The sequence below is a fragment of the Anser anser genome (genome assembly GCF_964211835.1).
Source record: "Anser anser genome assembly, chromosome: 4".
Lineage (NCBI taxonomy): Eukaryota > Metazoa > Chordata > Aves > Anseriformes > Anatidae > Anser > Anser anser.
In genome coordinates, this window is record NC_139724.1 from 69976931 (window position 1) to 70048404 (window position 71474).

The window sequence follows — 71474 nt, forward strand, 5'->3', positions numbered from 1 at the left end:
CTCCACAAACAGCCAGATGGGTACCTAGTCCTCACTACCTGCCCTATTCTGCTGTGTTAAGGTACAGATTTAGTGGGTTATTAGGTCTCTCAGAACTCACAGAAGTGGGCCTCAAAGCTCCTGACTGGATCAGTTTTTAACGGATAAAATCCCAGATATCGAGGAGAGTGCTGACTGTCTGGGACAACTGCTTTGACTTTGCCATCCATTCCTGCTGCCTCCCATCCTGCGCTGAACGTAGGTTTTTGAAACAGTTGTGTTTTTCAAATTGTGGAAAAGCAGAAGTATTTCTAGTGTTTGCTATTAGTTTCCCAACAAGGTCCACTGGACAAGGCGTCAGTTTTACACCACTTGTGCTGACCTATGTGTTGCTGTAAATTCATAGCAGTACAGTTTTTCCAAGCTACCCTGCAGCACGCCTGAATCTAAAGAGCCATTATAAGGAAGCAAGGCCAGTCCTGACCACAGATTTCCTCCCAAACAAATACAGGTGAAAATGTTCTGTATTTGATGACTGCCAGGAGTTCCTTTTGGGTGGCACAATAATTTCACACCAGTGAACCCTTATTATAATAAATGACGACATTTTCAGGTTGTTTTGGTTTGGCGTGAAGGGGACTATAAAGCAAGGATAGGCTGGAGCGGGAGCAATCATAAGAGCCCTTTTCAACCCTTAAAACTCTCAGTTTGACCTCCAGAATGATTCCTTTTTCTCACAGCCTATGAAATTGTACTGGAAGGGCAACAAACAGAGCTTCTGTTTGAAATACAGAACCCTACAGAAGCAGTGATCAAGGAGTGCGAGAAACATCACAGAAACGATGGGGAGAGGGGAATAGCTGGCTCGGCATAGCTTCGGTGGGTGGAAATTTCCCTAACTGATTCTCTGAACACGGCAAGAACCCTATTGGAATTGCTTTATACCTTTGGCTTCAGTCACAGTTTTGTCTTTGGTGGCCTAAATCTTCCCTGAAATCATCTGCAAATCTTTTTGTTTGCTGGGGAAGGAGCACTATTTGAAAACACTTTAATGTCTGTGAGAAATGTAACAGCAGAGCTATTTGCTGGCATTTTCATGGCCGTGGCATGACCAATACATATCTGCCCAGGCCTTGAATCTTTTTATGTCTACATACCACTGTGGAACAGTGGCACTCTGATCTTGAATGTGTTTACATGTGGGAAAAAAAGCATATTGACATATTTTTTGAAAACTGAGAGTAGATTAAAAAGGTGGATCTGCTAGAGCATCCAGGACATCATTTACTCTTGGTAATGATTAAGAAAAACTCCTTAAAAGTAAACTCATTTCATATTTGGGAGTCCACAGAGCCAGATCTTTTTTAATCTGACTTGAAAATAAGGCCAAGGAATGGGATGAAGGTTGAATTATGCCTTCCCAATATATTTCCTCAGTGGCCTAAAATGTCTCTCCTGACTTCCCTGTTAACAACCAGACTAGGTAAAGCCCTGAATAACCCAGTCTTCTCCTCATTGCTGACCCCACTTTGAGCAGGAGGTTGGATGAGAGACCTCCTGAGGCCTCATCCAACTTAAACCTTCTGTGATCCTCTGTCGTTCTTCAGCTGAACAGCGGCAGTCATCTGGCTGCAAGACAAAACAGAGATCCCCTTCAGATATTCTGCTGTACCTCATTAAAGTAGACAGAGCTGCACCAGAAGAAGCCCCAGAAATGTTTGGGGATTTCATTCCTCCTTCCCACCTGTGTTGGCTGGTTCGGTGCCAGCATTTACTATATTTCCTGGCTCATGGGCTCACTTTGGGTTGGCAAACTTCCTTCTGGTATTAGCAGGTTGTCAGAAACATTCAAGGAGTGGAAAGGAATCACTTCTCATTTCTACCATTCTGCAATGGTTTTAGTAGGTAGAGTGTGTCTGGGGGTAAAAATAAGTTTCGATTATATGCTATCTTTGCTTTCCTGGGAATCTTCCACAGCCTGATCGGCTCTTTTCTACTGAAAACAGCAACCTACAATCAGCTTGTTCTCTTTGGACATCTCTGAAGTGCACTTCTACCACCCATTTTTGTAAGGCCTTCTCATGTTATCGAGTGTGTATTTATTATCCTCTGCAAAGCCAGGCAATTTGTTATCCTCTCTGCTCTCTCAGTTGTACAGACTTGGGTTTTGAATTCTGGAGCTTCACCTTCCAGCTGAGCTTTCCAGATATTTGGTGTGTTTTTCCATGTCACCCTCTCCTTTCAGTACTAATTACATGGCTAATATTTAGATTCTTTCTTACCTTTTCTTTCTACACTGATTGTTTAATCCATTGCTTACCCTTCCTCTGCACTTCACAGGTACTGTTATTATCAGTAGTAAAACTCTATTAACTTCCCAAAAGATTTTTTAAAAGTTGCATGGTGTTCTTCCTCTAACCCTCATGCCCTCAGCTTGCCAACTTCATCCATTTGGCATAGCATTTATGCATTTATGAGGTGATTTTCTGACTAACCAGGTTTTTACTGAAGTTGTTCATTTCATGACCAATTTTTCCATGGCATCAAAAATTGACTGAGGAAATTCTCTTTCTTTTTCCTTTTTTTCTTTTTTTTTCTTTTTTTGGCAGATTCATCTGCTATGCACACTGAATTTCTCACTTTCTAGTTATTCAAAAGCATCGTGCATCAGGTTACAATCCTATTTTCCTATTTTTATATTAAACTGAGAGCTGTACTTAAATGTTTCTGAGAACCAGCCTCCATCCTCCCCACAAGCGGCTCCCACCTCTTACATTGCATTTCTGCTCTGAATTACTGTAAGTCTGAGAGGAATTAAGGATCTCCCTGGATTACCTTGGCCTCCTTGCACTGATCCATTCACCCAGCCGAGTCAAGAAATTAGTTCATTGCTGCTTTATCCTAAATGTCTTGCTCGTATCTTGTTAGGTGACGAACACAAGCCTCTTCAAGGCTTCTGCCAGAAGTTTTTCCCCTTCTTTTCTTAACTCTCAGCTGTGCCCTAAAGCCAGCTCAAATTCACGAGTGGTTCCAAACTGCGTATGAAGGACATCTATAAGAAATTTATTTCTTTACACTGAATAAATTCACAGTGGTTTGAAAGCTAGGCCACCCTACTTGCCTGCCAGCAATCCCCATCTTTGTTTATCTTCCCGTCCATTCACTTGAACCGTGATGTTAAATTAAATAAGCTTCCCAGGGAGTTTTTCCTTTAAATATAATGAGCTTTTGTAACACTCGAGCTGGGAGAAGTCAACAGCTTCCCTTGGGGCCTCTGTGGGTCACAGATGAGGTTAAAAAATTGTTGTAAATGCGGTGCTTTAGTCAGATTCTCTGGCTGAGTTGTGCTGCTTCTGGTATTATGGTTTGTGATACATGGGGTTTTTCTTATGGAGCTGATTTTTTTTTCACTTCTTTCACTCATTCTCATATGTGATCTAAACCTTAACCTCTCCCTGGCTTTCTTCACATCCCTTAACACCTCCTGTTCCATCGTAATCAGGTTGGTAGTCACTCTGTAATTCACCTTACCCTCTGGTCTTGGCCACTTATTGTTCCCAGACATACTTATAGTTGTACAACAAAACAAACATTTCATGTTAATTCATCTCTCTCTCTCTCTCTTTTTTTTTTTTTTTTCCCTATGAAGCGTCTGGATCTTGTTTATATTATTTTTATAGAATTTAAGTAATATTTTAATTCATTCTAGCCAACAGGTTTATTATTCAAGAGGATCTTAAAATAATAGCATAAAATTAATAAAATGAAGCAATTCAGTGAGGATGAGTGCAAAACTTCACACGTAAGCAAAAACAAGTCAGCTACCAAATGCACACAACATTTTCCCGGAAATGTAGGGAGTAGAATAGCTTGGTAGGTATCAACTTCAGGAAGAGACTTGGGGATTTTTTGGTGTTTGCGTAGTGAACAAGAATGGTATAATCAATGCCTCCATTCTATTCAGCCCCAACCAGGGGTCAGTTGAGTGCTGTGCACAATTTTCAGACTACTTCTCAGAAAAAAAATGTGGAGCAAAAGGAATCCATAGGAGAGCAATAAGAATGATCAGAGGTGTAGACAACCTCACCTGCGAGGAAAGACTGAAAGAATTGAAGTTGTTTAACCTTGAGAAGGCTGAGGAGAGATCTGAAAGCAGTCATCCAGTGTGCAATGGGCTGGCATGAGGAAGATGGTAATGAACTGTTCTATAGGTCCCCTGGAAATAAAATGAGTCAGGAGCCTAAGTTTCAGCAAGGTATAATAGGGAAGCAAGCCTTTCTAATGAATGCTAATGACAATTAAGCCTTTGAGTGGACTTGAATAGAGCTTGTGGAATCTTTATTGCTGCACATTTCTAGAACAGGATAGACAAGTATCTGTCAGAAAACACTTGTGTTTAGTTGATCCTGCTTCAGGACAGGGAAAATGAATGAGTAGCCCATCGGGATCCTTTCCAGCTCTAGTTCTGGCTGAGGGCAAGGTCTGGAGAACGGTGTGCCTATCATCGTAAAAAGTGCCACTGGGTCTTCAGTGACACCATCAACTCAGACCATCGGTTTATATCTCTGTTACAGCGTGATGGTGCTGCCAATGCAACGTGTCTTACTAGTTCTGGACAGGCTCTGTGCTAACAAGAAATAAATAAAGCTCCCTGCCACACCTTCCTTTGAAGTTGGCTCTGACTGGAGTTGGGGTTTGGAGCAGACGACCCTCAGAGTCCTTACCGACCTGAACTATCCTGTGGGTCTAAATAACCACCAGGAGCAGACCTGAAGCACCTTGTGTTCCCACCGAGTTTAACTTTAAAGGATCTTGTTCTTTTGATCAAACAAAAAATAGGCCCCTACCTGCCATCATTGTTCATTGCCAGTTCCTTATAAATAGCCTTCATCTCTACCTGATATGCTTCGTACACGATGGTGTTCAGTTGGCCAGAGTTTTGATACAGCCCCTTTTACACGTAACATCAGGACCTATACGATCGTTCAAACCCAGCAATGTACAAATTAGGGTCTTTTCCCTAGAAACAAGTTACAAGGTCAGTAAGTCATGAAGACTTAAAAACACTGCTCCCAGGTTCATTTGTAGGCAGCTTCTTAAGACTGGACAGGGAGTAAGGTTTGTCATCAGACTTCCATTAGAAATTGTTGTGTTTCTTTCAATTTTGGGCAGCACCTAAAATTTCTTAAGATATTATTTTCATGTATCTTCATATGCATAAGGTGCAAAATCAGAGTTTTCTAGATTTTTTTTTCTTGCTTCAATTTTGAAAAAAAAATGCCCCCCCCCCCCAAAAAAAAAAAAATAAAAGGCTTGAAGGATTATAGTACTCAGTACTATACGTGGTATATAACTGGTATATAACTGTCTGGTAGAACTCACAGCATCACTGTGAGACATCTGTGTGTTGATTTTTTCTCCTTTCACCCAGAAACAATAAATGTTTCCCATCTGAAAGCTCTATTCAATAGCAGAACTATTGCTGTCTCTTTATTTGGGAGTAGGGAAATAGTAAAGCCACACACCCATGACTTACCCAAAGGTGAGCACCAGGACAGATCCTCTGAAAGCCAGCAACGCCTGGCTGGCAGAATCTGAAACGTATTAATTTCTGCTACCTCTGCGTGCAATGCTGTGCTTCATTCCCTTCTAGCTGGCCACAAACTGTATTTGTGTAGCCCCCCCCAGCACAAACCCCGCTCTCCATTTCCTGCTCATGGCCTCGGTGTGCACGTCCTTGCCACACAGGGAGCTGTTCCAGTTTGTAAATGACCTATTGAGCTGGGCAATTTATCTTTGCTTATCTAGAAGTCCAGCTTGGGTCAAATGAACTCCTGACCCCTCTTTTCATCAGCTGTTAATATCAGGATTACTCAGCATTACTCAGCCTGGCAGGAGCAGCCGGAGCTGGCAGACTGTTGGTGTCACGGAGCGTTTTTCGGATCAAATATACACTTAGCACGCCATAAAACGCTGAAGAGCTAGCCTGTGTTTGGCAGCCCTCTGAATACCTAAGTAGCCTGTGGAAAAACAAAAACAAAACAAAACAAAACAAAACAAAAAAAACCACCAAAATAATAATAAAATTAAAAATCTATGGACAGGAAATTGTGCCTCTGGGATTTAAGTGCATTCTTCTGGGACTCGCCGCCTGGTATTTAATATTCATGGATATTCCTTCTAGCACGGAGGAGGCAGTTCCTTCCTTCAAAAGGCAGCTAGAGCAATGGATGCTGCTGCTGCTCCTGTCCTTTTATCTGCAAAGTGTAGGAAACCTTTCTCCCTGAAAGGCTTTCAACATCCATCATCCACAGGAATGCACGAACCAGCAGATTACAGGATGTTCTGCCGAGGAGCTCTCTGTGCTCCCTCTTGGGGTTGGCCACCGCGTATGAACTAATCAATATTTGCTCTGCCAGAGACTGAGCTCAGAAGAAAAGAAAAGAGCACGGCTGTCTGGCCTCCAAGTTACCGTACCCTGTAGAAGGCTTTGGTTCCGAGCATCAGTCCAGGGAATGCTTCACTCTTTTAAATGTCATTGTATGCAAATCAGAACAAAGCAAAATTAACTCGCAGCTGTGTAATTGCCATAGGTACAACCCAGTGAAATAGATATATTCTGCCCGTGAGCTGCAAGGCCTTTCCCTTTCAGCATCACTCCTGCATCACCCATCCTCCCTCTCCTTCTTCTTCGTGCTCCCCACTGATGCAGAGACAGGTGTGCCCCACTCCCCCTCTATCGCCTTCTGACTCAAGAGTGAGCATTTCTGCTATTTCAGCGTGATCTCTGTGCCTTAAAACTAATTTCTAGTTTTCTTATATTTCAGTCCTTTCAATAGATTATTTTTGCAGTAGGTGTTATTCACTCCCCCCTCCACCTCCTGCTCCTTTTCTCATTGATACTTCAGTACCTAGCAGCTGCCAATGACAGTTTTGGGTTTCTTAGCCTCAGGACATTCTTTTCCCAGTGACAGCGAAGTCTTTTTATACAAAATGTTCTTTTCCAAATCTGCCAGCTTTAAGTATTGTCCTGGTTGTGACGCAGCTAAACACATTAGTAATAGTGGGGAAATTGTGGAATCCAAATCCTCTCACTGCCTACATAAACCCCACGTTGTAGACCAAGTGTTTGATCTCCACATGTTCCCTTTCCCAGCCTTGAAGAAATGGGGAAGCAAACCATCATGTCGCCTGCCTCATAAATCTATGGCATTAAAAGTCAGTTTTTAAAACCCTTCTTGACATGCAATTGAAAAAATGGAGGTTCCCTTCCCCAAAGACTCATGATATGGGAGAGTCCAGCAGGAAAAAGAGAGGTTAAGGGAAGCTGGCATGGAAGAGACTGCACTCGGAAAGCATGAGGATGCTACAAAGAAGCCTGGGTGTTTCTGCTTCCTGTAATTAATCAGATTACAGTAAGGGTTTGAACCCTTTGGAGCTGAGAATTTTGAACTCTGACATCAGTGCAAATGATGCTTGAGGGCAATCCAAAGCCCTCAAGCATCCTTTATGCTACAAAAACCTGCCTGGCATCCTCAGGAGGTGTAGGGAACCACACTGCAACAGGGGGTTGCTTCCAGCAGCCCTTCCAGAGCGTGCCTCGGAGCGCAGCATGATTTCGTGCCTGAGGTTTGAAATTTCACCTGAGCCACCAGGTCGGTGTACCTGTCCTCTTCCAGACGCCTTACTGCCTCAGGGCTGAGGCATTTCTCCTCGCTCTGTTCCTTGGGATAGCTCTTGACTTTTGCTTACAGAGAACCGAGTTTTGGGGTCAGCTCCTTGTCCAGGCAGTCCTCTCACTCCATCAGCGTGGCACAGGGTGGTGAAAGGGCAGCCTCTGGCAGGGACAGCAGTCACGGGCACGCACAGGAGGCAATTACCAAGGCAGGCTGTGTCAGGTAGGTTTTGTAGGAAATGGGCTTACCTTTCTTGCTTTCCTTAGACAGAGATGCACCCGCGCTGCAAGTGACATCTGGCAGCCCACCCCAAAGGACTCCAGTGTTAGGCCCAGCAGATCTTTCATCTCCTTGTTTTTAAACAAATGTGAGGGCTGGAAATCAAAATAACCCACTGGAAGCATTAGGCTTGTCATAGTTGGGATAGTTTGTGGGTAGAAGTAACAAATAGGCTTTATTAGCCCGAGCAGGATTGACAAAATAGATGGCATTTACAAGTTAAATATCTAACCCTGGTAGTGTTCCCAGAAATAATAATTGAGTAGGAAATAAATGCCTTTCCTTAATTAAAACATTTTACTAGGAAAATAACACTGTGATAGGTATCTTACTTCAAAGAACTTCATGTCCCAGTAAACTTAGCAAGGAGTTGCTACACCGAATTTCAGCGAGTGCTCCCATGCTCGTAACACGAGTTCCTTCGTGGCCGGGATTTGGGAGCTCAGGGGCTCGGATGCAGCAGAGTGGCCTGAAATGGTCTTCTCTAGCTTCTCTAGAGTGTAAATCTACAGCCTTTATTAAACTCATAGCTATATTTGGATATTTTATTCTTTGTTAGCATGTTCAGAGCATGGTGAATCCACAGCTCTTACATATCTGACACAGCTTTTTGTCGGCCCGAGCTCCCGTGCTGGTCTCCCTTAAGACTTCTTTACATATGCAAAAAATGCTGAAAAATCTGTGCGGAAGCGCTGGTGACAAATCCTTTGACACTGTGACATGATGAAGGAACAAACCATCTCAGTGAATAATTTTGCAGTTTATTAGCATATGGAAGTGTTTGGATTAATTTTGCTTAAATGAACGACAAAGGAGCTGTTTTATCACCTACCCTGGTCATTTCACTACTATTTGTTCAATTGAAATCTATCTTTATTTTTAATTATGCATGGACGGGGCCCATTCCTAAGACCAGAAGTGCCATGACACTGATAATTAATTAAAAGGCTGCTGTGGAATCAGTAGGTAATCGTGTGACTGAGTTGAGCATCTCAGACATGTCCAGACTCTAGGAAGACAAACAATCCCTTTGCAGGAAAGGATATTTAATTTTTAGGCTACAGAGCTCACAAGTACTCGAGCTATCTGTGTGACTTCTTCAGATTTGCTATGCAAACACAATGTATAATAAACCTAAATGACTCAGCCTGAGAGTAAGGGAGAAGACAACGATATTGCTTTGCCTCTCCAGCTTATTAGCTCCCCAAAGCTGTGCACGCAGCCTGGTTCAAGTTGCCTAACCATAGGTGTCTCGAATGATAGTAGGTCCTTACATTTAGCTAACACAATCACGTATTTATAGAGATCTCACTTATCAAAAATAAGTGTTGTTATTGGAATGACAGTGAAAAACCAGCAGCCCTCTTCACTGAACGCAGTATTTCTGCAAGTCACAGTGAGGGCATCTTGCCAGGATGCCCAAAATCTCGAATCCTCCTTCTGAACACTGCACAGCCCTGACGCATGAACTGGAATTGCGGTCGTCTTCCCCGTGGCCAGACTGAAGGGGTCCGCATGTGGTAATCATAGGGGCGATGTGACATTTAGGAGACTAACATTGCAATGATAGGAAGCTCAGAGTTAGCGTCAGTGAGAACCCCCTCAGCCTTCTGAAAAGGTAATAGCATATCAAAGACATTTTTCACTGCAGTTTAATGTGTCCAAGGGCCAGCCATACAAGTTTTTGCTGACTGGGAGCCAAAGTAGAATGATGGATACTGGAAAGTTTTCAAACTGTTTCAAACATTTTTAGAAACCAGTTTTCAGTGTGATTTCTTTCCTTCCTTCCTTCCTTCCTTCCTTCCTTCCTTCCTTCCTTCCTTCCTTCCTTCCTTCCTTCCTTCCTTCCTTCCTTCCTTCCTTCCTTCCTTCCTCCCTCCCTCCCTCCCTCCCTCCCTCCCTCCCTCCCTCCCTTCCTCTTTGTTATTTAAATGTAAATATCTTTATTAGTTGTTAGATGCCACACATGCCAAGTCTAACAATCATGAGAAGCCTGTTTTAGGCCTCATTCTTGCATTAGAGAATATTTTGAACAGGAAAGCTAATCTTTACAATATCTGTGAAGCAGAATCAAATAAAAATGTAATGCTTTATTCTTTTCTGTTGTTAACCTCAAAGCTGTTTCAGGTGATGTTTTGCTGAACATACTGCACTAAAATGAAAGGAAGAACTGCGTAGCTACCCTGCATTTGTGTCTATGTGTATTCCTGATGGGATTTACCTACGTGCAATCAGTGTGAGCCGGAGAAGGCTTGCCTTAGGGCGTCCACAGTGGCAGACATAAGCCTGCTCCCTCAGTATATGCCATTCTTGCAGCTTTAAGAGGCTTGGCACAAGGTCTCCCGCTTTGCATGCCTCTCACCCACCTTCTGAGCAGGAGCAAAAATTTATCCATTATCTGTGCAGGTGTTTCACATAGCGTGAGGTCATTTTTCAGTGCAGGAGGCTTTCCTCAGACCAAAACAGTCTAAACAGGATTGACTACCCTCTTGGATAGAGGCTCATCTATGGCTGTAAAAAAGAGAGAAGAAAATCCACATCTGAGAGCGAGTGCATCCAATCCTAAGTTCGTTTTCAGATGATCCTCTTGGATCTGAAGGGTTGACCTTGCCCCTGATCTGGGATGCAGCAGCTCTGAGACCTCCCAGCCTTCAACAGCAGGCGGAGGGGCTCATCACTGATGGGACACCACAACAGACGGTTCTCCACCTTACCTGCTAGACAAAGGACAGGAAAAAGCATTTGTAACCATTTGCTCGTCTTCTCCCCAAACACTCTTTGGTGCCGATGACGATAACAGCCTTCCTCGTGATCCATTTGGTGGTGAAGCCTGGTTCGCTACTGAACCTTCTCCCGCTTCCCCTTGACGCTCTGCCAAAATGTCTACTTGGCGCACAATTAGATATTTTTGTAGTCCTCTGCCTCCTTGCTTTTTCTTCTGTTCATTAAAAAAGTGCCTCAAGAAGACAGGGCCTGTAAGACTAGGCATTTACTTTTTTCTCTTCTTTGCTTTTTGCTTCTTCTTTACCATTCCACAAAGAAGCAAGCACAAAAGAACAAAAGATTTATCTTGGAAGCCCTATTATTCATACAGAGGATCCTCTCCTGTGTCTGAGAAACAAGCTCTCTTCAGCTTAGAAAGTCATAGGAGCGTCTAAAACCATGAGATGTAAACTGAAGTAGTCCCTAAAGAATCTAATTTGAAAGAATGATCTTATTTTTTATGGCTATTATTCAGGGTTGCTGCAAGGCAAAATTTGAGTGATAACAAATAAAGAGGAGTCAAAGATAATTCAGTTTGCTGTAACCTTCCTTTCTTCTGTCCCTCCTACCTCTCTGTTGAGAAACCCAAATAAACAAGCTCTTTATTCTTCTTTTCCTGCTCTATCAGTTCTCTCTTGTTTAGGAAAAAAAAAATCTAGCAGAGTTATTAGATTGTAATATAAATATCATTGGTGATCAATTGATTTTCACACTTCTGTGTAGCAGCTGAAGCCATGGTGCAAGTAACCAAAGCAGGAGTGGGACCAGATTGTAAACCAAACGAGATTTTGCAAGTAATTTGTCTTTGCCCCAGCACCAAAACTTTGATTCTTTAACACCCATTTCAGATTATTTCCAGGAGAATTCTTCACTATTAAAGCTTTAAGTTTTGGTGGCTGAATGCAATCAGTTGCATTTAAAGCCCTGGTGACTATTGGCAGATAAAGCAGGCACTTTTTGTCCTGCAGCTTCCCCGAGTTCTCAGGTGCAATTAAGCTTTTCTAGCTAGACATCACGGTAGGATCTCACCTCGGGTGTTTATAGCGTAGACATCTACCACTGAGCTGGTCTAGACTCACTCTGCACTAGTAATTAGCGGAGAGAAATGAGCACTTCTAGAGCGTGATTCATCTGACGCTGCCTGGGACCTGCACATGAGGAGAAGTTAAATCTCCCGTTCCTCTTCTGTTATAACTGACCTGAGGTGTTGAGTTTGCTTTATTGAAGCTGAAAATGCAGTCAAACACAGGGAAAAAAAGGTATCTAAAATAAATTGACTAATTTCTTCATAACTGACAGGTTTTAGAGGAAGTTGTGTTACCATACCAGACCATAAACATGAAACCTTTGAGCTCCATCTTCCTCCCATACCACTAGTTGTCATCCAACATTTTATTGCTGCTAAGTGACAGAGTTGATGTCGCTATGGGTTTTATCTCTTAGGCAAGATCGACCTGGAAATCTTTGGTGGCAAGGACTGCCAGGGTCTGAATGTATCCTGGCAATAATACGTATGTGCAATGCCAAGCTGTGGGCTGCGAGGACTTCAGGGAGCCGGGCAAACATCCTGCGGTGGTGATGAGGAATCCATTTCAACAGGAAGCTTTCTCCGAGGTCTTTGCTTCCCAGAGGAGCATGACCGTACCTTGAGATGATGGGAAAGGAAGCCTCTCCTGGCTATCGGGGGAGGTCCCAGTTGACTGGCGGCTAGCCAATGTGACGCCATCTATAAGAAGGGCCGCAGGGCAGACCCGGGGAACTATAGGCCTGTCAGTTTGACCTCAGTGCCAGGAAAGCTCATGGAGCAGATTATCTTGAGGGTCATCACGCGGCACTTGCAGGGCAAGCAGGCGATCAGGCCCAGTCAGCGTGGGTTTATGAAAGGCAGGTCCTGCTTGACGAACCTGATCTCCTTCTATGACCAAGTGACGCGCTTGGTGGATGAGGGAAAGGCTGTGGATGTGGTTTACCTTGACTTCAGTAAGGCTTTTGACACAGTTCCCCACAACATTCTCCTCAAGAAACTGGCTGCTCGTGGCTTGGCCTGGCGTACGCTTCGCTGGGTTAGAAACTGGCTGGATGGCCGGGCTCAGAGAGTTGTGGTGAATGGAGTCAAATCTGGTTGGAGGCCGGTCACTAGTGGAGTCCCCCAGGGCTCGGTACTGGGGCCGGTCCTCTTTAATATCTTTATCGATGATCTGGATGAGGGCGTCCAGTGCACCCTCAGTAAGTTTGCAGATGACACCAAGCTAAGTGCGTGTGTCGATCTGCTCGAGGGCAGGAAGGCTCTGCAGGAGGATCTGGATAGGCTGGAGCGATGGGCTGGGGTCAACTGCATGAAGTTCAACAAGGCCAAGTGCCGGGTCCTGCACCTGGGCTGCAACAACCCCAAGCAGAGCTACAGGCTGGGAGATGAGTGGCTGGAAAGCTGCCTGGCCGAGAAGGACCTGGGAGTATTGGTGGATAGTCGGCTGAATATGAGCCAGCAGTGTGCTCAGGTGGCCAAGAAGGCCAACGGCATCCTGGCCTGTATAAGAAGCAGTGTGGCCAGCAGGTCGAGGGAAGTGATTGTGCCCCTGTACTCGGCTCTGGTGAGGCCGCACCTCGAGTACTGTGTTCAGTTTTGGGCCCCTCGCTACAGGAAGGACATGGACGTGCTCGAGCGAGTCCAGAGAAGGGCGACCAAGCTTGTGAGGGGTCTGGAGAACAAGTCTTACGAGGAGCGGCTGAGGGAGCTGGGCTTGTTCAGCCTGGAGAAGAGGAGGCTCAGGGGCGACCTCATCGCTCTCTACAGTTACCTTAAAGGAGGCTGTAGAGAGGTGGGGGTTGGTCTGTTCTCCCACGTGCCTGGTGACAGGACGAGGGGGAATGGGCTAAAGTTGTGCCAGGGGAGGTTTAGGTTGGATGTTAGGAAGAACTTCTTTACCGAAAGGGTTATTAAGCATTGGAATGGGCTGCCCAGGGAGGTGGTTGAGTCACCATCCCTGGAGGTCTTTAAAAGACGTTTAGATGTAGAGCTTAGGGATATGGTTTAGTGGAGGACTTAGTGTTAGGTCGGAGGTTGGACTCGATGATCTTGAGGTCTCTTCCAACCTAGAAATCTGTGATACTGTGATACTGTGAAAAAAGAAGCTGCTTTGCTTTGTTTTTTGGCCACTTGTATTGCAAATAGCTGCAATACAGAAAAAATAAAATAAAATAAAATATAAAATAAAATATAAAATAAAATAAAATAAAATAAAATAAAATATAAAATAAAATAAAATAAAATAAAATAAAATAAAATAAAATAAAATAAAATAAAATAAAATAAAATAAAATAAAATAAAATAAAATAAAATAAAATAAAATAAAGCTTTGGGAAGGGACCCATCCACTGCCATGGGACAGCACTAGTTTTCCTGTAGACCCATGGTCCTACCTACCCAGCTCCAGCCTCAGCCTCCCTCCTTTGTCCTGGGAGAGCACCAAACCACTGAGAGGAGGCCATGGGTAAGGTGTAGGGAACAGCTTGGGCTGAAATTATTTTGTTGGTTTGCTTTGGCATTTCAGGAGGTGCATACAGCTGGTTGGTGCACTGGTGAGCCTGCAGCAGGGGAAGGGATTGTGAGATCCCATCGCTTCTCAGAGCACAAGGCACACACCTGGGAATGCAGGACTTGGGGGCGAGGTCCTTGTCCTAGGGGACTTAAATCCTTATGTAAAACACACCAACGTGAAGGGGGATGCACAGGTGTATGGAAGAGAAGTGGAATGCGTGGCTCGGGGAATCTCCACCGATGTGCCTCCACCACTAAAAACATCCTCACTGATAATGCTCAATTATATAACATGTATAACCCAAGGACATACATGACACACGCAGAAGTAGTCCTGTTTGTCAGTGAAAACAGGAACAAGTGGTATTTGCCCATGCTTCGGACTCGGAGTCAGTAACTTGACAGCAATACAGTTTAGGAAAAAACTGACATAAGTTTTAGATTTTATTCATTCGTACATTATTTACAGCAGTTGCTTTCATATTACAATTCTCTTTCATCTTTTCAGTTTTCACTTATAAAAAATTAACCAAATAAACCGTATATAACCAAATTTATCACAGCAGGTCTGGTTAATTTTCACAGTTACAGCGGCCATCAGGAACAGAACGTGAGTACCTCCGCCTCGCTCGCCCCGGCGCCTCGCTCCACACCACCCACGGACACGCGGACGCACGGACACGTGAACACACGGACACACCGCTCTCGTGGGGGAGCTGGGAGCAGGGGATGAAGGCTGCACCTCCAGCCCCTACGGTTCCCATGGGTGCCAATTGCCATCTCCTTCCCTCGGAAACGCGCGCTCCTTTCTTCTATTTTCCGCCCCGGTGCGGGAGCAGCCCTGGGTTATTCTCGCCCTCTTCTGCGTGACCGTGACCGTTTTCTCTCCCACCCGTGGACAGGCTCCCACCACAAAGCCCATTTCCAATAACTCACCCTTGAAACCCCCGTGACAAGCAGCCTCCCCCAGCCAAGCCCCCTGGGGAAACCCCCCTCTCCCCAGCTTCGCTCCCCTGCTTTGCAGTAGTAATTATTGCTGTTTTAATATAGGTTCGTATTTCTAGGAGGACTCGCGGCCGCTTCCCGTTACAAAGTACAGTGCACACTGTGCTGAACACGGATGACACGAGACTGATTTCACTTTGGGCTGGCACAACGCAGAGGAGGTGCAGGGCCGAGGCTGGCCAGGGCAATCCCGGATCCGGCGCGGGCGCGGGCTCAGCCCGGCACCCACGCACCAACGAGCCACCGCCGTGGACGCGAGCAGTTCTGGTAAGCAATTTAGCCCCAGGTTTGTTTCAACTGACATTGGACAATTTTTCCAAATGCATACCACACATCTGCTTAACACTATCAAAAAAAAAAAATTATTATTTTTACCTTTACTGCATTTGTCTTGAGAAGACTTTTGCTTTAATAAAATAACACAAGCACACAAACTGCTTAAAGCTAACAGCCCAGCACAATCATAAGTACAACTCACAAAGCGATGGATGCTTTGTTAAACCTAATTATATAGATTTTTATATTTATATAAAAAAGCAAATATACATATTACAAGTCAAAAGACTAAGCTTTGGAGGAAAAGAAATTGAAAACGATGTTAGCCATATGCTCACTATGCTTACATAGCAGTAGCCGCTTCTGCATTGAAACGTGTTACTCATAAATGAATTTACAGTTGCATTAGGTATTTGCTACGCTCTTGGTCTCACTAAGCCCATCTTCCACTACCTAGATGTTAAAGCTTGCCCTCTCCCGCAGCTGACCGTCGTGTGACACAAAGCCAGCACCGAGCAGCAATGCTCAACAGCGACCGCCCTCCAACCGCTGCCTGAGAGCTCGCTGTCTCACCCAGACTGTGTTTTAACTAAACTCGCTGTTATTTGAACGATTCTCTAGCTCCTTCTGTTTCCAATGAAAGGTGCCCACAAGGAGAGTCCAGGCAGCAGTTCTTCAGTGGGAGATAAAAAAATAATCTCTGTGCATAGTCTCCATTACTGAGGGATGCAAGAGCGCACAGGTCTTCTGCTCAGAATTTCGTGTGGATATATTTTGAGGGAGTTTTAAAAAAAAAAAAAAAAGAAAAAGAAAGTGATCCTTTTGCATGTTAAAGCTTATTTACTAGCTTGCATCCATTCATTTTCTGTATGCGGTACAGTATATTCCATCGCAAGACTCCAGTTAGCTTGGAATTAAAATGCCTTTATTAAGCTTTAAATAGAGTGCATACCAACAGCATTATACCAGTGCTAATGAAACGCAGGCTCCCAGCAAATTTAAAATTAGATTGTTAATTCAGAGGTAACTGGAGCTGGGTCCTGCCCTCGTATGTTTGGCAGCTCTGGGATCCCTGCGCTCGCTTCTCTATCCCTTTGCACCTTAGCCAGGAAATCTGGCAAATGAAAAGGCAGCGGCCACGCAGGGTGGATGGAAAGTGCTCAGCAGTGCTCGTGGCTGGGTTTTTCCAAAACCCCGGTGTCCTTGGGCAATCTACCCTCAGGATACTCACCGGCTTTCTTGGGGCTGCCCTACTGGTTGTGGGGTGAGCCCTGCAAGCCCCCTGGCCATCCAAGCAGGGCAGAGCTGGAGCACACCTGCCTTTTCCAAGCACCTTGCAGGTGCTGCCTGCTTCGCTTGAGGGAGAACACAGCGTGAATTTATGACAAACATCGTCTCAGGGGTTTTGAGTGAGGTTAGAAAGCGCTTTCCTTGTGGCTTCGACTGCTCAGCCCCACGGGCCTGGCTATGTTCAGGGGCCGAGCTTCCCACAGAGCTCATCAAACACGACATCTGCTTAGGATGCCGGCGTGCTCGGGATGTGCAGGACAGCCCCACTCACCTCCGAAGGAGCTCAGCGCCTGGGGCGGCACCAAGGCTGCGGACCTGAGCCACGTCGATGCAAAGTTTCCCCTTATCTTTTAAGAAAGGGGCTTCAGCATCGTCAAGGCGCTCCCCTGGGTGAGCTGTGGCTCTGGCCCAGTGCCACCGAGCAGAGGCTGCTCGGGCAGAGCCGGCTGTGTGGGGATTAGCAGGACGGCCGCGATGCCAAGGAGACAGCTGGCGGTGGAACCATGCAGCACGCGATGTGAGGGCAGCAGGCTGCAGCAGCCCAGGGGCACAGCAAGGTGAAAGCAGGCGTTTGGCACAGCGGGGGGACGTTCCTGCACACCTCCGGCACCTCCACCTGAGCCTGAGGCCGTCCCAGTGCCCATCACGTTCACCGCGTGAGGCCAAACCCAACCCAGGTTTATGAGGGATGCGCTCCTCTTCCCCTCGCTATGCTTGGAAAGGAACCACCAAAATTTGTTAGGAGCAGCCCCTCTCATCCGCTGATGTCAGTTACTGCTGGAATTAGACGACAGCTGGCCATGGGGTCTCCAGGAGGCTCAGGCAGTAGGTCCAGGTCTTCCCAGGAGCACTTTGTGCTGCTTGGCACCACCCAGCTGCTGCACTGGGACGGGAACAGTCAGGAGGTGACGCTCACGCCAGGAGCAAGGTGGTGCCAGGGGGCTGCAAAGCCGGTGCTTGGGGCAGAGAGCGGGGTCTGACTTCGCCATGCAGCGCCGGTGGAATCGGTGCACCCTGTAAGGGACGTAGGGTACAGACGGATCCACCAAAGCCAATTCAGCATCGGAACATCACATTATGAGGTGCATCGTGGTCTGCTGGCCAGATCCTGGCATGGCCGGAGCTATGCCCAAGAGCAGGAATCGCTGGTTCCACGTTCAGGAAACGAAGCGGCAGCGTTACGTGATGCCTTTACGCACAGCCTTGTCTCCTCCCGCTGACGGCAGCTCTGGGCACTCTGGACATCCTGCAACCCATCCCTCTGCTGCCACCCGGGGATACCACGCAGGCATCGGGGGGCTTCCCAGTAAAAACCAGCCCAGCCAGGGCAGGATCAGCAGCTTCTCAGGACGAGCCTTCTCCGTCTTCTTTGGAAAGCACAGATGCGGCAGCCAGCCCTCCTCTCTGGACACCGGGTGTGCAGGACGGAGCTGGGAGCAACGGGATGGATTTCTTCCAGAAAGACACAGGTCACAGAGCCGCGCAAGTGAGCATTACAGGAAGAAATCTGCTCAGCAGCAGGTGGCCGAGTGGCGAGGACTCGCTTCAGCGCATCCCTGGGACCTAGCGTATGGGTGGGGGAATGCAACCGGCCACCTTTTTGGCAGCGCCTCTTCTCTCCTGGGCATCGCAAGCAGGTCCTGCAACCACCAGCTACAGTTCACACCTTTAGAAAGAAATCCCAGTAACCTGATGGTACTTCTGTGTCTGTGGGATCTGGTGGGATTTATTCCAGGTTTGGCTTTTCGGACAGGATATAGAGGTTTCATTACAAAGGCACAGGTATCAAATAAAACCAGCGTCATTCTTTTAATTAAATACCCCAATAAAAAATTAACGCTCAATTTAGGCTTTATGCATTCCTCCCTTATTAAGAGACTAGTTATTTTTTTTCCCCCCCTCTGGAAAGGTTTTAGTGCAGTGATTATATAGCAACAGAAAAATAAACTAAAAAAGGCACAAACTGTTTTGTGTTTTCTTTTTTTTTTCCCTTTCACTTTCGCTAACACTTTATATTCGTCTATTTTCCTTAGGTTAATAAATCACCGAAAGCAGCAAGAAAATATTCCGCCAATTTCTGTACACTATACAAAAACCCCAACCAACAGTACATGATTTCGGCTCCAGGAGAAATGTACAGCATTAGAAAGACTTTTAAAAATAGAGTGCCCCATACAGAAATTTTGTTAATTAAACTCGCAGCCTCTTATTATTACAGTGCCGCCCTTCCCCGGCCTCATTCTCCCCCCCCCTTATTGCTGGGACCACGCAGCGGGACGGGGCCGCCTCCGGCGCAGGGGGGTGCTGGGGGATGCAGCCCCCCGGGGGCAGGATGCGGCCCCCTCCCCAGCTCTCCCACGCACCGTGATGCTCTCGTGGCGTTTGTGGCTCGATCCTCTCACCACGTTCATCGTGAACATTATTTTGTAAAATAGGAACTCCCCCCCGCCCCTCCCCGAAGAACTAAGTTAAAGGGGTTTTTCCCTTTAAATATATTAACATAGCTGAACCCCCTCCACCCACCTCCAATTAAGTGCAGCCAGAAATGTGTTCTCTTTATATTTCTGATACCACGTTTTAAAATTAAAACCTACTGGTCTTTCCCCTCCCCCCCCCCCCCCCCCAAAGACGTAATTCATGCAAAGTTGCTATTTGTTTAAATAAGTTATAAAAGTTGATATTTCAGGCTAGAAGAAGCTGTAGTCTTGGTTACTCTTTAGTTGGCAGGCACTGTACATACATACTGGGTACAGACACATGCCGGATCTGCTTTGCATTGCTTTTTGCATTGTACAATTCACAAATCTGACATCATTAAAGCAGTTAATTACCTTTTATGGCAGGCTGCAGTGAGGCCATCTACATGTATCGAACAAGCAGCTGGTTAAGATACTAAGTGTGTGCCCCCCCCGCCCCCCCCAGCTCTCCCCAAAATGCTATTATCTGTCACACATTGCTTCTCTGAAGTGCTCGGATGTGCTGCGCACATGAATGTGCAAATGGGTTGCCATAGGAACTGCAGCCTCCATTATGCCTCAATGACACCATTCAGCAAAAGCCAAAACTGAAAATAATAACAAAAATTAAAAAAATAAAATAAAAAGAAACCAAAACCAACCCAAAAAGAACCCACCCCAAAAGGCAGCAAAGTCCAACGCACATGCGGAGTCTGGCCCGGGGAGTGCAGGCTACGCGTGGCTACGGAGGAGCGCAGAGCTGGGTAGGGTTGATTGATCTTCACGTCACGCTATGTTACAACGGGGCTCCGAGTCCGAACGGGTCGAGTCTTGTTTGCTGGCATAGGAAGGAGGATGAGGATGGAGCGGAGTCGTGGTTACGGGATGCGCCGAGGGTCCCTCGGACGTTTGGCAGAACGAGGCACATCCACAGAAAGTGCAACACCGGTGCCGTGGCGGCAGTGCGATGCGTCAGTGCGTGCACACGCTTCCTCTTCATGCATTGTAGCAAGCGGGTTGGGCTGGGGGGGCTTTCCCCCCCAACTCTTTCTTTGAAAACAATTAACCAGTAAATAAGGGTAAGACGAATGAATATTCTATACTTACTGGTGCATGAAATACTGAAATCTGCATTCAAGTAATTTTCCTCTGTGCTATTACGAATGCGTCGCTGTGTTATCTTACATCTGGAAAAGGAAAAGACTATGTACACCAGAGCTGTGGTGCTGTTTTGCAGGTAAGTTTCTGTGCTTTATGTCGGTACCTGGGGAGGAAGGGCTGCAGGTCCGCAGCCCCGTGCGCAGAGACAGCAGGACTGCCAGCATCGCCCCCTCCAGCACGCGAGGGAGCGGCGCCCAGTCCTGCCACCCGGCGGCACGGAGCAAACTAAAAATGAGATGGCTAACAAGGGTGGACAAAATTGGCAAATAAACGGCGACGAGAAATAGAAGGGCGATTTATTATTATTATTATTATTATTTTTTGGAGGAGGGGGAGGGAGGAGAGAAAAAAATAACTTTTTCGCCTGGTGGGTTGGGTTTTTTATTCTTCGCGCAGCTGCAGGCGGTAGCGGTGGTAGCGAAGCTGGAAGAACATTCTCTCCAGCAAGGAGTGCGTCATCCCCGGCAGGGCGTAATGTTCAACCACTCCCACGTGCTTGAAGCCCAAGGACTCGTACAGCTTGTGGGCCGCCATCTTCACGGCCGTGGTCCCCAGTACGACGGAGGAGTAGTTGTTGAGCACGGCAAACTCCAGCACTTTGCGGCCCAGGGCCTTGGCAATCCCCTTGCCGCGGTAGTTGGAGTCGACAGACATGCGGCGCAGCTCCACCGTGTTGTCCTCCTCGTTGCCCCGTGCCGCCACGATCCCCACCACATTGCCGTCCAGGACGGCCACCCAGAAGCAGGAGCCTGCGGGAGACAAAGCACCACATGTAGCCGCCGGCAGCGCCGGGGTCGGAAATCATCTCTCGGTCCCGACTTGCAGGCAGTCACAGCTCTCCTGTCCTGCCAGCAGCCTCACTGCAGTGAGCCCCGGCCCAGAACAGGCCCTTAGCTGCTTGTCACAACCCCCCAGACCCGACCATGGCACACGAGGACCAGCAAAATGGTCGTTCACTTTGCTGCCCAACTCCTCCTCTACTATGAGCCGTATTTCCACCTGAATGCCTCATGTGCTGTGGTAGCATCACATCCAGCTGCTTGGGCTGGCCAACCAACGTGAAAGCCAATGCAACCAGAAACTATTTCAACTCCAGAGCACTGCAGCACCACCCGGCCCCACCAGCAAGGCTATTTAATAAAAACAAATGAAATTAAAGGAACAAATTACTTGGGCCTTAACTCAAGATCTTCAGATAGCACCGTGGTGAAGGAGGTGCCTTGAACTGACACGAGAAGATTCATGCTTTCAGCACAGGGCAAACATGATTTCACCTCAGATGTTGCTCAATTAACACCCAAGAAAACCATTATCCAATTACATCAGCTAATGAGGGACACGCTATGACAAAGCTCTTGCTCAGAAAGAAAACACGGACTTTTGCTGCTCGGGAGGAACGTGGCTTTACCCAGAGATAACCGACCAGAGGAGAGACCCCTGGCACGCTGTGACCTGCAGGCAGATAGTGGCTTTCTCCTTCCTACAGCAGAAGACAACTTGATTTTGGCTGTGGCTCCACCTTCAGCACAGGGATTGATGCTGCAAACCACCCTGCCCAAAGGCAGAGCCACACCATGATCCATAGAGCCACAGGGGTGGGAGCTCAGGAGTACACAGCAGGCACCAAAATGGGGGGAAATTAAATAAACATGGTAAGTCCCCAAGTCCTGCAGTACCTGGGGAGGGCAAAGCGTGGGGCATGGGGCTTTGGGGAGGTGGATATGATCCATGGCTGGGCAGCCGAGGAGCAGTTGAGCACAAAACAAAACACCCAGGCTAAATCCTCGCCACCGGGCCCAGACACGCGCAGCACCAGCACTCGCTTTTGCTCCCACCGCCAGCAGCCATCGCGCTGTTGCTATCTAGGTCAACAGCTAATTTTTAACACACTGGGACCCATCTTGACCCATTTATCAGAAGCAGTTAAAACATCTCCTCGCCGCTGCTGTGGTGACAGTGCCGCTTGTTCCCCTGCATTTGCCCAAACCTCACTACGTAATTTAGTCAGACAAGGCCCAGACGAGGCCCAGCAGCTGCTTTCCCTCTGCGTACAAATCAAACAGCTCTGCCAGCTCACGGCTCTGTGATGTTTTAGAAAGTGCATTTTGTGTGGTTAGTGACCCTGTGTCACATAGCAGTACCCTGCCAGCCCTCCGTCGCCCGCCCACCACCTCTCCAGGTGCATCCCACATGGTGCAGCCCAAAGAAGTGCCACACAGCAGCCAGTCCTTGCCACCTTGCTCCTGGGGCTGGTCCTTCAGCACGCTTGGCTTGTCTTCCCCGAGACAGGGACACCTGTGCATCTACCATCACTGCTCCCCACGTTTATTAATGCTTTTCCCTTCCTAACAAACCCCTCGTGCCCAACGAGCCAGTGGTGCAGCTAAAGTTTACTCGGCAAAATGCTTCCAAGGTTTGTAAAACAGCGCATTTCCTGAATTTTTAGGATTTTTGCCTATTTTAAGACCAAACCTGGACACGTCTGCCACAGCAGAGCCCACCAGCTCTTCACACTCCTCTGACGTGCCCAGCCCCACACCAAGCATGACAGCAATGCACACGTCTTGTTAGTTTTTACTTACAACTTTAAAGCTTAATTATAATGATTTCAAGTTCAACATGAAAAGAAATAGTAGCTGGCACACCTCCCGGTGTGTGTTGCGCATGAAACGCTTATAATTAGCGCCAGACAGGACACATCTGCTCAAACAATGCAAGTTGTATTCGGCTCCCGTTTGCACCAGTGTGATTAGTCCCCAGGACTTTCAGGGCTCCGTGCCCACGGAGGGCCGCCATCCACCAGACCCTCAGTCTACAAAAACACGCTGGGACCCTGAAGGCGGCTGCGAGCCCAGCACTGGCTTCCCCTTGCGGGGTGGCCAAATCCCTTCTCCCTGGAGAGCCGTGCTCCTCGCCCACAGGGATTTGCTGCCGAAAGCTGTTTGGGCATCCCCACACAGGCTGCTGATCTCCGTCTGATCTTGCTCTGAGCAAACCCCTCAAGATTCAGGGAAATCGAAACTCTTCGGTTTGCTTTTTGCCTGAACTCACTGTTTTTTCACTGATCCTGGCCAGCTGCAGCTCCTCGCCGAATTCCCTCCTGCAGCAGCGCCCATATCCTCACCCCTAAGGTCTAAGGGAGGATCTCCTGCACATCTTTTTGGGACTGACGGGATTGAATCAGAGCCCACCTCGTTTTTGCACTTTTTCATACCGAGGATGAAACAAAATTACCTTCCTCTCACCTGTCAGCAGTAAGCAGCAGCCTGGCTGCCAGCAGAGCTATTAATAGCGGGTGCTGATGGTTTACGCTCCCAAACCGCGATCTGAAAATAATCACGGCTGCAAGATAAACACACGCCCCGACAGCTGCGACTCCCCCTGCCCTTCAGATGCTCATCTTGTGCCAGTGTTTGCCTTCGCTCTCATCTCCTCCGTCTCCTGGCATCCCCCCATCACTCATCGGGACGGACACCCAAAGCCCTTTCAGCTCCTGCTGCCCCAAACTGCTCTCCAGGTTCCTGACCCTGCAGGAGCACCACAAAGGGCTGCTCTTCAGATACCTTACATTTAACTCCAGCTGCAACCTCCCCGTGCCACCAGCACCCCGTGTATCTCCAAAAATGCCAGCTCACAGCCTTCCAGCCCAGGCCTCCCGTTTGAACGCAGCCTTGCTGCAAGCCTCCTCCTTACCACATCCATGTTTCCCGTGAGAACAACTTTCAGGGTAGCACCTTCCTTAAAAAAGACCCACACAACATGCCTCCAGGCTTTACCGTGCAACGAGGCTTCCACTGCACTTAAGACCATGAGTCACAGAAGAAAGCTTAGGTTGGGATCAGAAAACCAGCATACATTGGGCATGAGCTTTATAAGAGGAAGGTTGCTTTGCTTGCAAGCAGGAGTTTAGAGGAAAGTTGTCACACTGGGATAAATAAGACCTACAAAAGACACTGTAAAATAAAGCAAAGCCAAGGCTCCTGTGTCTCCCACCTCCTTCAAGCTATATGAAATACCTGGGATGGCAAAAGACCAGCAGTTCTGCCTTATCGGCAAGTAAGCTAAACCAAGCAGCTGGCTACCAACTTGGACCTCACCACCATGAAGCCTCCTGGTCCTACAGGACCATCACTTAAGATATATTTTATTTACTGTACCCAGAAAGAGCCATGGTAACAGTGGAATTACCGTAAGAAACGCCCAGCAATGAGCTGGTGGGGAGAATAACCTACAAAGGTTGGCCGTGGTTCTTCAGCTGAGGACACAGCTCCACTGCTCTCGCAAGCCTCTCCTGTCATGAGCTGCACGGCTCTCCCCCACACAGCCGACAGGGATGGTGGGTGAAAATCAGTTCATTTATTTTTTGCTGCAAATTCTTCTACACCCTTTAGGGAATAAAAGGCCAGTGGGTGGATGGGTGGAAAGATTGGAACCGAAAGCAATAGCAGAGAGTACTGCTAGAGGAGAGGAAAATGAGACATCAGCTTTCCCCATCACCCGGAGCCCTACGGGATTAAATACCACGGGTTCCTACCGCTCTCCAGCGTCCCACACTGCTCAAAGACAGCTACTCCTAAAGCCAGAATTTAATGGCAAAGCAAAGGTCTGTCTTGGCTTTTTTGTTGATACAACAGAAAACAGACATTCTGGGATATTTTTAAAATCCATCTCTTCCTATTAGATTTCCAGGGGAGCAAGCAAAGCCTTGCCGCCCCAGAACTGCCTCTCTGTGCCGGTACTCAGGTCACGGAGCCAGAGCGAACCCATCGCTTCCCTTCACGGGGCTGGGGATCAGCTATCACCTACTGCTGGTGCCAGTTTTGTGGGGGATTGCTCCCCAGGGACAGTTTTCAACAGGAGCTCACCCCATTGGAAACCTCACCCCTGAAGCAGACCGGTCTTATTCCTCTTTCTTCACGGAAGGCGCTGCTATGGCTGAAGCCCTGTGGCCGAGCTCTGATTTCACGTCCAGGCAGCACACAGGCGAGGCAATAAAACTCGGTGCAGGCTGGGTGCATGCACGCTGGTTTCCAGCCTTTTTCCCTTCGCAGCAGCTCCAGGAAGGAGCAGACGCCCAGAGAAGAGGCACTGCCAGCTCGCACCGCCAGCAGAATGAGGGCAGTTCACCCTCTTTCGGAGGTGGCAACTTTCACAGCTACTTCTTGAACGTCACTTCCAGACGGACATGATATCCCTTCAAGCAAGGTTTAGACAGATTGTGATTTTCGGTTCTGCTTCAGCGTGTCACCGCAGCACAGATGTGTGCGATTCCCCTCCTGGCTCGGAGCTGTCGCAGGCGACATCCTCAGAACGCGCTCCAAAAGCGGGGAGTCACCCTGGCCACCGAGACAGAAGGAAGCTGATGCCATGGGAAACTCTGGCCGGGCCTCCCCAGCATTAAAAAATGCAAACCCGCATCCCTGGCAGAGATGGGACTTGCAGGCGTGAGCTGTGGGAGGAGGTGGAGGTCTCGGTTTGAGGTCTCTTCAGGGCTGGCTGGGAGGAGCGAGAGCCTCGCCTCGCATTGCAGCACCCTGCACGGGGCAAGCCTCCATCCTTGATCTTCCCCTAGGTCACTAAGGTAGGGGGAAAAGGGAAAAACAAAAAACCAACAGCCCAGCACGTCCCACAGGGCAGGATCTGCAGTTCCTCACTCATATCACACACAACAGCCTGCCAAAACTGACAGGCTTGCAAATCCCAGCTGCAAAGCCCAGATGCCCCGAACTCCTTGCTACAACCCACTGACATCCTGCGACCCGATGCAACAGGAATATCAGGGCAGAGGGAATGCAACACGCTGACACATCACGGAGCTTTAAATATTTGTCCCCGGAGTCCATCGCCCAGCCTCCTGTGAGGTTTTGGGCAGCACACAGGGAGCCTGCAGAGGCTGTGCTGCACCAAACACTGCAGCTGTGCTACTCTTGTTTTTATTAAAAAGCCCCAGAGCTCGGTGCCTCACCTCTCCTCCTGCCAGCACTATTTATATACGCAGCTTTCAGTGCTTGCTGCAGCAAGCAGACGAGTCCCCAGCCTAAAGCTGACGGTGTCCCAGCTGTGCGTTGCCGATGCTGTTTGAACCCACAGCCTTTCTTCCCACCTCCTCCTCCTTCCCCTCCATCCTCAGTGAAACAAGGGGCAGACCGGCCAAATTAAATCAACGTCCAGACAGAAAGGAGGCTTGGGTGCTGCAAAATAAGTGCTGCTAACCAGGGCAGGGAGGGGACAGTGCCTGTGAAGCACGTTATTTCTCCTTACCTCCGCTCTTCCCAGGTCTTCATTTCTCTCCCTTCCACCTTCCTAGTTCCCCTTGGCTTCAAGCAGGGCTGAATAACAGCTCCAACAACTTCTGCTAATAACTCTACCCTTGACTTCAGTTAAAAAGGCATTCCTGGAGGGCTCCTACAAAATAATGGCATTTCAGAGTAGTTTACGGCCATGGAAAGTGGATGAGATGTGAGCTACCCTGCCTTGACACTCCTGACACCCGCGAGCATCCCCCTGCAGCAGACAAGGCACAGGCGTGGGGGGAGCAAAAAAAAATGTCAGGGACACACAAGAATTACCCATGCATGAAATTAGAAACGCTGCGGGACCCCTTCCTTCACATAAATAACTCCACGCAAGCTACCAGCGGAGGATTCATCGCCCTGCCATAAATAACTCCCTGCTGGAAGGGCGCAAGGCCGAGCATCCGCGTGCCGGGGGCGGGTGACAGGGGCTGATTCACGGGACATCCGAGGGGCAGGCGACGAGATCACCTGCGTGTGTGCACAGCGCCAGGAGATGGACGAGCTGCCACCAGCCCCGGCTGCCTCTCCATCCACCTCCTTTTTCATCTTTGCTCCCTTTCATCTCTTTTTTTTTTTTCTGGCTGCTGCCGCTCCACATTAGAGGCCAACCAAACCACCCCTGATGCTAGGAGGTTTTTAGCAGTGTCACCGGACGGCAGGAGGATCGAATGCTGGCTCCTTTCCCAGGACAGCAAGGAAGGGAGGGAGGCTGGCAGCACACCAGGCTGTGCCAAGGGCCAGGAGGGCGCCGGCCCCGCACGTGGGACGGGGATGGTGGCAAGATGTGGACATTGCCCAATGGAGCTGGCCTGTCCTCCAGAGCACCCTGCTAGTTTGTCACAGGTATTTCTTTCTGGGGTGACAAATCCCCTCCAAAAGCCCCTGAGATGTCGGCAGCTAGCTACAGTTTGCTTTCGCAGGTTTTGGACTGGAGACAAGAAGAGCACGTTGTGCAGCAGCCAGATCTCCGAAAGCAGCCAGGTTTGCTCCAGCATCTCCCACTGCCCCTGCTGGAGATGGGACCCGGCAGGCACCCCTGATCACCTCAAAACTTTGCTTAAAACCTCCCCCTGTTCCTCTGGACCACGAGGCAGCTCCTACCCACACACCTTTCCCCTCTGAAGCCTAGCGAGGACCCAGCCTGGATCGACAAGAGCCCCACATCAGCACATCGCGGTCTGATTTCCCAAACAGCCTTCAGCTCCCGGGGGCCCAGAGCACCCCTGCTCCACCCATCAGTACGCATTTAGCTGTCTGTGCCCCTCTGCTCCATGCCACGGGCAGAAAAGCATGCTGGGCAGCGAGGAGACCAAACTACAAGCCTAGCCCTTGAAACCCACCCACTACATCACCAAGAGAAAGCACAGCCTGAGAAACCAGGCAGCGGCTGGGGGTTTTTTTGCATGAGATCAACAGTTATCAATAAGCAAATGATTAAATAGCTTAAAGGAGCGGCTAGAGACTAAAATATACAATTTTGGCCCAGCGTTTTCTAGCTGCGTGATGACTCCCCCCGGACCAACATCACAGAAGGGACTGGTCTGCACAGAGTGACAAAAAATGAGTATTTAAAGTATTTGCAGAGCAGATGTTCCCTATGCATCCCAAATCCTCGCTAAGCCTATAAATTGTGGAGTCAGACCTTAAGTAAGCCAATGCTTTTAGTATTTCGGCTGTTCTTAGCTAGATTTTTAAAGGAGAAAAGGAAGCAAGACTTTCTGCCAGCTTTGCGAGCCTGCATCCTTCCCAGTAACTGCTCCACATGACTGCTGTTACAATTAGCTTCTTGTTAAATCAGTTTACAAAATAAAACGTGCTGCTGGTTGTGTTTTAAGCCAGCTTCTTAAAAGGACACCGTTAATGCTCCATCTCCATCTTCTTATCAATCTTTCACTCTATGGCTTTATTGCTTTCTGAAAGGTACTGAACTTACACTGCGGCACGTTCCACTTCCAAATACTGAAAAAACTGGAAAATCGAGAATTATTGGATGTTTTACAATTCATTATTTGCTGGCTGGCTTCTGCTTTATGTGCATTACTGTAAAAAGGCACTGAGCAGTATCATCAAACGACTCCGTTTTCGCTTAGCAGTTGGCCTAGACATAAATCACATGGGGAAAATGGGTAGAATCGATCTTATTTTAGCCATCTATCATTACTCGTCTGGTCTAAATTTAGCCAAGCCTCTCTTCAGTTGAATAGAATCGCATGTACCTACACAGGAACTGCACCAAATGCTTCACAGCAAAGAGAGAAACTAACGTTACATTTACTTAAGGTTAAATAATAAATGCGGTTCTGATCTCTACAAGGACTTCTGAGGAGTTTTATGCTGCTCTAACAGAGGTCAACAAACTTTTAGGCGAGATACCCTCCAGGAGAGCCTCTCCTTGGCAAACAACCCCAGCAAAGCCTGACCAGAGCTCTGCGAACAACCACTTTTAACCAGGAATGAGGCTGGCAAGAGGAATTGCACCCAAGGCGTTGTTGCAAGCTTGGGATCCAGCATAATGATACTTTAATACAGAATAACCTATGCAGGTAGAGCTCTTTAAATCAGCATTGAAAGCAAGGCTGGAAGGGGCCTCCCCTACTCAACAGAGAGACCACCTAGCTGTATGTAAGAAGAGGGGACTAAAAACGTTTGCCTATTTAGAAAATGGCAGCCAAAAATGCCCCACCTGCAGAAAGCATTACACTCCTGACTGCTTCCAGGGGCATCAAGGAAGCCCGTGCCACAGACGTGATGCAGACGGGCAAATGCACAACTTGGAAATGTTCAGCTGTATGCCACAAAGCGGTCACGTATCTCCAGCCAAAAGATGCTGTATGGCATCTGTCAACAGTCCTGAACGTGTTTGCTGTTGTTTTTTGTTTTAGCACATTAGAAGGAAAAGTTCCTGTTGCCCTCAAAAGCCTCTGAATGGGGACCTCATTACTACGGCAACTGATGAGCAATAATTAGGAGTAATCGTGAGCAATAGCTTATGGTGCAGACACGCCGACCAGAAAAGTCTCAGACCCCCGCGCAGCTCCTCTGCTTCCAGGGGTGCATTGGGAACTTAGGGCAGGGAATGTGTTTCACTCAATGCCGCCCGGCAAAGGGAAACTTCCACTGCACTCCCCCAAAACTAACAATAAATACGATTGCTACACTAAAAACCTTTCCTTCTGCACGTGACTCGAGTTTCACAAGAATCCTATCTTGTTGCTAACACAATGAATCAAACCTCCCCAGTATCTACCTTCCCATTGTATTAATAATCGACTGGAGTGAAACAGCAGCCATAAGCAGTCACATTTTCCCCAAAACCACACCGAAGAATTCAATGCTCAAAGTAGAGGAAGGCAGGAAAAAAAGGAGAACACGTTCAGGGCACAGATTTGGTACAAACTGCAGGTTGAAGGCAGTCGGTAAATGGCTTGATCTCTTCAAGCCTATTGCTAGCAACAAGTGTTTCTTCCCATTTCAAGCACAGCAGCTTGAAACGTGCTGAACAAATACAACAACCCTCCCTTCCCGTAGCTCAGGCATCAGACAAGGACACCAGTGACAATCAGCTGGGACCTGCCACCCCATCATGTGAACGGTCCCCAGCTGCCACCCTGAGCTGAGCCCCCACAACCCATCGCGGTGGAGTGGGAAGGGGGGAGAAAAGCAATTTCCACGTGCAGCAGGCCAAGAAAAAAGGGCCAGACCTGATCCTTTTGGCAGCTGCAGACGCCTCCCTGCGTTTGGGCCCTCCAGGAACCGAGAGCAGGCAGTAACACCAGGGGACAGGTAGAAATGTCAGACGAGACGGTCCAGAGGCAATCCGGTCCAAGAAGCCTGTGAATGCTCCCTGCTGTGTCCCCCCAGGATGAGCCCCGCAGACTTGTGCTGTCAGTTAACACCTTTCTTGCCTGCAGACCTTTTATTTTTCTAGATTTACCATAAATATTCAATCCCTGGAGGACTGTTCTATTTATACCTAACACAGCTAAATCTGGCCCTGGGGTAAGGTTGTCGTGTTCCACCGGCACACACCAACGCGAAGGGCTTTTCTTGCCTCCCCTGCACACTATTAGCAGCATTGCATGTCAAGGAGATTGAGCACTGAAGCAACTCGGGCAAGACTTCACTTCTTTCTGGTGTGTAATAATGAAAACAAAGGTCCTCGGTGTTTTCTCCTTCCGTTCCACCACGCTGCAGACCCCACCAAGACCCGAGCAGTGCAAGCCTCAGCCACCACACGTTGCTTTGATCTTTAACCCTCAGCAAACTGTGCTGCACGTGAAGCCACAGCCCTGCCACGCCGCAGAAAACAAACACCTTGATGCTTGCTTGTTGAGAACATGCTCCTATGCCTCATCGAGGCCAACGTGTCTGGGGTGCAATTACACTGAACCCCGCTACGCCCAGGCTGAAACCAGCACATCTTTTGAGTATGGCACCAGAAGAAGATTGCGCATCCATAAACACATGAACATCTGCCCGGCTGGGCAGACAATGGACCTGTCGTGGATGATGCATTAACACAAAATGAAAATTGCATGCATAAATGTCTACATCTCAAAAATGAAGAAAGGGAAAAACACAAACAAAAAGCCCTTTGCCATGTGCTCAGGCTACCACACCAGACCACTGTGACCAAAATCTCCCTACAGAAACCTAACCCAGTTCTTCCCACACCTCCTGCAGCAACCACCTGCCAGCATCGCATACCCAACATCCCCATGCGCGGGGCTCCTTCCCCCTTGGCCCCAAACTGAACGCCGGTCATGAGAGCCAGGGCTTTGAAGGAGATCTGTGAAATAACCCACCGAGCAAGCAGTCAACTGAGCACAGAGGGCGACACGTGGCATTGAAGGGCAGCGTGCTCACAGGCAGCGAAAGCAGAGACTGGCAGGCAGCACATCACCGGGCTCGTGCCCTGAGCCTTGCTGAAAGAGGATCCACTCATCCATGCGAGCAGCACCTACAGCAACCACAGCCGGGAGAGATGCAAATCCACAGAAATGGGATAGAAATGCAGTATTTTGAGGATCGGGTGGATTTTCCCTACTATAAAGGCAACACTAAATATATATGAAACCCCCAATACTAAGAGCAGAATGAAATTAAGAGGAAGTTCCTGACTGAACCAGCTCCTCCTGATGTACCAGTTTTCCCTAAAACATCACATACTCATCTCACAGCCAACTCAAGAAACTGGAGGCAGGTTTACCCCATGCCACTGCATTTCCCATTCATGCCACAGGTTTCCTGTAAAGATCAAAACAGCATGTGGACCTGTGCTGAAGGATGTCCCTAAGCATGCTTTTAATTCCTAACACAAGACGAGGGCTTTAAGCACACGGTTAAGTTTAAGCAAATGCTCCCCACTGAATCTTTAAGCTAAGCTCTCTCAGAGTTCAGTCTCAGTAAACGTGGGGAGTTTTTTTTTTGTTTATACATACATATATATATATGTATGAAGAATTTCACTGAAATCTTCTTTAGCTATTTGCATTACCCATGAAAAATGTTCCCACTTCTTAAAAAAAACTTGCAGATGCTTTGATGCTTTTCAGAGTACTGAAGGCTCAAAAAAAGCACTGTAAAACTTGATGATGGCTTATTTCTGCACAAAGATCTCCGCACAGCTTGATGTTATCCTCTGAACATTTGCAGGTTCTAGCATCAAACCTGACGTGTATTTTCGTTGCCATTAAGTGAACCTAATTGACTGTACAAGCGGCACAAGTTTGAAAAGGTGTTTCAAGAACACTCCTTTCAAGCAGTTTGGACTTTTTTTTTTTTGAAATAAAAATCCACCTGATCTCTCATTACCACCCCATTCTTACAATACCTTCCCCCCGCCTCGCTTTCTCTCTCCCCCAACCAATCCCACCCCCAATGACGTTGTTCCAATGGCGATGACTTTACCAAGACTCTCACGTGGCTGAGACACTAAACTGTGGTTATGGAAGACAGCAGTTGAGTAGCTGACATGCTTTTACTGCTCTAACCAGCCATCATCCAAAATTGGTTAGCGCTTGAAAATGGCAGGTGCTCCCAAACCAGCCTGTTTTGAAAAGCTTCTCTTTGCAGTCTTACTACTTACATTATTTTAAATTGAAAGACGGCATATTTAGGTCTTCCCTGGATTCCCACTTGAAGTGTTACACGGGGTTTCTGATGCTGTTAGCTAGTTCCAGGGAGGAGGAACAAATTTGGCACCTCCAAAAAAAGAACAAAAAAGCCCTGATCACAGCAAAGGACTTTTTACATTTTTTCCTCCTGTATTCTAACTGCAATAATGATTTTCTACATCCCATTAAAATGCTAAGAATGGGTTTTCGGGAAAGAGACGTGGTGGAAAAAGATCCATAGGCCATGTCCAGATACATCTGAGCGAGGCAGGACAGAGGCTTTAAAGAAGGTGCAAGAAATCCTGTTGTTGGCAGTTCGTTTGCCTTCAGGCAAAATGTTCTCTCCCCACCACATGGGTTTATGCGCTGACACACTGTGTTTTCAGCTTAGCAGACACAATATCCTCGTGCTGCTGACTTGTATTTATTTTCTCATTTTTGTTATTCTGAGCATTCTACCAACAAAAATAAATACTTGTGCTCACCATGCAGAAAATCTGAATGACACGCTAAGAAAGAGGAGAACTGCCTGTGGAATGAAATTAAGCGAAGAGACGCAAGCACAAAATTTAAAAACATAATAGGAGGAGGAGGGAAAGATCAGAGACTTGAAAAGGGAGATATTAGTGGTGTGGGACCACCATTTTGGGAACTGCTACAAGTGACAAATGAAGCCAGGGCTGGCCCAGAATAACATAAGGGAGAGTTCAGCACAGGGACGGGCAAGAGAGCCAAGCAGGATCTGGATGAGAAAAACCAAAACCATTGCAGTCTGACACAAGACTGCAAAAAGTGGATAAAGAACTGCAGTGGCAGGGGAAAAGAAGGGGAAAAATGGAAAAAAAACAAGAACTGAGAAGCCACTGTTGGTTCCCCATAGTTGCTGTTATGATCTGAGAGCAGTTTGTGTGACTGCTGGACGCGAGGAGCACTAAGGAGCCATGCACGGCCGGCCAGCTGGTCCAGCACCCCCACTTCAGCCAGCATCTAGTGCAGAGACCGAGAGCTGTGACTGTAAAAAACAAATAAAGCTGCACCTCTGATGCTGGTTTCCAAGTCAGGATTCAAGCACGTTGGCAAGAGAGAGCTGGAGCAGCTTGTATAGCAATTACTGGTGATCGAGAGTAAATCCAGGCAAGTAGTTTATTTAAAAGTGCATTTTTTTTGTCAATTCAAAACAAGTTACAGGTCTGTCCTGAATTCACCAAAGACCTTCAGCCAGGAAAAAAACACGCATGAAATCCAGACTGGCACTACTCCTGCTCACGGCTCACCCCCACATCGCTGATGGGCTACTGGGATTTTGGAGTGGGTCCCCGCCACGATACCACCTCTTTGACTCCTACACCAGTATAAAACGCCTCACTTGATCACTAAAGGGGGCTGGGATCCACATGGTCCCAGCACTGGGTCTGTGTGTAATAATGCCATGCAAAAAACGGAGTCCTTACAGCACAGTATTTAGGGTGCCTGTCTGGGAGATAACATGGCTCTACTGCACTCAGCTTTTTTTTTTTTCTTTAAGCATATACCTGGAGCTGGTCTTTGCTTCGTAAGAAAGTCTGTACCAAAGCCAACGCTTGTTTCAGGCTGAGGAAAGCATTGCATTTACCACTAAATAAAGATTTTTGGTTCCTCACAGTGAGCAGAAAAAAGAGGGAGCAGTAAATCAGTTTAATTTGGACAAGAACTATTTTCCCTTTTATTTTCTGGCTCCTGAACAGAAAAATCATCTTCTCGTAAAACCCTGGGTTTTCAGTTTTGCCACTTAGATAAAACCTACAAGCAGTGCATGAATTTTAAGTGACAAAATTGGCACTTGCAAGTTATCATTGCAAGCAGTACCCACTAACATGAGACTAATGCATTGCATTTTTCTATTAGCTTGTATACGTGTAAACTGTTCCAAATATAATTTTAAATAGCAATATCTCACATAGCCGTTTAAAATATACACATACAACATGTTCCCTGCTACCTGTTTTGAAAAGCCTTTAACTCACAGAATCCCTTTTTAAAGCACAAACCCACTTGGCATTAAGCTCGGGGTGGTCCAGGTCAAAATTTCAGGATTATCCTTTAAGAAACGACACCTTCAGCTCTGGAAAGAAGCACCCGTCAAGCAGTTACAGAAGATGCTAAATGATACAGGATGTGCTTTCATAAATACTTAATTGATCGCTGGGGTCCAGCGGGTCAATAGACTACTTAAAAGAATGGCTCCAAGCCATCTGTAACAGACACCGTGGCACACACCTGTCTCTACCCCAACGAGCATGAACTGGTTTTGGTGCCTTAATAAAAAGCAAGGCCGAGGCTTCTTGGTGATTCCAGCTTGCCTTTATCAACAAAAAAATAAACAAATCTCGTTATTGGCACCGCTTACAAATGAGGGATTTGTGAATAGAAGCTATGCAAGACGCCCTGCTATCTTTGGATTCACTTAAAGACTGCTTTCATTAGCCACCTGTCAGAAAAAAATGATTCCTCAGCTTCCTACCGGGGGGGGGGGGGGGGGGGGGGGGGAATAAAAAAAAAAAAAACTAAAAATATGCTTTGAAGCTCCCTGTTTCACTGATGCAGAAAGCAACAAAGGCCACGTATCACGGAACCAGACACTGGCAAAACACTCCACGAAGCCTCTCCTGCGGATGAAAGAAAGCAGCACAAAGCACGCTGTTATTTGTAACAGATCCTCAGCACCGCGTTACCAAACCACAGGCGTGGGCTCTGCCATGCCTGTCAGTACCAGCGAGCACCCCAGGGCAGGATTCCCCTGCTGCCATCGCCAGCAGCTTGCCCATCTCAGGCCAGACACAAACCTCCTGACAGCAGGGAAAAGCCCAGTCCCAGCCCAGGGACTTGGATGAAGATTTAAGCCTACAGCAGGAATCCACTGTGAAATTTGGAGAGTTTGGGCTGGTTGAAAATCAGTCCGTGTGCTTAGGTTTTTATGTAAATGGCTGGTTTTTGGTTTTCCTTCAAAAAACTTAGAGGCCTCAAGATACAGAGCTGATAATTTCTTAAGTATTCAGGCACCTGGCTGTGCACACAGGGATCACAAACACTCCTGAAAAACCCTAAAAAGCTAAATATAATGCCTCTGGTGCTTGGGAACGAGATTCCAGCTTGGGCTGCTACTTCCAAAATTCAGAGTCAGAGGGGCTCAAAGCTTCGTACTTTTAAATCTCTCACTGCTACTTAGGTACCCAACGTGGAGCCTAAGTTTAGACAATTCTGAAAGCCTTCAGCTCAAACATATTTTGGGGTAATTGTTTTAAATCTCAGCTACTCCAAAGAAAGTGGGAGGAGGAAGAGCCATTGAACACAGTTTATGAGACTAATTATTTTGCAGTTAAACTTGCCGAGAAAATTCAGTATTCCTCCTTAGGTTTCTTCGCTGAGACAGTCACGAGAAGTTGCATGCAGCCAAAACATCAGAAACCAACCAACAGTAGAGAAAAAGCAAAAAAAAAAAAAATGCTCAAAGCCAGACAAAACCAGAACACCTGATGCTGCTGCCTTATTCACAAGTCCCTGTGCAGCTCACGTTTGGCAGTCCTGAGGAGCTAACAGTGCCTGAAAAACTGCTGACGTTCAATTCACACAACTTATTACTTCTTGTATCACAGATTAATTAAGAGCACTTGCACGTACTGGGTTTTTAAATACCTGCAGACAGAGCTTGCTTTCAGCAGTGCCGTACCCCCAAGTCATGGCTACCAATTTAAGCACTGCTGCATGAACTGACAGCCACGTCAATTACCTTGAGAGAGAAATTTTGAATGCAAGGGAAAAAAATAGGTTATAACGCTCTGCAAGATTTACTAGAAAATGTATTTTCATCTCATTTTGACATGGGAACGTGCCAAAGCTAGTGGATCTGAAGCGAGGTCTATTTTTGTCTTAAGGATACACATGTTGAGGAATGGGGTTGTGCATATGTTCCTACTCCAGTAATAAAGAAATAAATGGAGAGGGGAGCAAGGCTGCAGTGGCTTCCCCATGAACATGTTTATCCTATTTGTGTCTGCGATACAGTCCCGAACAAGTCAGACAATTCCAATTTTCCCATGGGCAACCATCAGTTTACAGCATTGCTCTTTGGAAGATGTGCACTGCTTAAGCATGCCTAAAATAATAATAATAAAAAAAACCTCTGAAGACCCAGGCATTACCAGCCCCTGCAGCCCCACCAGGTGCTTATCAGCACGAGCATGGGGTTGTGGCAGGGCTGGCCGAGATACCAGAACAGCTGGGGGCCAGCAGAGCCAGCACATCCGTGCTTGGTCCTGTGCTGGAGAAAGCCCTGGGGATGTTGAGCCCCAAGAACGTGGCATGGGGTGGCATGGCAAAGGTGTCAGGTTTGTCCCATGTGGGCAGGTCCCTGCTCCTGATGGCCACAGCAGTGGAGGACCTCGCATGTGGAGGACTAATTGTGTCAGAAGAGGTAGCTTTTGGGAGCAGCAACCTGACTTTAATGACATTTTACGTGATTCAAATAATAAAATATTTTGGTCAATTACCAATGCTAGATAACATGCACCCCTAAAACTTGGAAACATGAGCTGCTGTTTATTGCTTCCCGAGTTCAGCTCAAGACAGGCACTGTGTGAGAAATACCAGTTCAGCTAAGGTGTAAGTAACCCAAAAACAATGCTGGGAATTGTTAAGCACTCGTCTCGCAGGAGGCCAGCCTCTGAAATATCTTCAGTGCATTTTATAGTGGAAAGCATTGTGTCTGAAGCTCTGTCATCCTAATCTTGCAAGATCTCTCTGATGCGCAGATCTCATCCCTTGAAGCATCTCCATTGAATGGCCAAGATGCCACAATGCAAGACACTTAGAAGAAAGGCCCTTCACCTCCAAACGATGAGACCTGACCTCCACTCCCAGCACTGGTGGGAGCAGAGCTGGGAAATGCTGCAGCTAGGATCAGGACACAGCCTCTCCTCTGGGTTTTCTGCTCCCACTCCAAGCCCCAGTCTGGACTCCCCAGCTCTCCGTGAGCAGCGGCACGCACGAGAAAATCCCGACCCACGACAGCCAGCGCAGGGGTTTGGCAGATGCCCGAGGTCAGGGCGCTGCAAAGCCAGCAAGAAATGCTGGAGATAGGGATGCCTTAGATTCCTGCTGCCTCTCGGGCATGGGCAAGCAGGGCAGGGCTCTCCAAAAACACATTCCTGCACTGGGAAGCAGCAGCCCCGAGCCCCCTCCCGGGGTCAGGTAACTAAGCCCTGGCTTTGCAAAGCAAGAGCTGCTCTATTCTTTCAAAACAATGTTATCAGTGGGCAGGGTCCCTCCTGCTTATCTGGCAGCTCAGCTGCTTGCTGAGTTACCCAGAATGTGGAAGAACTGGAGCCTGGGGGGCTCCATCCACCTCCCTGCCGCAGGCCATCACCCCCACCATGGCGAGGAACCCCCCCGGCTTGCACAGGGTGAGGCAGAGCAGCCACAGCTCCCAGTGGCCCCTGTATTTTCCTCATGGTCCCCACACTGGCCTGGTACACCATAACACCAGTGTGCCTGGGGAAGAAGTGCCAGCCGCGATGGGGCCACTCACCCCACCAGTGCCCCCCAGGTTTGGCAGCACAGAAATCGCACAATTTCTCTTCCAGGTGCTCATCTCCTCGCATGCTCCTGGGGTCAGCCCTTCTGGTGTCAGCTCTGTTCTCTGGCATGAAAACCCCTGTGCCCAGCCCAAGAGCACAACTGAAATACCCGTTCTTCACCCAGCTGCCGCACTGAATGTGAGCAGTGCCTGGAAAGGAGCGAGCAGTGCTGCCACGAGCAGGGTGTCAACTCCTCAAAAACCTTCTGAGCCCACCTCAGCTGGTGGCCCAGGAGAAGGACGTGAACCCAAGACCTCTGCTGAGAAGGAAGCGCAGGACATCCCTCTTTTGGGCTCACCTGAGTGATGTGCCGCCCACGAGCTGCAGGGACTAAACCCTCATGAGCCATCCCTGTTTTAGGGCCCAGTCCAACCCCAGGATACCAGTGTAACCTATTCATGTACCAGGTGTGATGGAAACCTGCTCTGCCCTGCCCACCAGGACAGCTGCCACCCTGTACACAACTGGCAAGGAGAAAGTCCAAGATGGGGACTCACAGGAGGTGGTAGAACCGCTCCCTCCAGCCCTGCCCACGCCACCACAGAGCGATGGCTGCAGACATGCAGCCACCACCGAAAACCACAGCTGCCAGCCTGGCACGTTGAACCTAACCCGACATATCCCGCAGCAATTCCTCAGTTTAATCGGCTGCATTACACAAGGCAGACGCCCTCAGGCCTCCACCAGCCCTAGGAGCCACAGCTCTTCAAGTCACCTGCACGTCCTGCTGGGGCAGAGGCCTACAAGGAGATCTTCGCACCACCACCACCACACGCACGTCCTGCTACAGGGGCACCCACACAGCAGGTCAAGACGGACCGTAGCTGGAGATGAGGCCTGAAACTACCACAAGAAGACATGCCGGTTCGTCCACAGAAGCTCTGCTCATTCGGGAGGGCAGCGGTTTCACGCCAGAAGCGAGGAGCTCTGGTTTCCGTCAGCGCTCCTGCGGAGACCTCAACCTCGCAAGAATCTTTCCAACACACAAACCACCACAAAAATACACTAAACAACCAACTGTGACAGAAGCTTGAAGAGACGCTGTAAAATTGATTAGTCGACAAAACCATCAGACCATAAAAGAAGCTCCAGCTGTGCTCCTCTTATTTGTGTAGAGCCCTGCCTCCTGCATTTCTCTATTTAAAATTAATTTCTTTTTTTTTGTTGTTGTTTACTACAGCCCAAGTTACTCTGGTTGACAATTAAGCCCATTATCCAATTCCTTCCTTTTCTACCCCCCCAGTGCCTTTTTTTTTTCTATAAAGAAAATAAAAGCCACCAGTAAGTGCTACTTTAAATGAGAAATGCAAGCTAACGAAGAGCTTGTGAAGGCTGGGCCATTCAATCCTCTGTTTTAAGATCCCGATCCAGCACACAACTCAACACCAACAACTCCTTTGAAGTCAACAGCAATTCAAGTCAATCTACTGCCTAAGAGCTTAGAGTTAAACTCCAGCCCAAATTTTCTGCCAGAATCCTGGTGTAAGTGTAGGAGGACAAGAGAAAACAAAGATTTAAATTTTGGCTAGTGTATTTCAGCAAAATCGCTGTCAGCACATATTTTTCAGTTCATACAAAACCCAGTGGAGAAAATTTAAGACAATAACTAACTTGGGGACTAGTGGGTCAGAAAAACTACAGCAGAAAAAAAATATTTGAAGCAAGTACCACTAATCGTTAATCTCGGTGCTTATGACAACCCACTACAAACTGTGACCTTCCAGTTCTTGCTCTTAAACTGACCCATGGTTTGCACAGCCTGCAAGAATGCTTCAGCAAAACCACCAGGAATGACCCATTTCAGTAATTAAAATGTTTCAGTAGTTAAAATATTTCCTCCCCAGAGACACCTGCCTGACCAGAGGCTGTTTGCTGTTGATGCTCTGCACAACAGAACCCCGACCCGGGTACCACAAGGAGCGCATAGCAAACACCGGTTGTTCGTGCCACTGATGCCAAGAGCAAAACCTCGGTACAGCCCTGACCAGCATCCTTATCAGAGACCTTGAGACCATGCCCCAACTCTACCTTTGTGTCTGTCACCATGAGAAGCGAGAATTTGTAAACCCACCACAGCAACGTTCCCTTCGTCTTCCGTGTTGAAAAAAAAAAAAATCAGCACATAAATAAAGATGCTTCAAAGGAGTGAGAAGTTGCCTGGTCATGCTCCCAGCTGAAGCCAAGCCAACCTGAAGTCACATCAGGTTCATTTTACCTCAACTAGTCGAGCTCTCAGTATCTACACCCTCCCTGGGCCCCTGTCCCAGCATCTGATTAACCTCCCTGTGACAACTTCTTCCCAAATACGCAACTGAGAAAGTTTTCAGTAATATCTAAGTTGGAACAATGGGCATCGCTTACGAGAATGAGCCCTTCTTGTTCCCACTGCAATAATTTATGTCTGCGTGCTAATTTGCAAACTATCACAATAAAAGACAAACTTGGAAGTTGTTCTATTGTCATTTCTGTCCTTTGTGAAGGGACTGGGGGAGCTGATGTGGCGCATTACTGCCTGTTCTCAGGATGTTTCAATAGACAGTGCAAGTGCTAAGCCTCAGAAGTGCATGGAATTGGAGGCTTTTCCGAGACAACTGTTCGTATGTCTTACAGGGAAGAAATCTGACAACTGTATTTGGGGGGAAATGGGAGCAGAGGGTTGAGTTTGTGCCTCGTGCCAGGCTACAGCAGACAGCACCATGCAGCATCATGGCATGGGGATGGGCACCATGTAAAGTGGCACCACGGATGGAGTCGGTCCTGCCAGACTCCTCTGGGTTTTACCTCGTTATGACCCCAGCCAACTTGCTTAATACTACTATCATCGAGCACCTTTCACAAGCACCAATGATCCCATAAATCTGCTTTTTACAGCATGGCAGAAGCCTAATTACACATGATTAAATTCTGTCAAAAATTAAAGCCCACACACTCGCTCTAAAATTGAAGCCAGCCCTTTTAGGTCTCAAATAAAAGCAACGCTAACGGTTCAAAGGCACGTTGTCAGTGTGGCCGATCTGCGTTACGTTCCTGACCCAAAACAAGCGGGGGGCATTCCTGACTCTTCATGTGAGCCCATTTGGTTTATTTTCTACAAACGCTGGCACTACAAATGCAGGAGCTTGGTTCCACGCCCAACCTGGAACCGCACAAATCCCAAGCCCCAAGGACAGACGCAGCTCAAACACCTCGGAAGCCTGCACCGCCTGCTCTTGTTCTGCAGTTCCCCACTGCCTCCTCCAGCACTGGGCTTTGTCGAACCTCAGCACAGAGCTTCAGGAGTGTTTTGCCACACGCCCCTTTAGTCTTTTGACAACAGCTTGAAGGAAGATTGCGCTTTTTAAGGACACACGAGCTACATGCAAGTTACACGTTGCTTCACTGTGAATTAAATACAACCCCTGTGAAAGATGGAACAAGATCTGCCTGAGATGTGTGCTATGATGGGGAACAAAATCTGAAGGAAGCACTGTTAAGACATTTTGAGGCTTTTATTACAGGACGAGCATCATTCTAGGTAAATATAATATCAGAAATGAGAGGAAGGAAAGTTTGCGGCTGTGGCACGTCCTATTAGTCCTCTAGAAGTGACCAGGAGGAGAGCCTTAGGGAGAGGTCAGTCACACGTGGGGAACAGCAATGATGCAGCGAAAACAGTCCCATGGAAAAACAACTGAGTAGGTACCCTGAGAAAACAGAGATTAACGCGTGTGCCAGGCATCACCTCGCTCTCCAGGCTCTCTGCTAGCACTATGCGGCCACAAAAGGCAAACCTCAAAGCCCCCTGATTTCAGGAGACAGCCCAGGTAGCCCCTTGCTCTGGTTCTCGACACGGGTGTATGCCTCCAGAAAGGAAACAGCACCTTCCCTGCCTGACAAACTGTGAAGCGCCTTAGTTTATTATAGTTAATCATGTAAGAGATTCTCTGCAGCTTAATGAGCGAACATTAGCATTAGGTATTATGCTTTTAATTACATGCATGTACATAACAAATGGATGGAGGCAGTATCTCTTTACATACCTGATCTGTGCCTCTTCCAAAACACTTGCGTTAAGGAAGGTTCTTCTTAAATAATACAAGAAAACATGCACAATCCCTAAAATGGGCTATGCATTTGTGCTAAGAGACCTTTACCTCCCCCTCTTCCCACTCTGAGACCTGCTCCCATGCACGAGGAGCACAGAAACACCCAGGACAAGAAGGGGGCAGACAGCCCGCAGTAATTATCCGTGTCCCCCCCCAGCGCAGCGCAGCGAGCCCCCAGCACCCACACCCCATCCCTCGGGTGCGGATGGATGCTGCAGAGGATGACTGGACATCTTGGGGAGGAGAAAAAAAAAAAAAGGGGGCTGGATTTGGGATTTGTGCCTGGTGTGGCCAAAGAGCTGCATTCTGGTGATTCTGGAGACTTTTGAGCTTGCTCAGTGCTGCTGACAGGAGGCAAAGGCGCCAGCAGCACGGAGCAGCCATGTTCCCCAGCAGGGCGGGGGAAGGCTCCCCCCGGGGGGGGGGGCTCGGACTCACCTGGCGGTTTCATGTAATATTGCTCAATATCGGACATGTCCGTATGCAGCGCACAATCGAGATAGTGGAGGATAACTTTTCTACTGAAGTAGTACCTCATGCCCATCAGAAAGATGGGCAAGCAGCAGGTCAGCAGGAAGGACTTGGTCACAACAAAGCATATTACTATGGAGATAAGGAAGAGAAATAAACGATACCTGTCAGAAAAGAGAATTTAGTGTTGATTTCGGAATACAAACTCATTTACAAAAAAATAAATAAATTAAAAGAGCACAGACAAAATAGACATTTGCACACGCAACCACGGCGCGATTCACGCTCTCGGGGACTATGAAACCCAGTGTGCGGCGTCCCTGGGGCCGGGATGCCGGGGGGGCCCCAGACCCCATTTCTCCCCACACCCAGCAAGGCCAAGAGGCGGCCGAGGGGGGAAGACGACAGGCTGCAGGCACGCCGCTCCGCAGCCATGTGTTTTCCACTGCGGCATTACTATTTCCAGCCCGGGAAGCAGCGACTGCTGGGGGAGACACGGCACCCTGCCCGCCTTGATGCTTTGGGGTGGAGGCGTGCAAGACCCGGGGGGGGGGGGCTTCTGTGGGTGCCCCTTTGTTGGTGGGTTCCCCCAGCACAGCCCCTGCTGAGACCCCTGCGCCCCGCTAGCTGCCGGGGGTCCCCCTCCAACACAGGGCCTCTTCCCACAAAGCATTGGGGGGAGGGGGGCACCTGCAGCCACCAAGGGCACGAGAAACCACCCTGGGGGTTATATTTTGGGATGGGGGGGTCACACGTTATTATTTGCACATGCGGGGCTCTCGTCAATATTCACACGAGGGGCGCACGTTATCACGGGCGATTATTTGGTTGGGGGGGGGGGGGGGGCGCACCTTGCGGGGGTTATTTTGGGCATGCAACCCCAGGAGGCGACCCCCTCCAAAAAAAAGCACACACACGGGGGGGGGCGGGGAGCGCTCCCGGCTGTCTCCAAGCAACAGCGGCACGCGGCGGCCCCCCCAAAAATCCCCCCCGCGCGGGGCTGCGCGGGGGCGGTGCGCTGAGCGCCGGGAAGCGCGCACCGCTCCCCTCCACCGCGCAACCCCCTCTGCGTCCCCCCCCGGACCCCAACCATGAAATAACCTCACGGACAGCTCTACCCTCACCCCCACGACCCCCCCCAAACCCCCCTTTTCCCTAAAAACCCGCGCAAGGCTGCGGCTCACCCCTCCAAAAACCATCCCCCCCCCCCCTTGGCTGCGCTGCGCCCTCCGCAGCGCTGCGGCTCCGCGGCGCTCCCTCCCCAATCTCCCTCCCCCCCACCATTTTGTGGGGCCCCCCCAAGCAGGCACTCACCCGCCAGCAGCCCGTAGAGCAGCTGAGTGAGGGGCTGCTGCTTTAACCCCCTGAAGGCCGTGTTGGGGATCCGCTCCATGATGCCCTCGTAGAAGATGCGGCGCACCACCTCCTGCTCGGAGGGGTGGAATTCGCGGATGTGCACGTTGTCGCGCCTGGGCTCCTCTTTGGGGGGGCTCAGGGGAGAAGAGGGGGTGCCCGACAAAGTGGGCCACATCTGGGAGGACGAAACAATGATCGTGTCTTTTTTGGAGCCCGGGATCGAGTCATGGTCTTCCGCCACGATCTTGGTCTCACAAACCATCTTGGGAGACAGACAATGCATGCAAACTGCCCGCGGGGAGGGGGAAGGAGGAGAAAAACGGGGGAGGAGGGGGGGGAAATTTAAAAAAAAAAAAAAAAAGGGGAGAAAAAAAAAGGGGGGGGGGGAAAGGGGGGGTGGGGGGGGAAGGAGCGGGGCGCGGAGCAGGGCCGGAGACCCGCCAGGCAGCGGCGGGGGCTGCGCGGGGCGCGGAGCGGCGGGGCCGGGCGGGACGGGAGAAAGGAGCTGCGCTGCATTTTGGAGAGGCATTTATAGGGCGGGGGGGCCGCGGGTCCCCGGGGTCCTAGAGCCCCCCGCATTGGCTGCAAGGGGTCGCCATGTGATCGGGGGGGGCGGGCCGCCTCCCCCCGCCTCCCACCCTACACGCCCCCCCCCCCCCCCCCACCACCTCCTCTCCTTTCCTCTCGCGGGCAGCGCGGCCGCTTGCAAATTACTACGGCGGGGAATTTGGGGAGGGGGGCGTGGGGGGGGGGGGAGGATGGTTTTCGCGTGGGGCCGAAAATGCACGCGTGGGGGTGCGGGGGGTGGGGGGGAGCGGGTCGCGGGAGGGGCCGCTGGTTTTATTCGAGCGTTTTCTGGAACGGGCGCCGCGGGTGCGCGGAGCCCCACGGGGGGACGCGGACGCGGGTGGGTGCAAGGAGGGGGGGGGGGGGAGGAAGGTGGCGATGTCCCCGCGTCCCCGCGGGTTGCGGCAGCGTGGGCGCTCCGTGGTGAGTCATTGCACCGCGGGGGCGTGTGTGTGTGTGCCCCCCCCCGGGCCGGAATAACACAGCCCCGCATCAACCCCCCCTCCCCACGCCGCCCTGCCCACGCCGCATCTTTGCCCCGGCCCCCCCCCCCACCTCTTCTCCCCCCCCCCCGGGCCCGCAACTTTTATATATTTTTTTTTTTTCCTGCCGTGCCCACGCTGCGCGGGGAGAGGGGGCGGGGGGATGCGCAGGGAGGAGGAGGAGGAGGAGGAGGAGGAAGATGGGCTCCTCCTCTTCGCAGGACCCGAAAAGCTTCGGCCTCTCCCGGTTGGAACCGGCCGGCATCTGCCCCAGGCATGCGCCGTGCGCGGCCGGTGCGGGATGCGGGGATGCTGCGGGGATGCTGAGCCCCCCCCCCCCCCCCACTCCGCACCTCGGGGGCCTCCCCCCCCCCATCGGCCCGCTGCAGAGGCCTCTCCTCCCGCTGGCTGCCCCCCCCCGGGGGCTCCACTTGAGCCTCCCCTCTGTGGGGTGCAGCCCCGCGCACCCCAAAAGTTTCGGCCTTGGAGGTGCACCTGCGCGTCCGTCCCCTTGGCAGGTGGCCCCCCTCGCACCCAGCCCCCCCCCCCCCCCAAGAGGCAGCCCCCCCGAGAGCTTCGTCTGTGTCCCCCCACCCGGTGCGCACACCCTGCCACGCCGCCAGCACCCCATGGGATCTGTGGGGCTCCCTTGGGGCGCGCTGTGGTCCTCGGGAAGATGCGCGGCGATCGATCGGGACTGTGCTTCCAGCTGAGGCTTGAGCCGCCCGTGGGGACCTCACGGGGTTTTCGTTGCTTCACTTTTCGGTTAAAAAAGGCTCAGAAGTGAGATCACAGAGGGGAGAGGGGGGAATGGTTAGGTAAGGGCTTGGAAACCTTCCCACCCTGAGGAGCCCCCGGCAACCTCGCGCCGCCTCGGGTGCCCCTCGCGAGAAGCCCCTCCGTGGGTGGCTGTGGGCACCCAGTTGCGGCCAGACGCCGCAGCGCTGCCAGCCTGCTCGCAGGGGCACGCACGGCCTCGCAGCAGGCTCGGGTGCTCGCAGAGTTCCCGTTTCTATCGAGCGTCTCCTGCAACTGCAGCCAGAGCATCTTCGGTAACCGCAGCCAGAGCACCCCGCCGCTCCCGAAGCCCGTGATACCTGGAGATCGGAGTGTGATTATAAAAAGTGGCACCAGGCAGGGCTCTCCACACAGTGGCCGGGCTGTAACACCAAGAGAGCAGCGTCTCCCGAGGGAGAGGAGCCTCCTACAGAAAGATCTCCCTGATGGGGAGAGGCAAGACGTGTGGCATCCCTGCGTCCCCTACCGTGTCTCGCCCTCGGCACAGATCCGCTCCTGCACTCAGGAGACACCTGGCAGCCCCAGATTTGCCAACCTGCTGCCAGAGAGGCTGTGGATAAGGAAAAAAAAAAAGCCACAACAGGGCAGTGTTCACTTTCACATTCTGAAAGCTTAAGGCCAAAGATAGGAGATTGCTGTTTTAAAAATATAATTCAAATAACGCTCGGTTCCATATGCCTGGGTTAAGCAGGCATTTATTTTTGTTTGATCCTTTCTAGTCAGATACGCTGCTAATTTATGAAATAACTACAGTAATAAAGCCAACCCGATCCTTCAAAAAATACCGCTGCAGTTATATAACAGCCAGGAAAGCTCCCAGTTCCAGTCCCAGTCTATGGGCCCGAGTGTTTGCGGACGAGTTATTTTTAGAAAGGCTCCGAATCCTTGTTTACTATTTATGCTGCCACATTCGAGCATCTCGTGAGCAATAATTAGCATCCCCTCTCTGCCGGAGGTGCGGGTACCCTGCCGCGGCGGGGGAGCCGAGGCACAGGCAAACCCGAGGATTTATGCACGGTCATGCAGCGGCTCGGAGAAGCCACAGGCACCGAACCAGCTTTCCTGAGCCTGTCCTCGCTGTCTGAGTGCCAAACTTTGCCTTTTCTTTATCGCCAAGCCAGGTTTATGGGTTATTCTGTAGAAGGGGGGGGGGAACGGGAGGCTCTGGCGGAGCGGCCGGGAGGGATGGGGATGGAGCAGGCGGCCCTGACGGACGGAAGCACATGTCAGTGAAAATCAAGGGCCTCGCTGAAATCAAGTGCAAAAGCCAGTCAGGTTCACAGACAGCAGATTTGGGCCCCTGGAATAAAAAGAATATTGTTAGCAGAGCTTCCTGGCAAGGCAACTGCTCTGCCAGGAGCTTTAAGTCTCTAAGAACGCAGTTGTCAGCTCAAGTCACCGAGGATTTTGCTCTTGGGTTTACTTGTGCTCCTCCAGGACCTAGGGGTAAATCTCCCACATGCCATGACCTACCGCTGAACCCCATGGATAGAAGCAATTTAATTAAGATGGACATTTTAGAGTTTGAATTTCATGCCAGCAGCTCTCACTGTAATGTAAAGGATACTCGATGCATGGATGCCTGATCCATTTGTACAGCCAGGGAAAAAATGGAATTAATGTGGGCAGGTTATATGGCTCTGAAGGCTGAGCAAGTTTCAATATTTTTCAGCAAGAAACTGAAATATTACTTGCTTTGCAACTTGAAATTGCTTTGAAATTTGAAAAGGCTTGCTTTGCCTTCAGCAGGTCTGCCTTAGACTGGCTTTGTTTCTGAGTGGCACGCCAACCTGGTAGCCTTTGAATGCCTTTATTTGTCCTCCCTGACCTGCAGGTCTGATCCTGGGAAGGGGTCACCCCCATTTTCTGGTTGCAGGAAGCCCCCAGCAGACATGCACAGAATTACTGCCTCCTGGGAAGTTCACACCCTGCTCTCACCCCGAAATTTTAGGGTTGTATCCAACACTGGAGTTTGAATGACTCAAAGCAAATATTTTCCAACTAGATTTTGCTCAAACTTGAAGAAATGAGACCTAAGGGTGAAGTCAAACAGATCGATTTGGAAAGAATGATTACTCCTAAAGAGCTCCTACACCCGAGGGGTGGTGGGCATCGAGGCAGGTCCCCCACAGGCCTCCTTGGACCTTCTCCAGCTCCGTATCTACTGGGCAAGGAGAGGGGCTGCTGGCGTGGCCATGCACACGATGTTGGCCCTATCCTTCTCCTGCAAAAGCCACAAATAGCCATGATCCTTTGCTCATCAGGAGCCGTAACAACGAACCTCAGCAATTAACTGGCTGATGGCAAAAGCTGCCCCAGGTTGTGTTCGTGCAGGGGCTCCAGAAGGGCTGCTCCCTGCACAGTGAGGCCGTCTGCCAGGGACAGCTCCGACCCCATCCTTTGCAATATCTCCTTCAGCAAGCGATCAGGGGTGGTACTGAGATTTCAGGCTCTTGTTCTTAACTACCTCTGGGTTCTCCTCCAGGCTGCAGCTCTGTCATTTCAAGTGCTTTTTCCATGCTGTGGGCGCAGATGCCCACTTGACCTGAGAAGCAGCCCAGCACCGCTGGCTTTAGACACAGCAGCCTCCCTTCAGCTTTGCTGGGCTGGAAAAAGGAAGTCGAAGCCTCTCTCTTGACTGCAGATGTGTGTATGAATGTGAGGCATTTGCCTAATAAATATCTTCCTAAAGGGGGATTAATTAGCATCCCAAGATCTGCTCTCGCCGCACGCCTCTGGCTGCAGCAGCTCTGCAGCAGCCTCTCTTCGCAGCGGTGATTTCAGGCTGCAAATGTGCTGCTGGCCCCTTTTGGATGCACAGACCCACGGCTGAGGGTTCATATGTTTGTTCAGGAGCTGGCTCTGGTCCGAGCACCCTCACCGTGACAGAGGCTGGCGGTCACCGTGCACGTCCCGGTGTCCCCAGCCCTACCATGCACCACGACCCATCGCAGCGGGGATGCAGACCACCTCCTCTCATGGCTGTCCAGGTGCCACGAGCCAACAAATAAGAAGTGACTGTCAAACCAGACAAGCTGAATTGCTTCCGACTTGTAAAACTCCATGGAAGGAGAACCAGGAGCTGGAGATGGGCTGTGCTGGGTGCTGCAGACCTTTGCTGGGTGGGCACCTGCATGGGAGCTCGCCACCCTCAGCGACCAAAGGGGGAAACAGCCCCTTGGGGAGCACAGCCCCTCTACTCCCAGCATGGACCTCCGCAGCAGATCCGATGAATCATGTGCTGAACAGTTTTTGGTTGTGACTATTTGTCTGTTTTTTTTTTTTTGGTTTTTTTTTTTTTTGGTTTTGTCTATAAGGGGTGTGCGGGGTGACTGGCGCAGACGTTCTTCTTTTCTTCCTTTAAGGATACACAGGTGTCCATGGGAGGTATCTGAAGATGAATCACTTCTTACAACTTTTTTGTTTGTCTGAAGTTTTTTTGCTTTGTGAATATGAAAGTTTCCAAAGCAGCATACATACGCACAGCTGGTTTTGTCCACCTCCGAACGGTGGCTTGGAACCTACATGTCCACCTAACGTCTAGTAATGTTTGCAGTGAAGAAACCCCTCTCTAGATCACAGCAGCATTAAAACCCAAGCCCTACCCAGCTGTTACTCAGAGATTTATCTCACACGTCTCAATGCAACCAGGAGGAACGCTTTCAAATAAAGAGGTTCTACAGATTTTAAAGATCTTCACTTATAGAGTAGCATTTCCTGGCACCAAGCACAACAGCTTGGAGACAATGCATCTTTCCTCCTGCTAATATTATTATTACAAGCTTAGATATATATATATATATATTGTTTTTTTCTCCAGGTTTTGACGGCTTTTACAGAGCTCCATTTAAATTAGCTGAGGAGCCCAAAGTAAGGGTAGAGGCTGGATGGGACATGAAGGAGACACTGCAGGGAGCACCAGAGCTTTTAAGCTAGATGCATATGGGAATGCCACAGGTGGTGTGAGCCAGGAAATGCTCTTTTCTTGGTGTTTATTTTATTTTATTTTATTTTATTTTATTTTATTTATTTTATTTTATTTTATTTATTCTGTTTTGTTTTATTTTATTATTATTATTATTTTTTTTTTCTTTCCAGAAAAATACCTGCCTCTGTGATCAGTTCCCCCTCTTGCTATGAATAACCTACAGCCACCCAGATTTTGGCTACCTGCTTGGGTCAGCAGGGAAAGATTACTAAAAAAATTTGCCATATCATGAGCAGCCCTGTCAATGTGTACCTGGTTTTGCTAAGGAAGGAAAGAACCTGAGGTTAATGACTGTACTTTCAACCAACAGCTATTTTGCTGGCATTTTTAACAGCAGTTGCTGGTGGTCGCTGGGCGAAGCGCAGCTGTAGCCTCGTGATCCTGCAGGGAGCTGCCAGGGACTCAGACCAGCAGCATCACATCTGTGCGAAGGCACAGGTGGGGAGGGGGTCTGGAAGGGGGAGAAAAGAGAAAAACAGGCAGAAAATCACAGCAGAGAAGAGATGAGTATATTCTGTGGCCAGGAGGGGGAAATCAGATGGCAAAGAAGTCACAGATGAAAAAGACTCAAAATATGGCTAAAGGATGCCTCAGCCCAGGGTGAGCTCTGCGGTGATAAGGCAGAAAAAGACATGAAAAGGCTTGGTTTGGTTGGTGACTTGTTGTTGGTGGGTGTGGGGAGGTACATTTGGGAATCTGTTCGGCCGCTGAGCAAAGGAAAAGGGCATTTTCAGCTCCCCCATCCTCCTGCAAAAGGCACGGGATAAGTCCCACTAACCCCTTCACCATCAGGAGGTGGGGGTCAGCAAGTGCCCCAGCCCCTCCAGCAGCAGTATATATTGCCTCAGGCTATAGATACTGTCCCCTATAGGGGCTGGGCTCACATCAGAGCTGATTTCACACTTTTTTTCCAGCACTCGATCCAGGCTGGGATTTTCCTGTCCCTGCATATTGCCTTTCAGCGAGGAGCTGAGGCAAATTTTCAGGTATTTCCAGTTTTGCCGTTCACTGATGCCTCCAGGCTCCCGTGTGCAGGGTTCTGGGTCCCCTCCCTTTACAAGTGGGGACACCGATAGCTCCAGGTGCTGCAGGGAGCGCGGGGCTCCTCTCGGAGAAGCAAAACCAGCAGCAAGGAGAGACATCTGCCCGACTCCATTGCTGTCCCAGGGGGCATCAAGCTCTGAAAATCACACTTCCCACAGCTGCCTGATGCTCGATCCTCTTCTGCTCAGAGAGGTCCAGACATCCTGGTGTTGGGCACCTTCACCTGGGGTGTGCAAAGGGGTCCTTGGGGAGCTGGGGTGGTGGGCTCTCAGCTGGCTCCCTGCGTGCTGGACATCTTCTTGTGGGGTTTCACCTCCAGAGCACACAGCTGGGGCAGGAGGACAGGTCTGCTGGGTCAGGATGTGAACTTTGTTTCTCTGCATCAGCTGAAGACCTGCCTGGAGAATGAGGAGTCCCCATTTTCCCAGGGTAGACAAAGCTGGAGCACCTTAGGTCCAGACCTGCTGTGAAACCAGCTTCGGCTTTCTCTGCGTGTGCTGCTCGGATTTGGCTGAAAGCACAGCAAGTGCAGGGCATTTCTTCTTCATAAGCCAGGAACAGGACAGCTCACAGTCTCAGGAAAGCTTTTTCTGCCACTGCCACGTGAAGAAGCCCATCGTGTCCTACCTCTTTGCTCTTCCATGGTGCATTGCCTATGAACAAGAGAGATGCTCCTCATTTCCTGGGGCTGCCAGCCTTTTCCCTACACCATCCTTGTGCCTCCTTCCCCCAGCCCAGCTCTGCATCCTCCTGCACCAAGAACACAACCCACAAACCCATCCCTGCTCAGCTCTCACCTCTGACCAACCTGAACTGAAAGCCACTTGGAGGATGTTTTGTGGATTTGCAGCGTGGCTGCGGGTTTCTGAAGCTCAGTAAAAAGCAATGTTGTGGTTTTCCTTGCCCCTTGCAAAGGAGACAGCCAGGCTCTGGTGGCCGGTGCTTGCTTTAACTCTGCTTTTTGCTTGTCCTTCATGGCGAAGCCCACAACTGTCACCCGGCTGAAGCACATCAGTTTCTAAAGCTTTTTTCTACACTCTGAATTCTGGGGGAAATCCCCTTTTGTTTTGCTGGGGTTTTGTTTGCTTGGCTTTGGTTTGGTTCGGTTTGATTTTGGTTTTGTTTATGTATTTTAGCGGGATTTTGTGGCAGGCACTTGGTTCCAGACACTGGAGCTTTAAGGGAAGCACCAAACATTGTGAGAGCTGTGAAGTGGGTGGTGGAGGAACTGGCTGGAGGGAGACACAAGCAAGTCTCCGATTTTAAGGAAGTTTTCCAGACTGGAAGGAGAGTTTTGTTCAACTTTCCCCTCTGACGAGTGCCACAACGCAGCAGGGGGTGTCACTGCCATGCCGGGCTGCCACATTTCGTTTAAAATCGCAGCCTTAGCAGCTTGCACATCCCGAAGGTTGGCAGCTTCGTGCTTTTTGGGAAGCTGAGAGCGGGGACAGCCGCCCGGCTCGGTTTGGGCTGCAGGAGGTGCAGGGGAGCCAGCAGAGCCCTCCTCCTCCTCCCCCTGCTCTGCAGCTGGATTTTCTCCCCGTCACTGCCCCGGGATGCTCGGCAAGGATGCTCGGCGCTGCGGGCCTTATCCTGCACCCTGGGCTCCGGTCGGGAATCAGGGGAAAACGACGGGACTCGGCCCTCCAGCGGCTCTCCCGAGTACTACATGGCGTTGTGCCCCCAGACCCAGCATGGGGACCCTTCTCGGGGTCCCTGTGACCCCATACTTGCCTACGAGGGTCCGTGGAAACACGGCTGGACCTGCACGGTCCTACCGAGGGTCCTGGCTGCAGAGCGTACTGAAGGGCAGGCAAGGGAGCAGTAAGGAAAACCTGCAGCCTCCCTCCCTCCGGCCCTCTCCGAGACACACAGGGGTTTTCCTGCACCATCCTCCCTGCTGGTGCTCTCAGCCAGCCAGACACAAGGCTGGAACTCATCACCTCTATGTGATCTAACTGAAAACCTAAAAGCCAGCACTTCTTCAGGCGCCTCCGTTATAAATATCGCCGTAAGGAATGGTTACTCCTTCACAAGGTCGTGCTCTAAGTGTGCTGCTCCCAGGGAAACAAACAAACAAACAAACCTAGCATAATATATATATATATATTTTCTGATAATTTCCCAGGCTTCCTGACCACCAGTGTCCGTCACCTTCCCCTTGTGCCCTCTGCAAGAGGCAGAGTCAAAACACAGGGCAGATGTTAACTGGCACTGCCTTGTGATGCTTTGGAGACAAGTTACCCACTACAGAAGTCCCATTTCTGTTTGTGCCCACTCGTGCAGCTGGGTCTGGGTGCATTTTGTACCACAAGGACAGGGCTTGCTGCTAGCTCTGACTCTGTGCTGGCTTTCTTGAGCTGTTCTCCCAAAAGTGACATCCGTGGGAGCATCAGGCACAGTGCCCATGTGCCTCGGTCTGAACCAGCAGGGTTAATCCATAGCGAAAAAACATTTCTTGTCCTAACTTCCAGCCCCGTGCTTGCTCCCCAGGATGGTCCACGCAGCCATCCATCCTCGTGATGACTGCACATCACCTTTCCTGGCTCAGCCTGAGGCTCCGTGCTGTGCTGGGGCAGGACTCAGCCCTCACTTCGCCCTCCTCCCTCTGCACTCACAGGTGATTTCCCTATCAAAAACACAGCATCCAGACCCTGGCTCCCTAAAAACGTCTGGGCTTACAGCCCACCTCCTGAGCAGGTATTGGCGTGGCTTCAATAAACATGTTTTATAAAGGAAAACCAGGAGCAAAAACCAGGAATGCAAAAGGGAAGATGAGAGGATTTGAGTTCTAGGTTTAGCATCTAATTTCAGCCTAAGTGAGGTTTGAAGCCAGGTAAGGAAAATCTCCTTGCGGCTGTCTCCTGTCCGCCTGGCAGTGATCTCTGGGGAATTGCTGCCGACTGCTTCGAAATTCAATTTCGGCACCGGCAGCGGCACTTTGGGGCTGGCAGTAATTGCTTTGCTGGATGATACTGGGCAGGTGGATGGGCACATCCCAGTGCCAAGACGGGGCCAGGACAAGTGTCCTGCCCCCAAAACCAGGGTGGTTTTGCTGAGAGCACAGCTGAGAGCCCTGAATCAGTGGTGAAGCTTCTGGGGGACCACACGCTCTCCTGAGCTGCTCCCAGGCTACCCCGTGCTATTTCCAGCACATCTCCATAAAATAGCTCACCTCCCCCCCAGCAGGGCCGGCTCTCCACAGCAGGGAGCGAACTCAGCAATTTACCAGAGGGATTCTGGTTCTTATTTTAGACTCCTATTTTAGCCTTCTTTTTCTTTTTTAAATTTCTTGCTTAAATCCCTTTTATCAGTCTAGGAACAAGGTGCTGCCGTGGCAGTGTCACACGGCCAGCCTGCTCCCTGCAAGCCTTCCCCCTGCCCCGGTGTGCTGCCTTTACCTAGGCAATACAAGATGCTCTGGCCTAAGCAGCTGCTTATTTTTTTAATTTTTATTTTCTCACCTTTAAACAATAGCAGAGAAGGTGAAATGGAAACGTGGATTTTTCGGTATGCCTGACCCAGGGTTTCAGGAGTGCTGCTGCTGGACCTGGGGCTGAGGATTACGGTGCAGAGCCCTAACACCGACTGAAGGTGCAGGGTACTTTTGTTACCCTGCAAGCTCTGCATCACCCGTTGCAAAGGGCCCTCCCAAAATGGCAAGATCTGCCTTGTATCTGCCACATGCGGAAACCTGGCCATCAGAAAATCCATACATAACGCCTGCGGGCCGTCTCAGTTTCAGAGGACAGGAAGGGAACGGTAGGCTGCGGTCATGCGAGTCTCTTCAGTTGCTTCAGTACATCAACGTACTGCTGCAACCAACCCCGGCTGCATCTGTTATTCCTATAATGCCAACTATGTATCATCTTGACTCATTTTCTATTAGATCCAGCTGTTCTGGCTGATATGCTATTGACCTTTTCAGCTAGTTCAGCACTTGGCTATCAGGGGGTCATTAGACGTGAGTTTGACACAGGCTCAAGGCTTACATCCATTGTGCCGGGGTGAGGAGGGATTTCATCCACCTGTTCCGAGCTGGAGCACCTTGGAAGATCAGCTGGCCCTTGCACGAGGTCACCACCGTGTCTGTGGGCTTCAGGCAGCATCAATAAATCAGGCTGTTCCTGAAGTTTCAGTAAAATGTGCAATCTGGAAAGTGCAGCTCAGCCACCCGCGCCCCGGCTTGTAGGAACCACAGGTTCAGATCACAGCAGGACCACGTCCTGACTTCAGCTTTCCTGGGCAAGAGGAGATGCCACAGTGATGCACGCGCTAAAAATACCTACTAAATATCAAGTAGCAGCCCTTTTTGTGGGGAAAGCACATCCAGGGCTTGGGGAAGGGGAAAGGAGAGAAAGGCAGGGTAAGTGACTGACCAATGCACATAAATGAAATACGGGAGATGGGAAGCAAGCAGAAAATAAAATGTAGGAGGATTCGTTCTTGCAGGCAATAACTTCTCAAAGGAGCTTTAATCTTTTATGCTTACCCACTATTTGTCAGCATTCAGCCCCTAAAACTGAATCTCTGGTTGAGGTGTGGTCCGAAGTTATTCAGCTTGTCTTCAACAAGTAAGGAACAAATCTTCACAGGCTATCCACAGTTAAAGTTAGTCTCATCTGTCTCTAAAAACCTTCAGATGTGGAGGGGTCTGCAGCTTCCTTCAGTAATTTAATCTCCAGTTTTATTGCTTAGTGTTTATATGTCATTATTCCTCACGTCCAAGTTGCTTTTGTTGCATATTCCTCCAATTACCTCCTGTCCTCCGGCCAGCAGATGAGGGGCAACAACTGAACACCTCCTGCTTTACAGCAACCTTTTACACGTTGGAAAGCTATTATCTTGTGGCTTTTTTTGCCTCCTTTTGTACACTAAACAAGACTAATTCCTTCAACTTTAACCACAAACTTTTCTTTTCAGCCATTTGGACTTGATTTAGAGCATAAGGCTTGGCTGATGTGCCTAGGTTAAGACGGAGCCGAAAACTCCCTCCCTTCATCACTTCAGTTTTGCTGGAAAAGTGATCAAAGCAGACACAGCTCTATACATGATATGGCTTTTTGTCAGTGCTGCTTGTGGTCGCAGAACCGCTGGGAGATGAGCCAGCACAGCCCTTCTGCAAGAGGCTTCTCGCAGAGACTGAGCGTGAGGTTCATCCCTTCCTTGCAGCCATAGTGCTTCACAGCAGGTTTCTGCCTAGCTTTCCACTAGCATTGTCACCGCCCAGCATCTCCAGGAGGTTTCCCAGGAGGGGACACAACCTGGACACAAATCTGCTCTCCTTGGGTTTTCCCCACAGGTTTCCTTTCCTCTCTGTAGCTGGGAGCTTATGTGGCTTTGGTGTGCTGCCACCTGGGCCAGATGTCCTGCAGCTTCTGGGTGAGGGAGGACTAGAGAAGGAGAGGCAAGGTGGCACCCAGAGAGCCCCTCCATACCGTGATGAGGTTTGGTTTCCCTATGGCTGGGTCTGCACTGAAGCCTCCTTGTGTCCCCAGTACGGAGGACAATTTCTACAAACCTCTCTCTTCTGCTTTCGATAATGCCCTGCTCATCCCAGAGCCCCAACGGGGGATACGCATCCTGCACAGGGACCTCTCTCGGTGACTTGTGGAAGGTGTAAGGTTGTTTTTAGGCTGGAGGAACACACCAGGAACAGCATGTTTGGCTGGTTTTGCTATCTCAATGGGACTGATTGCAGGGGAACAGCTGGTCCGGCAAGGAGAGACGTGATAGCAAAATGCCAAATGAGTAAGACTAAACAGAGCTGTCCCGACCCATCTCTCGCTTCCAGCAGATCAAACCAAAAATGACCCCAAGCAAGTCACCTATGTGAGAGGCAAAAGGGTGCCTCTGTTTTAAAAAAGGCACCTGGCCCCACAGGGCAGGACCCACTCAAAGGAAGCAGCACCGCAGCTGTTCTGTGCCCAGGCCTGATGCTCAGTGACTCCCAGGATTTTTGGTTGCACCACTCAGTTTTTCTACAAATCCCTGATGAAAATCCTTCAGGCCTCATTGGAAAAGCACGCAGCAAACAGCACAGAGACAAAAAGTTAACTTTCTGCTTCTCCAGGAACTACTGCTGCACCCTCCAAACCCTCTTGGAGGGCAGGACAAGTTCAGATGTTCAAATCTCCTGGGGCTTTTGGCATGTAGGATCCAGTAGATATAGATATAAAATCACCGAAGATGCTTCCCAGCAAGGAATTTCCTCCTGCAGTGACCCCACATCCCCACCTGGCACACAGGCAGCTGTCGCAGGGATGCTCCACTGGTGCTTCTCACCCTGAGTCCCTTTATGAGCATCCCAAGCCAGTCCTGGCTCACCGTGTGGTGAAGAGCAAGCTGTCAGCCACCAAAACCTCCTTCCAGAGCTTCAGCATTGGGGTGGGAAGTGCTGGGGCATGGGAACGAGCCCTGAGAGAACTTTGGGCTGAGCTTAGAGCTCTTATGTTAAGAGAGTGTTTTAATCATGATGTATAGGGTCAGGAGAATGAGGAGAGACACCCACCAGACACAAATGTCCAGCAGTGGGGGAAAGCCACTGATAAACACAGTTGTATTGTATAAACACAGTTATATTCCCACTACTCAGTAATACTCAGGTAGAGGAGTTTTCTCCATCAGTGACAGTGTCATTGCCTAAACAGAGGCTGCTGATGCCATTTCACAGCCTGCCTGGTGTCCACCTGCTCTGCATGGGCAGGAATCTGCCCCAGGTGCCCTGTCACTGCCACCAGCCACATTGGGGTGGTTCAGTGACCACAGAGGACATGCTACGTGCTTCTGCATGGGCGGCCAAAGGGACCTGTGCTGGCTCTGCTCTGCAAAACCAGCAGCAGATCCAGTCCTCAGTGCAGGTAGGCAATGCCTGGTGGGGATGCCTGCATCCTGATTGCCTTCCTCGTGCAAAATGCTGGTTTTGCTGGGGCTAGAGCAGCTCCGGTTGCTTTGACTTGTTTGTTGTTAATACTCCTGTTTGGGTTAAACAGGCAATTGCACAACGGGGCTTTGAGTAGCCCGTGTTTTAAGTGTACATACTACAGTCTCCCATGCAAAACAATGCCTGGCCCCAAAGTGTGTGCAGCCAGAGCTGGGCAGAGAGTGCTTTTCTTTCCCTGTGAAATCTGCTAGGGTATCAAAGAGAAGGATAGTACATCTGCCACGAATTGCAATGAAAAGCCACAATTGCAGAAACATTTTTCAAGCTGTAAACCTGAAAGAAAGATTCCAGGGAGCTCAACCAAAATGTTTCACTTCCATTTCAAACACTCAGCGATTATCCCCATCACCCGCTCCGGTTGCAAAACAATACGTGTTTAGCGATGTCAAGTGTGGCTCAAAGAAATGCTTTTCCAAATTGCGAAATTTGTTGAAGGCAGCTTTTTTTCTTTTTTTTTTTTTTTTTTCCCCCCCAGTGGAACACATTGTTTCTAGCTCATCTGATCAATTTTTAATTTTCCCAAGAATCTTGTTAGCCCAGCAGCAATCCAATAAACTCCAAACTGTAGCTGGGCTCCGCCACTTCTACGAGCACTGGAGGAACAAATGTGGCATGGGGAGTGATTTATGCATGTTCACTTGTGTTTCCCAGTCACGGCTGCAGATCCCCTGCAGCTCTGGCTCTCTCCAGGAATCCCCTTGCTGTTCTCCCCACTACTGCCTCCTGAGCTGTCTGTGCCTCCCGTCCGTGCTGCTGTCTGCCAGCCCACCCACACCGCAGCAACCTGTCCCTGTGGCAGACGAAGAGATCTGAGAGCCAGGACTGGAGATAAAAAGTGCCTGGGGTCATTCACCTGCCTGCCCGGCCAACACCTCCACCAGCCTGCCCTGGCTACAGCGGCGAGAGGAGGAGGAAACCAGAGGATGCCAAGGCTGGGGGAAATGTTGTCCAGGAGGATTTTGGAGCTAACAGTGCTTATGTGTTTATTTCTGAAAGGTGTATTTTGGAGAGGTGATTTCACCTCTGTGCATGAGGAAGTATCTGGTCAGGGAATGAGATGGAAGTGCTCACTTTGTGAGCATCTGAAAAGATCGGTTTCTGATGAGCTCTGAGGTGCACAGGGCTTCTCCTCAGCCTGAGATGAGAAGTCAAGCATGAGGTGAAATCAGGTCCTGGGACGAGAGACTTCAGCATTATTGGACAGGGGATGGTGGGGGAGAAGGCAGGGAGGGGGGCTGCCCACGGTGGCCAGACTTTGAGTCCTGCCAAGCCACAGGCAGGGAGTCCCTCAGGACGGATGGACACAAGGCATGGAGAGCCATGATCCCAACCAGGTCCCTGCCACGCAGGAAACAAAGGCATTCAAGCTGTTCCTTCAGTCTCTAGTCACCAGTTGAGAGCATACTCAATGTCTCAAGTTACTGGGCTTGTGGGGAGTCACCACTTTTAGCTTGGCCTTAAGAACAAAGCCACACAGAGCTGTGATCCCATCAGTGCCTTTACATTCCGCTGTGTGGCCTGGTGGGACCGTCATGGGCCAACACTGGTGGGCTCTCCAGCATGGCCTCCAGCCTGCTCTCCTGGTTTCCCTCATCTGCAAAGCTCCCCGTGGTTTTCTGCCTTGGCCAGGACACCGGGTGATGGCCTCAAGGGTTAACAGCCGTAGCCAGCTGTGGCTGCGAGCAGGGACAGAGAGGGCCGGGCACCCTGCCAGGAGGTAACACTGTGTGAGCGCTGCTGGCACAGGCTTCAAACCCCTCGGCTAATTTGGGATGTTCTGCTTGTGACACGGAGGGATGCATTCCCCACCGGGAGAAAGCTCTTCAACGGGTCTAGCAAGAGCAGGGAATGTTTATTAATATAAGATAAGATTTCAACAGCGGCTTTTAGGTTCGGCACATCTAGCTTTCTGAAAGCCTCGTGAGAAGCATTTCCCCCGTGTGACACCCTTCCTCTGAGGAGCTCTGAGGGCGCTGCAGAAGATGCCTTTGCGAAACTCAGGGGATGCAATGCAGGATGGATGCTCACCTTCCAGCTATGGAAGAAATTTTAAAATGCAGAACTTTAAGGGCTAAAATCACAGAGGAAATCTCGGGCAAAGTCATGTTTGCTTTCCGTGCAGTGAGCTGAACAAGATATCTATCCACATTGGTAGACATGGATACAACTTTGGATCTGCAATAAAAATATCTATATAATTATATCTATATCTACAGCAGATACAACCTTTTCTCTAAGCTAGTCAAAAGGATGTCTGGGCAAGCCCTGAACCCTTCCATGAGGAAAGAATAGGATATAGCAATAGATGTGCAGAGTATTTTCAGCTGTGCTGCTGAGGCCTGCACCCACCAGGGCCCGGTAGCTGGCTTGGACATTGGACCTGCAGAGCACAGCAGAGCATCCTGATGGGCTGTGAGGCCCAGGTGATGAAACAGGAGTGTGTGAGACACCACTGGGTTTGGCATTCTCTGATTTGAGTGGTGCCGGTGAGCTTCTCAACATGAGGAGAGCCTCTCGGGCCTACTTCGGTGCTCCCCTATGGAGACACCGCTGTAGAAGACCTAACATGGAAACCCGTCTGTGTGGGGAGGCTGGAGTTCCCCGCGTCTGGCTGGGACAGCAGGAGTGGCACTTTATCACCAACAGCAGTGGAGACCTTTTATCAGTGAGGGGTTTCCCCGGAGGATGGTGCTGACAGATGCCAGCAATGAGATCATGCAATAGGGAGCAGCATCAGATGACTGGATCACAGACTCTCTCTGTCCTGGACGTGTATCTAGCCCAGAGCCTGTACCTTGTAATGCACAGGGTCTATGGCCTGTTGACAACTTGAGACAAACACTTGGTGAGGCTCAGTTTCCCCTGGTTCCTGTCATGGTCCATCACCCCCTTCTCCAGTGACGGTCATTGCAATGATCGAGGCTGCTGGATGCTATTTAGGAAGTTTGGGGTGGTGATTGCTCCCTCTCTGTCACCAGCTATAAGGTGAAGTGTTATTCTTGTCTGCCTGGTTTGCCAGGGAAAGCAACTTCTAGTGCTAAGGATATCACCCTCGAGGCCATGCCTCTTCTGGGGAAACTACGAGGAGATGTCTTCATTCCCTTGCTTTTGCAAGTTTAAAAGGCCTCAGATCTCTATGACTAATCCTGCTTATTTTCACCCCAGGAAGTGAGGAATGCCCTGTACTTTCCAGACTGTGCTGCACGTTCCCTCACAGCCCAGTGGATGTGCAATTGGAGATCAGGTCTCTGCTGAGCTTAAGGGACACCAAGAAATCCCCAGCATCACTGTCGATGATCCAAGAAGGAAAGCAGAAAGGGAACACAATCTGCACTCTGAAGCTAGTGAATCCAAGCTCCAAAAATGCAGTGACATCCACAGTAACGCAGCAATATCAGAATCTCCTTAGTCCCCGATGTTGCCCTGACATTGTCTGCTCATTATGGTAGCAGAAGCCTGCAAGAGCACAGGGACGTGCCCTCCAGACCCTCTGAGCCAGGGTCAGGCAGCAGCTGATGCTACTGCCACAACTGAGGATCCCCTGTGGCTTCCTGGAGCCTCCGTCCGACTGCTCTGATGCTACCACGCAGATGTTCCCCCGCACAACAGATATGTCGGGATTTCTGGACATCTGCTCTCTGCAGAGAGGGGCAGTCCCAGTCGGGCTGCCTGACATCCGTAAATTACGGACAAATGTGCTACAATCTACAAATAACTCTGCGGTGGAGGCGGAGAGCACGTCCCCAGAAACCCAGGGAGCTGGTTGCCCCTCCCTTGTTGGTGACGTTTTCCGAACATGCAGCAAGTGCTTTCTGTCATGGGCTCTAATGTATATCCCTCACAAATCCACCTATCAGACCCACTGCAAAAAAAAATAGTTTTTCCCTTAGTTTATAAATGCAGCTGGGACGTGAACTGTATGAGCTCACAGATTTGGCTCAAGTATTGACATCAAGGCTTATGCATGGCTCTGAAGGACATGCAGCAGAGAGGATGGGGAAAGAACCCAACAGGGAAAAAGAGGTGTTTATTTGTTTGTTTTAAAAAAGTGTAGGAAGACAGTAGAAGAAAATGAAGAAGTGGGGAGAAATCAATGGGTGAAGAAGAAAGAGGAGGGAATGAAAGAGGGAAATTTGGTTCCTTTAGCCCTTGTAGACAGAGAGCAGACATCCCTTTAACTACAAACCATATATATGCAAATAAAACCCGCAGCAAACTGAATCACTCTGAGAAGAAACACAGGAGATTAAATTACAAGGTAATTGGGTTGAGATGCTTTCAGAGGAACGAAAATTTCAACACGAGGCAATTTCTCCAGAGATGGTGGCCCTGTCAAATCCTTCGCTTCCGCTCCTCCACCAACTGATTTCGTCCTTGCTCTGCCAAACAGGCTGTGCTGTTTCTTTTGGCTGGTCAGAGGTTTCCAGCACTGGGCAGGTGTCCGAGGGACAGTGGGACTGCTGAGCGTGCACTAAAACCAGTATTTGCCTACTGCATGCAGTAGGAGAACACCATGTTTGGGCTTATTTGGACCCCCAGTTTCATTATATATTTCTACCAAGGTGGTCTGGGACCTCCTGAACTTCTAAAAAGGGAGGGTGAGGTCATTTGGCTTGTTTTATCTGGCAAAAGGGGGAAAAGGAGAAATTGAGAAGTTGCCTACAATGCCTCAAAGGGCATTGATAACAAAAGAAGGCAATGAACACAGTCTGCAGCTTGGGAGGGACAGCAAGGAAAACCTAATTTCATGAGAAATGTAGTGTGGCACCGGAGCAAGTCATACGGAGAGGCTGCTCAGGTTCTGTCTTTGGAAGTATTCAGAATTTGGCTAGCAAAGTCACATGGGGCCTAATCTAGAGGTGGCAGTTATTCTGGCTTTGAGAAGGAGGTTGGGCAAGAGGCCTCCAGAGGTCTCTCATCATCCTGTCTATAATTCTGGGACTATTTCCACTCAATCTCAGCATTTATGGTTTGGACTTGCTGTGCAAAGTTCCCCAAATGATGCTGCTTGCTTTGGCAAACTGCAGCTTTTTTATTATTTTAGCTCTCCAAACTCTTTTGCTTTGATTATTTTTCCTTTGAAAATATATCCTTAGATCATAGCGGGTGGGACTTCTGTAAGGTTATTGAGTCTCATCCACCTTTACCATATTAAGAGAAAACATTTTTAATTGTCAAAGCTATCCAATTTGTGTATTCTGGAGAGAGCTAATAGAACAAATTGGATTGAGGTTGAACAGTATGCAGTTAGGCTACTGGCTGGAGTATTTAATTTTAATTTAAGGGTTGTTTTCCTTTTGTTAATAAAATATTCAGCCTTTAATGCCACATAATCAAACAACAGTTGGAAAGCCAAATGACTCGTGGTTCCAATTCTGTGGGAGCATTAGGAAACCTATAACATTTCTCAGGTGCTGAAAGCTAACACATGATGTGTTAAATCTGTGATCTAAAATGAGTTTGATATATAATCCCTGAGACACCAGAGCATCAAGGTTGGATAAAGTTTCTCTGTAACGCATTTAAGAAAGCTAAATTAAAAGAGTTGAGGTCAGTGAGTTTTTAATAAAAATTATTTCATACGAAAGCTATCTACTCCTTACTCATAACAATCTTCCCCTTTTGTTAGTCCCAAAATTAAACAGATGAAAAGCTGTGTTTTTATGGAACAGAAGTGCAACATTTTTTTTTTTTTCTTCTGTGAATGCTCTAGAGCTGAGCTGAGCAAAATCTGATTTACTCAGATTTAAGCCTAAGTCATGCGCTTCCTGCAGGAATCCCACGGCAGTATTCTATTTTTTCAGGTGCAGAAAAGGTTATTATTATTTTTTAATTTTAAGTGATTATTCACTCTGCTGACATATAAGGAAATGATGCTCAGTTTCCCCATTGTGTATAAAACCTTTCCCTTTCCAGCAAATGTTATCTACTTTTTTGCTAATCTTCCACCAGCCATGGTAGTGCTGTGTTACAGCAGGTTTCGTACCTTGGTGGTCAATACTTTTTGGCTGCAAGAAGGTGAGGAATGCAATTCAATTTCCAATCCTTGCAATTTTCTCCCTCAGATTAACACTTTTAATCCTGTTACGAAAGTTCAAACAGAACATAAGCAGAACAACTTGTTTTTACAACCACCAGAAAACTTCCAGGAAAAAGTCCCATAAAAGATAAAGATATTTTGCAAAATCAGTAAACTGAGGGTATCCCATAGTCAGCAGTGGTATTTCAGAAAAGGCATGGCAGCTGGAATGCTAATATGACTAAATGCCAGAATTTAATGAAACGCTGTCAAACTTCAGCAAAAGGTGACAAAATGACGGTCACGCTGTGGACGACCCTTTTCCTGCGCTCCAGCGATAACATATTTGCGCTTCTCCAGGGTCTCTACCTGGCACAAACAGTGACACTGATGATTTGAATGTCTCTTCTCTTTATTTAAACAGGCTGCTATAGTGTATTATCTGTTGTTGTCAGGTTTGTTGTTTTGGCAACTTTTGATGTTATTTACCCAACATCAATGTTGCTTTGACTCCCAAACAAGAGCATGGGACGAAACCATCGTGAACTGTGATCCCTTGGCTCACGCCCAAGAAACACTTCTGTGGTGTTTGCTTCCTAAGGAGGAAAAATGGTTAAATTCTCCGATTTCCTAAAATAAGAGGTCTCCCAGGACCATCTGACTTTCCGATCCCTGCCTGAAGGCTTACAGCTCTTGTAATCTGGCTGCCTGGGGAGAGGTGACTGTATATGTAAGACTGTCCTGTTTCCAGGTTGAAGGTGTTCCTTGCAAACTGTTAACTGCTTGTTTATGAGCTGGGAATTGATTTCTTGGCAGCAGTATTTCTTCAGACTCTTCACTATATACAACAGATCCCTGCAGAGTCCTTTGATGCCCCGGAGGATTACGGGTAGGGACTGAAATATGCCGTTATCTTTCTCCTTACATTTTTTACTACTTCTGGGAATTCTGACATTCCTTGTGAGAGCCAGAGATTTCAGTCCACACCCTGCAACTTCTGCTGTATTCGTCATTTGGTGACAGTGCTACAAAAAGCCAAACATTTCTCTGAGCCTGAGGTACTTTGTATATGATTAATATATGTATATATTTCAGCAAGGAATAAATAAATAATAAAATTAAAATTTTTTAAAAAGGAAAAAATAATGGTAAAATTCCTGCCCAAAGGCCCTGATAGATCCTGTCCAGGTGCACTTACCTTTGATGTATTTACTTTACTTAGTAAATAGTGCCAGAGCACAGATGACCAAGCCCCCAGGAGAATGGATGCAAGTGCAGTGAAGTGTCAGGGCTGCAGGGAGAAAAGGAAATCCTCATGGTTCACATAAGCAAAGGGAGAAATACCAGGATCCATTTACTGCCTGTACTCTCCTCTGTCTCCCAGTTTTACTGAGATAACAAAACAACGTGAAAGTGGAAGTCCAGCTATGATGATGCTAATACAGTGCAACAGGTGAAACAACAGGTAAGAAGGAGAGAAAAGGCCAGAGGCCTTGCAGAGTCAGGCATGCCCTGAAAGACACTGAAATTCTTCCAGCTTCCTTTGAAACCTTGCAGATTTGTGGGTCTTCAGTGTTTTTAAGAGAGCTCTTGCAAGGTGAAACTTCAAAAAGCCCAGGCAGAGTCAGCAGGACAAAGAAATGAGAAATGACAACAACAAATGGGATGTTATCAGTGGAGAATTGTCATGGTGGCCACAAAGGAGACATACTGAAGTGGCAGAATAGTGGTCAGAAAGGGCATTGGTATAATTATACAAATTGCAGGCAGTAGTGGCCACGAACAGAAGCTTCTGAGGAAAGGATAGGGTCTGTTTTCAGTCAGCCCTGCTCAGAGCCAGTGTTTACAACAGACACCTGCTGGGATGGCACAATGAGGACTGCCCTGAAATGCCCAGGAGCTCTCTCTCTTCTTTCCAATGGGATTTGGAGGGAAGGCAAAATGCCAGTAAGTGCCAAGTATTGCCAAGCCTGTATCAGATCATATGCAAGAAAATGGGAAAGTTTAAGAGAGAGAGGCAGGGAAAGGGACTTGCAGAAATATCTGCCAAGGCTTCCTTGCAGCCACCTCAAGTTGGTTTCTTTTTCACAGACGCTAGAGCAAGGGCTCTTAGAGCTTGGTCAGGGGACAACATTGATGCCTGATGCCATCAAAGGTATAAGGTGGTATCTTCAGATATCATGGTTGTTGGAAATGGTTGAAATGTTGGTTGGAAGGGACCTCTGGAGGCTTCTTGCCCAGCCTCCTCCTGGAAGCCACCTCCTGCCAACTCGAGATGTTGGAGACATCCCACAGGTCCACCTTCCGCTGTCTATAAAGCCTGGCATGGGTCTCCCATAACGCCTATGTTGTACTGATATAGGCATGCCATAATGCATGTAATGCACATACCCATGGCCATCTCAAATGGTGCCAGGCCCACATTCAGTCAACTGAATTGTGCCTGACAGGTGACCTGCACAATCAGCATGACAGGGTACATGTAAGTCTGTCTCCAAGTTTGGAGGCCTGGAGCAGTCCCCTCAGAGTTTCACATTTAGACCTAGAGGCTGAAATGGGTCCGTGACCTAAAAATACAGACCTGTGGCCTTTCCCTGCTCCCTCCTGAATAGGCTGAGAAGCAGCAAACAGAGCAAGATCGCTGCCAAGAAAAGCAAGTTAATATAAACCACACATCACTCCTGGAACTGGAAGCCATTTGACCAAGAAAATCCAGGAGACAAAGGTGACGACAAAACAGATGTGCCAACCAGCAAACTTCCTACAATTGATGGTTTTCCTCCTTCGCTCATGCTCTTTTCAGCTTAAATCCCTTGAAAGGGTTAACCAAAGCGTCCTCCGCAAGGACCCAGCCAGCTCTCAAAAGGCTTTTGATAAACTCCCACACAAGAGGCTATTGAGAAACTTGGCAATCCAGGGGTGAAAGGTAAAGTCCTGTCATGGATTAAAAACTGGTGAAGAGATAAGAAGCAGAGAGGAGGAACAAATGGCCAATTCTTAGCGTGGAAAGAGATTAATTGTGGGTAGCTGCAAGGAGAGGATTTCAGATTGGTGCTATGTTTACTCAGCACTGGCCAGCCAGGAGGTAAAATGCACTGCTGGCTCAAAATGTACAAGATGGCCAAAAACAGGGAGTTTAAAACAACCCCTAGGGGTATACTTAGGATTTAAGAGTCCAGTTCTGCCAGGGATTAGTATCACTCAGTGTGTCTTAAGAGGCACGAAGAGAGTAAAAAGACAACTTGGCGCGAGAGGCAACAACTTGACACAGACAGGCAAATGCAGACTAATGCTGAGAACAGAATGAGCACTTACTAGCCCTTGTCGTGGACAGGATAATTAATATAGGGCACCAGAATTAAAAAGCAAAGAAGTGAAAACTGGAAAAGGAAAGTCATGAGTGGCACATGGCACTGCACTTTGATTAACTATGTCAGCACCCACATAACCTGATGCATGCCAATGGATAGGAGCAAGGTAAGAGGGAGACCACTAAGTGGATACAAACAGCCTACACAGCTGTACATAAATTACAAGAGCTCTCCATCCTCCTCCTCCCGGCTACAGTCGCTATCTGCACTCAGTCAAGGTACTAACGCAGTTACAGTTTTCTTCTGAAAACCTATCATTGGAGAAAAGTTTTGTAGAGATCATTGCTTTGTCTGATATTGAATAAAAATGACAACAAATTCAGTTTTGCTTGCTGCACAGGGATTTAAGAACACTTGACATACATTAGCAGCTGAAATTTCATGGCTGCCCTCGCATCGTAGCTGATAAACCTTATTGCCTCCATTCGACACGGAGCATCACTGCAGTGCAAAGGCATTACTGCACTTGTTATTAACCCTGGGGGTCAGTTATTTTACTTTTTTAAACATATTTATTTAGTGTGGAATGACACATCCACAAGTGGCTCTCTCTTCCGTCTCTCAACAGAGGAGGTCTTGACGAATACTTGAGGCTAACTTTATCTTTTAAAAGGTCAGAGACTTGTTGTTGAATCCCACCCCTACTGATTAGTGTCAGAGACAGAAATAGTCCCCCATACTCCTGACTCCCACTGTTACACTCAAGTACAAGGGCCCTTAAGTGTCCTTGGAGAAGTCAGTTGAAGCTTATTCTTTGGACAAATTCATGAAATGTTGTGGCCAGGTAAGAACATCATCTCAGGTGCAGAATCACCCCAGGCAGGATGGAAAGAGGATGCGGAAATGAATATGTCCTGGTCAAATCCATCAGATGTAAAGGGAAAATAAACAGTCAGGATCTGGTTATTGAGATGGAAGGTGAAGGGAATTTCAACCTACACATTATTGACTCAGGATCTCCTCAGGATTCACTGTTACACAATGTTTTCTCAGGAGTACACGGTATTTCTTCTGCCCTTCCTTCAAGTTTGTTTCTCCTCACCTGTGATTCTCTTGAAAGGGTATACAGAAAGGGAATAGAGCAAAATGGACTCAGCAATCAAAAAGCAGATTATTTCTTTCCTAGAGAGGGCTCATCTCTGGCTGCTACTAAATTGTTTGGAAAGATCATGGATTCCCTTGATGACAGCATTACAAGTTAATTAGGTGCACAAAGTCAGGTAATTAGGTGAATGCAAAGAGGCAAAAATTGAGAGCTTCCTGTTGTAAGAAATCTCAGACAAATTAGTTTCTGATTTGATCAGATGGATTTCCTTGTGGATTAAAGTCTTCTAGCAGTTGTATTATACTAGCTGCAGAAATATGATAAATAGCAATGATACTTATTCATCCAGCATCAGAATGTTGTTCTAAAGATTAATAAGGTATTGCCAGAGGACCTGGGCTTGCTTTCTGATGCATACATCAGGAACCTTTCTGTCATTCCCATCTCACAAGGGAATGGTGAAAATGTCCTCTGCAAATGGCTGAGACTTGTCCTGAAATGCAGAGATGAATTACTTAGGTAGAGTACAACTAACCTCCAGAGGTTTCACTTCATCATCAACATCAGCAAGAGGAGTTTTTCTTAAACACTTCGTCTCTTTCTACTCTCTTCAAGGTAAATTGGAAAACTATTGAATTAACGGAGAAAGAAGTTAAGCCAGAACCTAAGGCTGCTGATCATGTACTTTTCCTCCCCCGCCTTCACCCACTCTTCAATGTGCTCGTGTAACATGGCTGAGTAATTACAGCCTGGAGTCCATGCAGGCATCCTGATGAGCAGCAGGATCAGCATGCATACAATAGGCTGGTGAAATGGATCAACCAAGGTGCAGCCACAAATGTTCAAACATGAGCTGAATATGAATGGGCACCACCAAACACCAGCTGTCTCACTCCAATCAGAAATAATTCAAGTGGCAGATTTAGTAACTGACTAACTAATGAGCTCAGGACGAGCAGTTAAAGCTCCATCCTATCTAGCTCCAAGGCTCTGAACTGTGGTCCCAAGTTTATGATGATAAATTAGGAGGAGCTGTAGACTTCATTGAGAGTATAGAGGCCTTTCAGAGAGATCTGGTCAAATTAGAGGGCTGGGCCACCACCAACCACGTGAAATTTAACAAGAGCAAGTGCCAGATTCTGCACCTGGGATGGGGCAGTCCTGGCTGCATGTATGGAGTGGGGTGTGAGAGGCTGGGGAGCAGCCCCACAGAAAGGGATTTGGGGGTTCTGGTTGATGGCAAGTTGAATATGAGCCAGCAGCATCCCCTGGGAACCGGGAGGGCCAACCCTACTCTCGGGTGCATCAGTCATGACATGGCCAGCTGTGCGAGGGAAGGAATTGTCCCTACCGTGTGTAGTTTGGGGTGCCACAATATAAGAAGGACATAAAACTATTAGAGAGTGTCCAAAGGAGGACTACGAAGATGTTGAAGGGTCTGGAGGGCAAGATGTATGAGGAGCAGCTGAGGTGCCTTGGTTTGTTCAGCCCAGAGCAGAGCAGGCCGAGGGGAGGCCTCATGGCGGCCTGCAGCTCCCTCACGAGGGGAGCGGAGGGGCAGGCGCTGAGCTCTGCTCTCTGGGGACAGCGACAGGACCCGAGGGCACGGCATGGAGCTGGGACAGGGGAGGGTCAGGCTGGGTGTGAGGGAAAGGTTCTGCACCCAGAGGGTGGTCGGGCACTGGGACAGGCTGCCCAGGGCAGTGGTCATGGCACCGAGCTGCCTGAGTTCAAGAAGCATATGGACAATGCTCTCAGACATGGGGTCTGATTTTTGGGTGGGTGGTCCTATGTGGAGCAGAGAGTTGGGCTCAATGATCTTTGTGCATCACTTCCAACTCATGAATATTCTATAATTCTTTGATTCTGTGTTAGGAGCCTCTTTGGCTTTCTTTATAATCAAAGACAAGGTAGGTACAGCCTCACAGTAGCTGGGTAGTCAGTAGGAATCATGCCAGAAGATTGCATAGTCCACCCCCTTCTCCAAAGCCAGGACCAAAACCACCTAATGCATTCCTGACAGCTGGCTGTCAAACCCAATCCCCAAATACTCCAGCGGTGGAGACTTCGTCGCTTTCTCAGATGGTCTGTTCCCATTTTCAGAAAAAGGGTATTTTCAAATATCCAGTCTAAATCTCCACAAGTCCAACCCAAAATTTCCTGCCCAAGAGTCAGGGGACAGATTCCCCAATCCAGGAGCCAAAGCAACATCTGTGGTATCACCATGCACCTGGTGCCACCACCATGCACCCAAGCTTTTGGAGCCACAGTAGATAAGCACCGTGTATCTTGTTAAAGCACTTATTCTCCTACCCCTGCTTTTCTCAAAACCAAGCACTCTTAAGTCTGTGGAGCACACATACCTCCACCACAGCAGTGCTTGGGATGGCATAATTTACCTGACCAGGTTTAACTTTACCTGTACCTGGGAACACGGCAACCTGCTTCAGCTGGTGCTTGGACCAGAGCAGGCAGCTGCTGAGGGCAACATCTTTGGATCCCAAAGATCCCAGCATTTGCCTGCCATGGTACGTGTTGGGTCTCTGGCAGTGTGACGTGGAATCACCTGGAGATGGATGCCATCAGTGGTGGTGGGGTTCAGCCAGTGCATCTGATGTGGCACAGAACAAGCATCCCTGGAAAGTCTGTCTCAACACATCATCCCACTGACAGCCCAGCAAGGCAAGGTAATGAGCCAGGTCAGAGGTCTTCCCAGGAATAATTATTCTTACTGTTATTATACTTAATTCAAGTAGGAAAACAAAATATGTGCTTAGGAAAAACACTTCTTTATTTACAATTCTACAACTTGCATTTGGTTTCCAAACATCACTCAGAATAGCTCCTAAAAGAGCAG

The 71474-nt window shown here is 48.9% G+C and overlaps 1 protein-coding gene across 1 annotated transcript; it reads right to left on the reverse strand.

Annotated features, from left to right (window-relative positions):
- Positions 1-14651: 14651 nt before the first annotated feature.
- On the reverse strand, positions 14652-44732 carry NAT8L (N-acetyltransferase 8 like). Its single transcript, XM_083835223.1, has 3 exons — positions 44319-44732; positions 42972-43136; positions 14652-21173 (listed from the first exon to the last, which is right to left on the reverse strand). Exons 1-3 carry the CDS (start codon positions 44641-44643, stop codon positions 20806-20808), a joined length of 858 nt encoding a protein of 285 aa, XP_083691349.1. The 5' UTR covers positions 44644-44732; the 3' UTR covers positions 14652-20805.
- Between the last annotated feature and the right edge of the window lie 26742 nt (positions 44733-71474).

What these genes read in the sequence shown, in the direction of transcription:
- NAT8L (XM_083835223.1), bottom strand. Translation starts at nt 44,643, where the DNA reads ATGCATTGTCTGTCTCCCAAGATGGTTTGTGAGACCAAGATCGTGGCG. An exon ending in GCTCTACGGGCTGCTGGCGG is followed by an intron (nt 43,137 to 44,318) that starts GTGAGTGCCTGC and finishes TTATCTCCATAG; the next exon opens with TAATATGCTTTGTTGTGACC. An exon ending in ATATTACATGAAACCGCCAG is followed by an intron (nt 21,174 to 42,971) that starts GTGAGTCCGAGC and finishes TGTCTCCCGCAG; the next exon opens with GCTCCTGCTTCTGGGTGGCC.